Source organism: Tursiops truncatus, chromosome 1, assembly GCF_011762595.2.
Source record: "Tursiops truncatus isolate mTurTru1 chromosome 1, mTurTru1.mat.Y, whole genome shotgun sequence".
In the NCBI taxonomy this organism is placed as follows: Eukaryota; Metazoa; Chordata; class Mammalia; order Artiodactyla; family Delphinidae; genus Tursiops; species Tursiops truncatus.
The window spans coordinates 78,607,968-78,674,046 of record NC_047034.1 but is presented as its reverse complement, the minus strand read 5'-3'; the positions used below and the strand labels follow the sequence as shown (position 1 = coordinate 78,674,046).

General features: G+C 42.4%; 2 protein-coding genes across 2 annotated transcripts; both read right to left on the bottom strand.

Annotated features, from left to right (window-relative positions):
• Nucleotides 1-5,554: 5,554 nt before the first annotated feature.
• On the bottom strand, nucleotides 5,555-35,857 carry HMGCS2 (3-hydroxy-3-methylglutaryl-CoA synthase 2). The gene is given in 10 exon segments (XM_019919120.1): nucleotides 5,555-5,661; nucleotides 6,909-7,031; nucleotides 7,662-7,725; nucleotides 7,727-7,772; nucleotides 8,820-8,993; nucleotides 11,391-11,553; nucleotides 12,924-13,088; nucleotides 13,677-13,801; nucleotides 16,957-17,291; nucleotides 35,771-35,857. Coding segments are annotated over 10 exon segments (1,389 nt in total).
• An 18,461-nt stretch (nucleotides 35,858-54,318) lies between these two features.
• Nucleotides 54,319-61,701, bottom strand: REG4 (regenerating family member 4). The gene is given in 5 exon segments (XM_019919119.2): nucleotides 54,319-54,431; nucleotides 54,530-54,635; nucleotides 56,522-56,659; nucleotides 60,352-60,449; nucleotides 61,644-61,701. Coding segments are annotated over 5 exon segments (513 nt in total).
• Nucleotides 61,702-66,079: the final 4,378 nt, after the last annotated feature.

Sequence of the window (66,079 nt, the reverse complement as noted above, 5' to 3'; positions counted from 1 at the left end):
CCAGCAGCATCTGTTTCGGAGACAAGGCAGGCTAAGAAGGCCCGGCACCGGGCAACTCATTGACAGTGGCAGGAGCAAACCCGTCACTGTGGCCTCAGAGCTGCGACTGAACCGAAGGTCGGTGGAAGCTCCACCAGTAACCGCTCACTGTGCTGACCTCAGCTGTGAGCTCATAACATGTATTAGGGCCTTGCCGGAGCAGACCTGGAAGGGGATGGGCCTGAACTTGAACAGCAAGGTGGCTTTGAGCTGCTTTGACCTTGAGCACAGTGCTTAATTCCCCTAAGCCTTTGTTCCCTCATCAGTAAGAGGGATAAGGACGCCTCTCAGGATTGAATGGCTTAAAAAAGTGGTGTATGGGAAGTGCCCGAGGCACTTGGTCTCTTCATCCCTATGTCTTTCTTTAAGAGCAGACGACCAGGTCTCAGTCGCTTACATAGAATCCCTGCTCCAAACGGCCCTCCCTTTGCCCTTGTGGTAATGTTCTACCAGATCTGGACGTGGGGTGTCCTGACATCAGACAGCCCGTTCTCTCTGCCTGGAACGAGATCAAGAAGCATCTGGTGGGGGTCGGGGGGGGGGGCGGTGGGCGCTGGGGCCCATCGATAGCTAGAAAAATGGGCTGAGATTGATAAGTTAAAAATTGAGCTCAATCTTCCGCCGCCCAGCCTCTTCTCAGAAGCCCCTAGAAAAACCATATTCTGTGCTCTGAGGTGGTCAAAACAATTCTAGAAACCCCAATTACTTGAGCATCCCCAGATATCTTCCTAGACGTGGGTAGGTTTTGAAGGCATGGGACACATTCACTGTATCAGCCTGTCCTGTGGCTGCCCACGTAAACTCTCCTAAATTTAAAAAGGCAAGATTAAGTTTAAGATCCAGCTGGTGCTGTTTACTCCTTCGCATTTCTCTGTGATTTGTGGCATCTCTGCACCGCCTAACTTTAGAGTGGAATTTCCTTCTTGTGTGTCTTGGCTGGGAAGCAGAAGTTTTGCTGAAAGCTCAGTGAGGGAGGCAGACGAATAGTGGGACAGGAGGGAACTGGCCTCTGAATGCTGGCTCCTGGGACTCTGAGATTCAGAAACGTACGTACGTACGTACATGTGTGTGTGTGTGCGTGTGCGTGTGTGTGTGTGTGTGTGTTTAGTATGTCCCCTGGAGACCAGAAGTTGCCTCGTGGTCAGTGGGCTGGACCACTCTCCACATCTGTGTCAATATACTGTGACATGTTGGTATTCTTGCTTGAGCTGCGTTAACAGGCCTCAATGCCTTTATCAAGTCATCACTCCATCCCCTCCTGCTGTAGGTTGTCCTGGGTGATTTTTTGCCCACATAGGTAAGTTCTTTATCTGCATGATTGTAGCCTACCTTAGGGTGAAAATGGTGACCGGGCAACTGGAAAATCATTCCCTCATATGCTGACCTCAAACAGGGGGAGAGGGCTCTGTTCAGAGCCAGCAGGAGTCAGTTTTAATGAAGTAGATGCCGGAGGTACCAGAGGAAGTCCTAGGGCTTAGTATCAAGGTCAGTGAAGAGGGGGAGAGGAAGGGGCTGGAAACCTCTGTGCAGTGGTGACAATGACCAGTGCCCTCCTGGGTGCCCTGCAGCTGAACCAGGGCTCATATTCTGCCGGCGTGCACGGTATGGGCAGCGCCTTGATAGTCTCATTAAATATTTTTAATATCACCCCCACATAGTGTCCAAATGACTCGCAAGTGGCAGCAGGCCTGGCTGCGGCATTCAATGACACAGAAGGTCCTGGTTGCTCAGGCCACAAAGACCCCCCAGCAAACTATGTGGATAGAAGGCAAGGTCCGGAGTCTCCTGCCTCAAGAACTCAGGTGATTATTGTACTAAGTGAAGTAAGTCAGACAGAGAAAGACAAATATCATACGACATTTCTTTTATGCAGAATCTGCAAAACAAAAAAATGACACAGATGAACTTATTTACAAAACAGAAACAGACTCAGAGACTAAGAGAATGAACTTACGGTTACCAGGGGGGAAGGATGGGAGGGAGGGATAGATTGGGAGTTTGGGATTGACACGTAAACACTGCTGTATTTAAAATAGGTAAACAACAGGGACCTACTGTATAGCCCAGGGAACTCTGCTCAATATTCTGTAATAACCTAAATGGGAAGAGATTTGAAAAAGAATAGGTACATGGATACGTATAACTGAATCACTTTGCTCTACACCTGAAAATAACACAACACTGTTAATCGACTCTGCTCCAATATAAAATAAAAATTAAAAAAAAAAAGAACTCAGGTGAATAAGAGCTTTGCTCCCACGACTACAGACACTACTCCAGAGATCCTAGGAAAGGCATACATTGTCCTGCCAGGGCTGCCAACTAGACTGAGGGCCCCCAAACAGCTTGCTGAGGAGGAGTAGGCAATGGGGGTCAGCCAAGGGGGGCTGCTGGGTGGCAGCTACAGCTGGTGTAAGAGAACAAGAGTTCAGCAAGCACCTGGAGAGGGCCTGGGAAGGGAGTCAGCTGATGCAAGATTAGCGCTCTCGCAGGGCTTTATCTCGGATTTTCTGGTGCCTGTTGTGAGTCGAACAGCCCGGAGCAAGCAGTGAAGTGGGCGGGCCCAGCACCTCATCTCCCTGTGCCCAGTGTCCTGTTATCCCTAGGGCGGCCTGCCCACGCCTGCCCTCCTCCCCACTGACAGAAGCCATCCTCCCTCCTCCAAAGTGCCCCTTTCCTGCTGGGGTGGCAGAGGAAACTTTCTACAAGTACATAAGTTAATAACTGAAATAACTTCACGCCCCTGAACTATTGCTGTTTTACAAGAAGATCCTAGATGAAGCAGTGCCCTAGCTCAAGAGGGAAAAACCATCCTCTAAGGGAAGAGTTTCCTGCTAGGGATTGAAACAATGTTTTTGGCTGCAGGAGCCCAAAACGTAACCTATTCACCTCTGCCCTGTGCTCACTTGTGCCGGTAACACCAACAAGGCACGGGACCAAGGAGCTTTGATCCTCATATCCTGAAGTCATTTCTGGCCCCTGTCTGCTGGCTCTGTCAGGTGTCTGTAAGGTGTCTTACGATCAGGGAAGGAAGCTGGGGGTGGAGGCTGTGTTTCACCCTTTGTTCCCCCTGTACCTGTCAGAGAATGGAATTGGAAGGGAGAGAGGGAGGGTGTGAGGTGAGTGCTCGGCAAGTTCACGGCTGTGGGCGTACATGCGCGTGGGGAGAGTGGGACCTCAGAGCCAGGAGGGCCAGCAGGTTTCTCTGCATGACAGCTGCTGCACTGGTTGTGTTCTGGTTTCCAAGAAATATGGGGGTTATTCCCTCCTTCCCTACTTTTTAATTGTGTTCTATTAGTTTAGTACCAAACCTAAAATTTAGAAATTCACAGAAAACCCTACGAAACAAAGAAAGAACTAACAGCACAGAAATTTAATAATAACAATAACAACAAGGCTATAACAAATGAGAGGCAAGCTATCTGGATCTTGCGGGAGACAACGGATCTGCCCCATTTCCGGTCTGTGATTCAAGGCTGAGCCTTCCCTCCATCCCTCCATCTCCCTTTTCACAAAGGGCTCCTCTAGCACCACAAGCCCATGACAGTGACTACAGCAGGGAAAGGCATGAAGGACCCCCTAAGGATGGCCCCTCACTCTACAGGGCCAGTGCTTTTGGGGGCTGCTGTGTCCAATCCAATCTATTTACCAGCTAAGAGTGGGGGACATTTACACGATCGAGAGAGGGCAGAAATTCTATAGCGTACTTTTTCAAGGAACCTCTCCACAGATAAAGAAACAAAAGAAGGACATTCAATCATGAGTCTCACCCTGGGCATCCCCCCTTTCCCCATACCTGCTCCTTACCCGAGGCAGGCTCTCCTAAAGATACCCCGAGGTCTAGGGCGTTCCACTGCCCTTCCAGCAACGAACTGGACGCCTGAGGGCCCTGAGCCCAACGCCATGGGAGCCAAGGCTGGGAGGTGGGCAGGGTCCCCATGACACATCCTGTCTGTGATGGGAAAACAGGCTGGGCAGTGCAGAGGCAGAGCTCCGCAGAGCACTGCACTGACATACAATCTTTATTTCAGCTAACATCTCAGTGGTGTAGGTTCATTGCTCCTGTGAGACAAGGATAAGGCCCAGCTTTTCTTTTCTTGGTACAATGCTGCTTAAGCATGTGGACCAGGAGAGGGAGGGAACCTGATTTGAAAACTCTCCCTTGAAAAATCCCAATTCTCTCTCTCTCTTTCTCTATCTCTTCTTTCTCCTCTCTCTCTCTCTCTCTCTCTCTCTCTCTCTCTCTCTCTGCTTCTGATGACTGAACTAGCTTGACACATTTAATGGCCCCCTCTTTGCCACTGACTTGCCCTTAACAACCATATTACAAACAGACAACAGATAAGCAAACAAACAGATGACTCCCTGGTAGCGCCAAAGTCCGATGAGTCTGCTTAAGGAGGCTGCCGTTCTCAACCATACCCTGAAGCCTGGCTGGTCGGCCCCCTTTCCAACCTCGCTTACCTCCTAACATCCCAGAGGCACACTTCAGTTGCCCCACAGGGCTGAGAATGCTGGCAGTGGTTAGGAGTGAACAGAGGACACCCCTTATCCTGCAGTTTTCCTGTTTTATCCGGGTATCTGGTTTACCCAGGACTTCTTCCTCATCTTTCCCTGTTCCCTACCCTGCCCTTGGCAAACTGTTTAGTCTTCCCCCTTCGTATACCAAAGTAGGGGGGGAAATTTAAAAACAGGAAAATAGAGATGAAGTATTCGGGCGCAGGGACTGATCTGTTGAGATTTATGGGTTGTAAAAGCAATTGCTTCTCACACTTCCATTCTGCTTATCTTCCCAATTAGGAAGATTAACTGAAGGCAGATATCTGGGTCCATGCACTACAAGATTCTAATTCTGAATCTTTGATTTTCCTTTAAAAAGTACCATAAAGAATTCTCCTATTTCTCTTCCCGATTCCATCCACTTCCATCAAACTCTTCTCTCCTTCTGCCCCTACCCACTTATTTCCCAAATCTCACTTCTTCTACCCAGAAGGAATCGCAACACGGGATGATTGCTCACAGTCCCTTAGCCTAAGGTGCCCTCCAGCCAAGGCTTCTGCCTCTCACAGAATCCCCAGCACCTTGTTTCCTTATGAGTCTCTCCAACACACTGGCGTGTCCTTCTCTGATGCTCTTCATCTTTGTTACCAACTCGCCCCATTGGAGTAATGACTTCCATAGGTTCAGGTTTACAGCCTGCCTGCTTCTGTTGTGGATGCTAATTTTGTTTCTATCAGGCTTCTAGGGGAGCTTCCTATCATGAGTAGATCAGGTAAACAAGTTGACTCTTTTTTTCAGATTCAAGATTTAAGAACGTGCCCCTTCCCCCAGCTTTTGCCTTTCATGGGCAAAGAGCCCCAAGAGTTTTACTTGGTCCTCATGGTACAAACTCCCCACCTCTGATCATTTTGGAAGCTACGGACCCTCTCTGGCCTGTTCACACTCTCAGAACTGCATCTGTCACCCAGAGGAGAATCTTTAAGCCACCTACACTCTAAAATTTCACTCATCAAATTTAGACCGGACGCCGGGCATACTTTCGGTGATACAGCTCATCCACTCTCTCCAGGTATCAAGTGCCTAGGAAAAGGCTGTTTTTGTCACCAAGTGGTGAGAAATTCACTGTGGAATGAGAAGAGGCAATACTCACAAAGGGCTGCATGGGGTTGAGGAAGAGAAAATGGTAATAGGGATGCCTAGACCTTCACGTGGAGCTCTCCTGGCTGTGCTGCAAGGGGTGGCGAGATCACCTAGTCTACACCCAGTAGGGCACTGGGCCATCAGCAGAACCAGAAGCAGCTCTCTTGGAGCTAGTACCTAAGACTTGTCTACTAGAAATTTTGCTATAGGAGTATGCCGTTTTTCTGCAGTAGACATGCCCTTCCTCCATTGAAATCTTCATCATGTCCTTCTGCCAATGGTACCTAGCTTGAGGTGTACCTCAGAGCATCCTGTTTTCTAATAGACACTTCCTTCCTAGGCCTAAGTTTTCCAACTCTGATTCATTGTAGTATTTCAAAGTTTTGTCCATTAACATTCATCTCAGAGGTCCTATTTTTATTTTATTTTGTCTTCTTTTTTGCTCTAACATGTCCCCTGTTCCAGATAAGATCAATGACTACTAGGTCTAGGTTTTCTGGAACATTCTCAATTCCATAAGTTCAGTCTCCTTTTCAGGGCAAGTCATGTGTCCCAAGTTTTGCTTGAAAAAATATGGTTACCCTGATTTTAAAATCACCATCTGGCTTCTCCAGTCCTAACTTTTGCTTTGGTGTACTTTTCCTTTGTTGCTTTTTGGGGGCACTATTTTGTTTTATGTTTGGTAAGGAAAGGGGGTCGCTGAAAGAAGACAGTAATATTTGCCGATAACTTATTTATCATTAATTCATTCATTAATCTCTTTGGCAATCCTGCAAAGTTCGTATGATTTTAGAAATGAGGCAACTGAGAAAACTTCAATAATTTTCTCAAAGATAAAGAGCTGATAAGTTATCACAGCTCAGCTTAGACTTTGATATCCGGCTCCAAAATCTGGGCTTTTTCAACTGTTGCGTAGATAGTGTTTTCAAAGACCATACATCTGGCTTCCAGGGGACTTCATTGTCCAGTATCCTGTTTTGGGTGGTTATCTATGCTCAGTGCTGGGAAGCCACATGCTGCCTCCTACCTCTTCCCAACTCTGTCTTCTGCTTCCCCACCCAGTTCTTCCCCTTTCGAACCTAACAAACCTTCTCCCAATCATATCTGATAGAAGTCGTCACTCTCACCCACTATATTCTAGACTTCTGATGAATCCCTGGCTCTCAGCTCCTGGCATAGAATCTGAGAAAAATTGCCTTCTCCTCCTCTCTTTCTGCCTTTTTTCTTACCCTTGTGGTAGAACTGTTCTCTTTGGTCCATTATTTCTGTAAACTTCTCAGGAGACATATGCTTCCGGGAGGTGAGACATTTTGGCAGGTCTGATGTACTGGATACCAGCTTCTCCGGTGGGGGGTGGGGGGTGGGGGGCGGCGAGACTGGGAAGCAAAAGTAAGACTCTTAAACTTACTTCATTGTCATCACTACTACCAATCGCAAGTCCAATGGAGAGCCAGGCTCTGTGGAAGCTCCCGCCCCAGGGGAAAGTGCTCTATGTATGGCTTAGAATGTCAAGAAATGATAAAGCTCAGCAAACTTAATGTTAGCAAAACATACAGGCAGACCCTCATTTAGTCAAGGTGTATCCCGTTTAGGGCCTAGATGTATGCCCTTGATCACGTCCATCATAAAATAATGCACAAATGTTTCCTGGATATCTCAAATCCATCCATTTCTCTTTAACCAGTTGCAACCAAACCACCACCATCACCTCTTGCCTAGACTATTTGCTGAAACAATCTGACTGGTTTCCCCATATTCACCTTTGTTTCTCATCAGTCTAGTCTCTAAGTAGTAACCAGGAAGTGCTTCGAATACATGAATTAGACAAACTTACTCTATTGCTTAAATCCCTTCAGGGTTTTCCTTTGTTCTTAATCACAACATAATTCTGTCAGGGTGGGAGCCTTGGTAGTGGTGAGGCAGAAAGTGGTTTCTTTTACCCGATGAAACTGGCCAGGAGTGCCTGATCAAAAGACTGGACTCACCTGGAGAAGCATCCTGGGGCACCCGAAATGAAAAGAAACTTTCCGCTAAGCCAGAGCCATTAAGAGAAGGCACCAGTCCTGGAGCCAGCCAAGTCCTGGGCAGAGTGACTGCGGCGAAAGAAATCAAAACCTAAAACCACACATCAACATTATGTTCCGCACTGCAAAGAAGCCACCAGTCTAGTCAACCTCTTGCAACTAGCAATGGGTTCTGGGCACTCTACACAAACAGGGGCTTCTGGAAGACCCTGGGGGTAGGCCCAGAAGGAGGAAAACTTACCAAGAGGAGAACAGCTAAAGTCTAAGATACAGAAGCCACAGTGAGCATAACTGAATCTCTGGGATGTAAAAGGAACTTCTCCCCACCCAGGAAGCCAAGATGAATTCAGTGAACTCTGAAGGCACCTCCAAGTGAAGGTCAGACCACTGGACTCATCTCAAGGCTCCCATGTTGACTGGCAATGCTTCAGCAGTTGTAACTTTTTTTATTCTACCCTCATTAGGAATAATTTGAGCAAGTCCAATGATATACATATATATTTTTCTCATGTTGTATGCATGTACTAGTACAAGTGTTTTCTTGTAAAATCCACAAAAGAGAATATCTATAAAAATAAAAACTAACACTTGGGCCCCTGCTGAGCATTACTGTTTTAATTGCTTCAGACATTTAACATTCATCAAAACTTTAGAAGGTAGGTATTGCTATTGTACAAATTTTATAGTTGGGAAAAAGAAGGCGCATAAAGGTTAAATATTTTTCCAAGGTCAAAGCTAATAAATGGTAAAGAGATTTGAACACAGGTTGTGGGCTCTAAAGCTAGAATCTCTTGACCAACATGCTTTACTGAGTACAGAGATTTTAAAGGATGAGATCAAAATATGCATAAAAGTTCTACTATTTTCCTGCTGCACCAGATAGGTCTTGCTCATCCCCTGGCATCATACGTGCACTTCACTTTGGAGACCACTGTTTAATACTGATGGTACATCTGCCTACCCATACACCTTTGAAACCTGTTTCTTTCATTTTCCTTCCTTTCTTCTTTCTTTCCTTTTTGAAAAACTTCTGAACCAGAAGAGGAACAAAACTTGGTTGAACCCTCAGACCAGAGGCCATGGGTGAGAGGAGGTGGGGTCACATGCCGTACTCACTGGAACAGAAGTGAGGCCAGGCATCCCTCGCCCAGGGATGAAGTGTACATATTCCCGTTGTGTGTGGAGAGGTAGAGGGACGCCTTGCGCTTCTTGTTGAACATGTCTAGAGAGGCCTTTTGAAATGCTTTTTCTACGTCCTTATCGGTGTAGGTGTCTTCCAGCTTTAGCCCCCTGTGAGGCAGCCAGAGGAATAGGCCAGGCGAGAAGCCACATGAGGGAAGGAATGCAGCACGGGGAAAAGTGTAACAGCTACTGGAGAGAAGACTTTGGGACACATGTCTTTTATAATAGAATATTTGGAAATACAGAAAACACAGAGGAAAACTGTCACTAATAGTCTTACCATTCAGAGAGAGCACTTAGGTCATAGTTTTCTTATGGAATCCATTCCTAATTTTATACAGTTTTTTGGAAAGTAAAATCATGCGATACATTCTGTTTAGCATGCTTCCTTAACTAATTTTCTCTATGACATTGTCAGCTTCTCTAACATTATTATTATTATTTTTTTTGCGGTACACGGGCCTCTCACTGTTGTGGCCTCTCCCGTTGCGGAGCACAGGCTCCGGACGCGCAGGCTCAGCGGCCATGGCTCACGGGCCCAGCTGCTCCGCGGCATGTGGGATGTGGGATCTTCCCGGACCGGGGCACGAACCCGTGTCCCCTGAAGCGGCAGGCAGACTCTCAACCACTGCGCCACCAGGGAAGCCCTCTAACATTATTTTTAAAGGCTGCCAAATGGACCATGATATGACGTACCCTACTTTAACCAATTGACCCGTTTCTGTCCTCATTAGCTAAAATACTACAGAGAATAGCTACATGTTTGTTTTTTTTTAGGAAACATTTTTTTTTCATTAAAAATTTTTATGCAATTTTAAAAGGTTACTTTCCATTTACAGTTATCACAAAATGTTGGCTATATTCCCCGTGATGTACAATACATCCTTGAGTCTATATTAGACCCAACAGCCTGTACCTCCTACACCCCTATGTTGCTCCTCCCCCTCTCCCCACTGGTACCCACTAGTTTGTTCTATCTATGAGTCTGCTTCTTTTTTGTTATATTCACTTGCATGTTGTATTTTAGATTCCACTTACAAGTGATATCATACAGCATTTGTCTTTCTCTGACTGACTCATTTCACTTAGCATAAGCCCATCCATGTTGTTGCAAATGGCAAAATTTTGTTCTTTTTTATGACTGAGTAGTATTCCATTGTATATGTGTACCACATCTTCTTTATCCATTCATCTGTTGATGGACACTTAGGTTGCTTCCACACCTTGGCAAAGGTAAATAATGTTGCTCTGAACGTTGGGGTGCATGTATCTTTTCAAATTAGTGTTTTGGGGGTTTTCTGATGTATACCCAGGAGTAGAATTTCTGGGTCATATGGTAGTTCTATTTTTAGTTTTTTGAGGACTAGCTACATGTTCTTTTAAACATGTGGAATTACCGAGCCAAAGATGCACATCTATTAAGGCTTTTGCTTCATGTTTTCCTATTACTCCCCCAAATCTTTGTATCCGTTTACTATTGCTCATTTTCTCATAGACTCAATTCTGGGTATACAAAAATTTTAAACGCTATCTAAAGAAAACATTAACTTGTTTATATTTGTTACTAACGGGTATGCACATTTAAAAATATGATTATGTGCATTTCTTCCTTGAGGAAGTTTCTTGTCCATATACTTTGTTCAGTTTTCTACTTAGTGTGTTTTTCTTGTTATGGATGAGACTTTCATATATTAGAGATAGTAAGCTATTATCTTTGGTATATGTTAGAATTTTTTTCCATGGGGTAGGTCTTAGAAGCAGTGTTTGTGCTAATTTGGATGTTGGTGGCAGGGTTAGCAGTAGTAGTTAGAAACAGGGGCAGATGTTGGTAAAATACTCCAAAACTTGAACAGATACCAAGAAGAAAGGGAAAGATTCCCTTCCCAGTGAGAACTCTTTGTGTTCTTCTTTTCTGAATGTCTTGGAGTATCGCATCAATAAACAGCGTTCTCCCTGCTTTATCGACAGCAAAGGGGAGTGAGCTGGACTATCTCTATTTCATAGGTGCGGGGATTTGAGGCAACAAGCAAGACATTCATTAAGCCAATGGCTAGTGGGAATGAGACCAGACGCTCCCCAAGTTGCCATCCTGCATTGTGATTATTTGCTTCTAGGTGTTTCTTTCTCTACAGACTGTGAGATCCTCTAGGCAGGTATCATGGAGTCACATCCACTTTTATGTCTCCAGAGTTTAGTATGATGTCTGACACATAGTTGATGTTCATAACATGTTTATTGCCTGAATAATTTAGCCACACTCCCTTTCCCCTTTTTATTACTCTCCGAAGCTTCTTATAGTCACTTGATCTAGAGGTTCTGGCAGTGCCCCTGTGCTCCCTAAGATACAGGGTGAGGTCTCTGAGAAAACAATAACGCACTAACCCACGTGAGGACTTGGTGTCATTTCTACTGTGTTGGAGGATTGTTGTCTTTTCCTACAGGAGTGGCTGGTGGTCCAGACTCAAGGCATGAGGAAGCCTCCTCCTTCTTATGAAGAGGACTCACCTGAAGGCTTCCAGCCTCTTATAGAGGCCAGTCTGTGTGTTGCCACTGGCTAAGACAAAGTCATTGAACATCAGGTGAGCTAGGGATTTCTGGACCCTCTTGCAGAAGGGTGTATGAAAGATCACAAACTGTAAATCAGGAGTGAAATGTCGATCGATGCCAGCTGGAAGAAGAAGTGTGAAAGCAAGGATGTGGCATGATCCACTTAGACATACTCTCCAAGATCTAACAGTGCTGAGGTCTCCCAGAAAACTGGCTCCTACCTCCGGCAAACACACAGAGGTTTGTTCATTCATTTTACAAGCATTTTACTAAGCACTCTACTCATAAAGAAGGTAAAGAAACAAATATTTTCTTCCTATCTGCCATTGCCAACCTCTATGACAAATAATTCCTCAAATCAACCTCGTACTGTATTATTTTCTCTATTTTCCAGGGGAGAAAACAGTCTCCAAAATATGAAGCTGAGTCATGTGTCCAAGGTCACGCAGCTTGAAAAGAGCTGCCTTTGGCTTTGGGTTCTGGTGTCTCTGGATCTACACTCCAGACTCTCTCATATTCCAAAGAGAAGAGCAATGCACCCCCTGCCCTTAGGAAAGTTTACAATTCGGTGCTGAGATCCAAAGCGGCATTGATCAAATTCCATATGAGATTAAGGACTAAAATTAGAATGTCATAAGAATTCAGAGGATGCCAGAGCAATTAGCCAATAACAATTTTACAGTGGATGGGCAGAGGCAGAGATGTCCAAGTCGACTCCTTTCCCATGGAGGCAGCCAGCATCCCACCCAGTGCAGCAGAGAGGGACAAGATGCTTCAGGACACCCCTAAAGCATCCATGCTCTGATGCTTCAGCACATGCCTTTTCCCACACTGAAACCTGCCTTTTTTAGATGCCCATCTGGGCATGGCTAAACAGGTAGGAACCCCCCCCCCCTTTATTTTTTAAGTATACGGGTTTCTCTTTATTTTTAAAAGAAGATTCGTTTCTTTTCTGATTATGGAATTGGTACATATTTTTTAGCAGAGAACTTCAGAAAGTAAGGTGAAAATAAAATCAACTTCCAACACTACCAGGCAAAGAAAAAAATCACTGATAACACTTAAGTATACTGAAAATATAGGTAAGAATTTTCAACATCAACCAGACTTTAAAAGGTGGCAAACTATAAACCAAGAGTCAAATCACTCCTGACTTCAACAGAAATGAATCCTGGCCTCCATAGGATGTGGTCACTCTGATTCACACAGTACCTCCCCAGGTGGCCGGCACCCACTGGCTTCAGCTTTGACCTTGGATTGTCTACTTTCTTTCATTTAACTCAAGTTAGAGGCAATTTCATGCTTGACTTCGGGTGACTTCCAAAGGGACTTTAGCTCAGGCCCAGGAAAGGGTGTCAGAAGAAGGGGACATGAAACAATTCTCTTGTGATCATTTGAAGAGGAGAAAAGGGTCCTTGTCTTAAGAGGTTAGGACATACTCTTGGCCTCGTGTGAATAGGGTCCCCACCTTATGCCCTCTGAGCCCCATACCTTGCTCCCACTCGTTCTGGATCTTTTGATGGTATAACATGTAGCATTGGTCCAGGGCCCGTAAGTAGCGCTGGATGGACAGCTTCCCATCCAATTGTGGGCACTCTGAAGTCATATCTGCTTTGTAGAAGTCATATACATTCTCCATGTGGGTTGCTCTAAGCCCTGGCAAGGCACACAGAGGGATTCGGGGACTGTACAAGACAGCCCACGTTGAGCAGAGAGGATAAGAGTGCCACATACAAGCAGCCCCCTGGTCTTTATCTTTCTCGTGCCCAAGCCTGAGCCCACCGACCATCCCTCATGTGTTCAAAAGGAGTTGATTGAATTGCCACTTTTATATAAATGAGATTTATATTTCCATTTCCATACCTAGATGGGCTTAAAAAAAATCTGGAATAGACACCAAAAGTCTCAAAGGAAAGCTCTCACTTTATACTCAATTATCTTCTTTCATTTTCAGTTGTCAGTTTAGCTCTCAAAGGGTCCTTGTCAGCAGTGTCAGTGCCAGCCATTCCACACATCATTATCCCAAAGTGTGATGGTGCAGGAGAGGCAAGCTTGCTGATCCCTCTCTTCCCCTCCTCCCTGCCCTCTGCTCCCCAGTCCAGTCTTTTGGAGACAGTCAATATCATCATCAGATCCACATTTCAGCCCTGCATAGTGGGTGGGCCAACTTGGAATTAGGAGCTAGGTATCTGGCTACGCCATGCACGGTCTCCCGGCGCCACATAGCCACTGTTTACTACAAACCTCTCTCGAGGGCTAGAGGGCCCTTGGGCCCAACCAGCATTGCCACAGCTCCAGCCCTGCCTGTGGGGTGAATATTACCACTGGAGTACACTGCGATGTCTCCACAGACCACCAGGGCATAGTGACTTGTAATGAGAGGCAAGCAATAATTATTATCACTACCAAATCTCAAGTAGACTGAAAGCCTCCTGTACGCCAGGCACAATTTTAGGTACTGGTGATAGATCACTGAACCAAAATAAAAATTCTTGCCCCATGGAACTTGTTCTAGTGAAATTCATCATGACACATTTGAAATGCAATGTCAAAACTCAGTGTTCTGTGACTCTAGCTGTAAAATCCTCATTTATTCAGAATTCAGTTTCTGAATTCAATGAAACATTCATAAATGAGCACTTCTGGAGATAATTTAGATTTGTACTCATCACCTTACAGCACTTCATAGTACTACAGTGGAAATTTCTTTCAAATCATAGAAGGCCAAGGGATGGAGAGGGAAACTAATATTTGAAATCCTAGATAGACATGAGCTATCCTCAAACAATCCTTAAAATAATCCAGTGAGGCAGGAATTATCCACATTTACAAAGGAAGACACTGCCTTCTAGAGAATCCAAGTAATCTGTCTAAGGTCACCCACCTCATGAATACGGAATTATATATTCAGACCCGGTTCTGACTGGATCCTGAACCACGTGCTTTGAACAATCTGGTATTACCTTCCTTCTGAGAAGAGTTAGTGTCAAGTAACCACATTTAATGTAGGTGGTCCATAGTAACTACTTCTATAGTAGCCAGATGATTATTCAATAAATAATTGTTGTCTTGAATATTATTTGTTCCTCTCTCATCTGATAGTACTGCCCGCCCTCAAACTTGGGTTTGTGAGAGAAACATGGCGGCAATTTTAGGATTCTACCTAAACTGTGAGGAAGCCCCCAGGGTTTACGCCAGCACTGTGTTGAGAGCCATTATTTCTGTATAATTCAGTCCTCACAATAAGCCTATCTGTCAGATACAGTTATCTCCTCTTTATAGACAAAGGAATTGAGACCCAAAGAACCTGAGTCACTTACCTAAAGCCACGCAGCTAATAGATGGTAGGATAAAGATTCAGAGTCAAGGTTCCAACCCAAATTCATTGAAACCCAAGAACCTTCTCTTAAGATTATATAACAACTCAAACTCCAACCCCAACGAAACAGTATTGTTATTTTTTCTCTGCAATTTTATATACATAAATATACAAAAATATATAATAAACATATAATATATATAAACAAAATTTATATATGTATATAAAATTAGGAAACTATAGAATAGTATTTAGAAGCCATTAAGGAAAAAACCAGTCAATTAGACGGCCTAAAATTAAAACCTTCTATCAGAAACAAACTCAAAAGACAAACTAGAGAAGTATTTACAGTACATAAAGCCAACAAAGGATTATTTTCATTCATATATAAGCGCCTCATAAGAAACATAAGGTATGTAATAGAAAAATGGCTAATAAACATCATTAAAAATATCAAAGTTCTCTTATAATAGCAAAAGAAAATCGATGATACTATTATATTACTTATTAAACTGACAAAGATTAGAAAGTTTGATAATATATATTGTAGGAATGCACTTTAGTACAACATGTTGAAGAACAATTTGGCATATTCTATCAAACCTTTAGATCAAACTATTCTGCAATTCCACTTCTAGGAATCTATTCCTAGAACATATTATCATGAGCGTGCAAAGCTATTGTACAATGTTCATTAAAACAGTATTTATAATTGCAAAAACATACATCAATCTAAATATCCATCTATATGGGACTAAGGTTTGGCATATCTATCAATAGAATATTATGTGGCTTTTAAAAGAATGACTTTAGGTGACCTTTATGTGTATATCTATCTATCTGTCTATCTTATATCTATCTATCTATAGAATGACCTCTAAGACATCATAGAGATGAGGAATAATGTGTACAATGTTAAAAAATGAATAGATAAGGGTATGCTTTCAGGTATATAGAAAATTCCTGGAAGAATACATAGAAACTGTCAGTGTTAAATTATGGGAGTTAGTAATGGGGTGTCAAAGGGAAATTTTCTTTACTTTCTTTACTTTTCACCCTTTTGTTTGTGTGTGTGTGTGTGTATGTACTTAACTGTTGGTTTCAATTACCTTCATTTAAAACAAAAAAAGACAAGAAAAAATGAGGTCTCTCAGGCAATCTGAGCCAGTACCACTCTTTCCTTCCCTCATACCCTGCTGTCTCTCTGGAGTGGTCCAGACCTTCTTGGTGAGTCCCAGAACCACCTTCTCCCATCTGAGGGTCCCCAGGTGGATGGCCAGGTCAGAAGCAGAGATCACATCTACGCTGGCCTTGTCTTGTTTTGGCGTTTGCCATTAGACTCAAGCTTAAATATGCTTTTTGTTTTAGTATAGATTAACAATTCACATCCTAATAGCTTGTTTGAATTTTTCCCCCACAAGACATCACGTTAAAGAAGGATGCATTTGCAGCCCTCTCCTGTGGAATACCCAACCATTCAGCAGAATCTACTCATTTGAAATGACATGTTTGAAGCTGATAATACCCCCAAATATAGGCTCTGATTTTGGGTTAAAGGCTGGTGTGTGTCCCTTGCCCTTCACTTCTACTCTCTAACTAAATTCTGGGCTGGACATATTGGTGGTGACGGTAGTAGGGGTTGCTGGAGAGGTAATAATACAAATGCCAAGCAGGAGAAGCACTGCAAGTACAGGTTTGACGATGTAGAGACTAGAACATGCCAAATCAATGGAATCATTGTTGGCGAGGCTACGCAGGGCAGTTGAAAAAAAACACTGAATGGGTGTAAGGAATTGTACTGCCTTGTTGCATGAACAGAGACAAACCATTAAACTCTTCTTGGCCTCTTTTTAAAGTGAAAAATATTGGATTAGATAGTCTCTAGGGTCACCGCCAACATCAAGACTTCATAATTAATTTTATAATTAATGTTTATTATGGTTTCTAAAGTTTAAATTCTGGTTTCCAACTTAGTAAATGTAGGGCCTTGTCTGCCCAGGTACTGTTTTTTCACATCTCCATTGATATCTTGTTTAATGCCTGTAAGGCAGGTAGGCAAACAAAAACTCTGAGTCTCGCAGAGGTTAAGGGACTTGTCATCAATTATTGACAGACCTAGGTTTCTAACTCTCCTAGGAACCAGGCAAGGGAGAGAAAGTAGAAATACTCTGTGTCATAGTCTATCCTGTGATTCTTTGGGTCTACTTGTCGATGATGGTCTCAGTGCCCACTTCCAGCCGGCCCACAGATTCCCATGGGAGCTGCGTGTGCTCCATCAACTGCTGCACCACTGTCAGGCACAGGGAGTTGATGCCCTCCTGGACTGAGCAGAAGCCCATCTGGGTGTGGCCCATGCCCACTGTGTACTTCCCTGCCTCCACATTGTTAAACTTCTCCATGTCTGTTTGGTCCACATAATGGGCTGGGAAATAGACCTCCAGGGCAAGGATGCCGACATCCTTTGGCCAAGCATCTCTTTTGGCCAAGGGGATAGCAGGGGCTATAGAAAACGTGTAGTAGAGAAAACAATCAAAATTCCACTAATGGGCTCCAGCTAGTTTCCTCAAAAGACAGTACAGCCATCATTTCATTCATTTTTTAAAAAATATATTTTAAAGACATCAGATGAATACAAATTTAGAATTGTATTTTCCTGTTGAATTTACCCTTTTATCCTTAGTAAATGTCCCTCCGGCATTTTTATAGCTAAATACATGTGGAACAAGCAACGTCTGTGGAAGTACAGAAGACAGAGAGGGCAATTCCAAACTGGAGCAGAGAAAAAGTGGAGAAAGATTCAGTAAAGAGGGAAGAAAACTGTTTCTTTCCTGGACCCACCACCTCTCTTCAACCCTGACTCCTAATCCCTCTGGAGAAGATCTGGAGTTTCTCCTTCTAGCTACAAGTAAAGAACTCACCAAGCCCGCCTTCTATTTGTTCCACATAAAAAGTACCTGAAAGCTGGTTACTTTAGAGGTATTCTTAATTTTCCAGATGGTGAAAGCAAGGCACACATTGGTGAAGCGATGTGCTCAGGGTAACTTCTCAGTTTCTCATCTGTTAGAAATATTCTGTCTTTTCACTCATGAGTACCACCAAATTCCTTTGACTTGCATCTGGCTACAGGATTCCTGATCTTGGAAGTGTGACAGGGTGGCTCTGCAGGCTTATGCATTTAGCTCCATGCCACAGGAATTGTAGCCCAGATGGAATGTATCCATCAGTCATCCTCAGGATTCTGGGCTTCTTGTAACCCCGGTTTTCCCATCACAGAGGTCACTTTAAAGGACTGCTGTGAGGCAAAAGTGGATCATGTGATCACAAGATAGTGAGGCAAAGTGATAAATGTTTATTCATATCTGACAAAAGAGAATTGAAGTTTAGTTCTCTGCCCTATTTGGTGACACTCAGATAATTAGAGTTTATACTCTCAAATGTTTGTGGAAGAACTTCCCAGTACCTAGAGCTAATGGCTACCCAGAGCTCAGTCCTGTGCTTGGCTGGGTTTTCTCTCATTCTCATTCTCCCTCTGTCGTCTCTAAGCTCACTCCATGCCTCTCTTCCCAGTTAGAAATCTCAAGTCATAAGGAACGTTTCCAAGAATTAGTCACATTGTAACTTTTGTAAATGTCTTGGTAGGGGGTTATTACTTGGAAATGGATTCCAGAGCCTTGAAGAAAAGTTAACATGTAGAGGTTTCCAGAAACATCAGGCCACTGGAGTTAAGAGTATCCATCTAATCTTGTACTTTCTCTAAAAAATAATCACTTTATTTAATTTAGAACTGGTTTTGTTCTGGTGTTGCTTGGTTCAAGAACATGCATCAGACTTTTATTTCTTTACTCCATCTCGCCTCCTTCTCTTGTGTTTCAAAATTAGCTATTAGGGCTTCCCTGGTGGTACAGTGGTTAAGAATCCACCTGCCATTGCAAGGGACACGGGTTCGAGCCCTGGCCCGGGAAGATCCCACATGCCATGGAGCAACTAAGCTGGTGCGCCACAACTACTGAGCCTGTGCTCTAGAGCCCACGAGCCACAACTACTGAGCCTGCGTGCCACAACTACTGAAGCCCACACACCTAGAGCCCGTGCTCTGCAACAAGAGAAACCACGACAATGAGAAACCCATGCACTGCAACAAAGAGTAGACCCTGCTCACCACAACTAGAGAGAGCCCGCACGCAGAAACGAAGACCCAACACAGCCAAAAAACAAACAACAACAAAAAAACAAAATTAGCTATTATATGCCAGGCACTGTGCTATGGAGGGCTGTGGGGGTGAAGGGGACGGGAGGAGAAAGGTGGAGATCAAGGTTCTTGGGGGCCTCCTCCACCAGTAGGAGGAATGAGATAAGCACATACATACTATATAACCCAACCAAGAATATGATAAAGGCCCCAAGAGGGAGATGGGCAAAACCCCACGGGAATTCAAAGGAAGCAGAGATTTCCTGTGTGTGGGAGAATCAGGACTGGCCTCATGAAAGGGGCTAAATTTGAGGTCAACATTGATGGATAAGTGGAGCTTCTTCTGATGAAGAATTGGAGGGTGGCTGCAGGGGCAGTGCCACAGCAGGGGGTGATTGAACAGGTAAGGGCACCTGGAGCAGAGAGTGAAGGGGAGAAGGAGGACAACAAATGAGAAAAGCAGGTGGGGACCATGAAGTGGAGGACAAAGGTCTTCCTTATTTTAAAGGCGGTTGAAGCACATGGGGTGGGAGCCGTCTTTATGGTGGATTTAGAGTGAATGAAAGTTGGATTAGAGGGGATAGACATACAGAGAAAAGGAGAGCCATAAAGAGGACTCTTAATACCCATTCAGGCCATGGAAAATGGGATTAGCTGTGAGTACACCAAAAGGGAGATGTGAATGATAATTCCAAGTGTTGGAACCAAGGACATCAGTAGGAGGGGGCAGGTTAGGGGGACTGAGGTTTATCTCTTGGAGGACAGCCAACGGTTGCTTATTGAGACAAGCAAATTCACTTCAATCCCTTCCTCACAAATGGAAAAACATGTTAAATTCCGAGCTGGGACATTAGGCCTGTACTCAGGGTGTGGGGAAGAGTGTTGATGATGGTGGGGAGTCATGAAGAAAATAAGAAGGCTAAAGGCATCTCCTCCCACCCGATACATCCACGCACCCAGGTTCCCTGGGCACCAGGCAAGGGAAGACACTGGGCGAAAAGTGTTTTTCTGAATATTCTTGGAACGCAGTGTAGAAATGGGAAGGAAGAAAGGGCTAGTCCTAAAGTACACTGGATGGTTTAGGGGTGTCCGGGTGCTAGCGGTAGCTGTGTTACCATCAATGCTGGGAGACTGTGAGCCCTTGGTCTGGACTTGGGGAGTGTTTGCAAAAAAAAAAAGGAGTGCGTGTGTGCTTCTGTGCACGAGCACATGGCACACACACACGCACACACGTACACTCTTATCTGTACATCTCATGTCCCCCTTTCATGAAATCAGAGAGCAGAGAAACATGCTTCTTATCCTCCGTCCATTTTGAATCTGACTGCAGTGACTTGAAGCAGCTGGTTTTACTGACACTGCAGGTGACACAGAGTCCTGAAGGTCTCAACAGGGGCTGGGGGGAGAGGTGCAAACGGTGGTGGAGAGAATGCCATGGGCCCTGGTACTGATATTTCCTTTGCTTCGTGCTGCTAGGGGTGTAAAACGTGTCTTACTGACATCGGCAGGTGCCAGAGGTTTGGGATACTGGAATTCTGTAAACAGACCTGGGCTGTCTCTTTAGAGTTGAGGTGACTGAGACCTTGAGAGGTTAACTTGCTTCTCTAAGGCTGTGCCCAAGCCTTGCCAACCTTTGACTGGGACTCTAGTGACTTCTGCCTCCGGAAACCCTGCCCCTGCTTATCGAGGCTCTGTGGCTTCTAAAACTGGGCAAAACTTCTGACTTAGAACATGGGCAAATCAAAGAAAAACATCATCTCTCCAACATGTACATACCTGCGCTGCTCCTGGGCATGTATGGGAAAGGATGGCACTGATCCCTCCTTTCTTGGGCTCTTGTGGCAGCCTTGTTTATGTTCAGCCACCTCAGGAGGCTATGGTGTTCCTTATAATACATCCTAAGGTAATCCAACCTGGTCTTGGACCCTTGTCTGAGTTACTCTCACTTGGTTGTTGAGAAAGCTCTCTGTCGAGTTAGCTGTTATTAATGTATTGTGATGATAAGGAAAATCTCTCAAAACCAAAGGGAATGAATCTTTTCATAGTAGCCCTTTAAGTAGTTGGGAGTGGTATGGGCATACAGGCAAAGGGCTGGAATTACAGAGGATAAAGAGCCTGCTCCATTTCTTCTGTTTTTATTGTCGTACTTGTGTTTGTATAGCGCTATACAATTTCCAAGTGCAATGCAATAAGTGTTGCAATAAAAGTACAGGAGCCCTAAAGAGGTGATCATCATTTGCAGCTCAAGGTCTCCTGAAGAGGAAAGGTCTGCTTTACTGATGAGGCTAGTGATATGTGGACAGGTGATCCAGCTTTCCCAAAGATCTACAGCTGGTTAATGGCAGGTTGGGCACTCAACCATGTCTTTCGACTCCAGATTCTGCTCTTTCCACTTTGGTCTTCTACTTCACAATAACATGTTCCTGCCCTCTGATCTTCTAATGAATCTCTCCCTCCAGCCCTCTCTCATTGCACCGATCTTCCTCTATCTTTTACAAGAGTCATGCATTCACTCATTAGTTCATTCAATTAACCCCTCTGTCTACTATGACTCTGTGCAGGGCACGGAGAACAGTCAGAGTGGTTCCTGATTTAGGGGAAACAGAGGCAACTTCATTTTCCTGAAGACAGAGAACTTCCAGCTGCCCCCAGAAGTCCAAGTCTCCCAGGTCTTCCATCATCTTTAGATTCTTGCCTCCATACATCTTGGTGCTTACTGCTCTAACCCAATCTCCCACCTTGCTCTGTCACCCCATGCCCTTCCACTGAGCCACTGGCAAAGCTCTGTCATCAGCTGAAAATTCCTTATTTCCAATCCTTTTTCTGAATACGCCCTTTGCTTCTTTCTCTGTCTCAGACTGCAACTCTCACATGGTGGTTGCGCTCTTTGCTTTCCATAATATGGGACCCCTGGCCAAAGGAACCCAATGTACTGCAGTGCTTGGAATAAGGCATATGTCCTCTTTGCTCTTCACTGATATCCCCAGAGTATTTTTCTTTTCCCTCCTCTCAAAAGCCCCATTCTCTGCAAGCACATGCCATCAGTCTGGACCACCCAGTGCCTTTCATTCTTGCAGTCAACATTCAGTCCTGCTCCACTACCCTTGTTCATGAGCATGGAAGCACAGGGATCACTGCCTTCCTTTCCACCCTCAATCCTCAGCATTCTTGGAGATGTGAATCTCCACATAGGTAATTCATCCACGCTGCCCTCTCACGTAAGTTCCCACTTCCATGATTTTTGTCCTCCACTTGACCTCAGCCTCCCATCCCACACGCATACTCTTTTTTTTTTTTTTAAGTATAGTTGATTTACAATGTTGTGTGAGTTTCAGGTGTACAGCAAAGTGATTCAGTTATATATATATATATATATATATATATATATATATATATATATATATTATTTTTCAGTTTCTTTTCCCTTATAGGTTATTACAAAATATTGAGTATAGTTCCTGTGCTATACAGTAGGTCCTTGCTGGTTATATATTTTAAATATAGTAGTGTGTATGTATTAATCCCAAACTCCTAATTTATCCCCCCTTCCCCTTCAGCAACTATAAATTGGTTTTCTACGTCTGTGGGTCTATTTCTGTTTTGTATATAAGTTCATTTGTATTATTATTATTATTTTTTTTGGATTCCACATATAAGCAATATCATATGATATTTGTCTTTCTCTGTTCTGGTTTAGTCACATAGTATGATAATCTCTAGTATGAGTTTCCATTCTCATACTCTTGACCTTCTCGCTATACAACCTCCAAAGTTTTAATTTCATGCAGCACAATTCTAATAACCTTTATCTTCCCTGCTTACTTTGTGTGTGTGTGTGTGTGTGTGTGTGTGTGTGTGTGTGTTTAATGTCTTTATTGGAGTATAATTGCTTTACATTGTTGTGTTAGTTGCTGCTGTATAACAAAGTGAATCAGCTATACGTATACATATATCCCCATATCCCCTCCCTCTTGCGTCTCCCTCCCATTCTCCCTATCCCAGGCAGTCACAAAGCACCGAGCTGATCTCCCTGTGCTATGCGGCTGCTTCCCACTAGCTATCTATAATACATTTGGTAATGGATATATGTCAATACCACTCTCTCACTTTGTCTCAGCTTACCCTTCCCCCTCCCAGTGTCCTCAAGTCCACTCTCTACATCTGCATCTTTTTTTTTCTTCTTCTTTTTTTTTTTTTGGCGGTACGTGGGCCTCTCACTGTTGTGGCCTCTCCCGTTGCGGAGCACAGGCTCCGGACGCGCAGGCTCAGCGGCCATGGCTCACAGGCCCAGCTGCTCTGCGGCATGTGGGATCTTCCCGGACCGGGGCACAAACCCGTGTCCCCTGCATCGGCAGGTGGACTCTCAATCACTGCGCCACCAGGGAAGCCCTAAACCCACTCTTGGTCTACCCTGTGCCTGTATCTGAGCAGCTAAACAAGGCTGAAGGAAAACACAGTATGGTATTAACTGGTTAGCTTTACATTTACAACCGCATATCTCAAATGGACCCTCAGCATAGTCTGGCAATTCTACTACATTTTCCTAGTTCATTTGCTCTCCCACTCCCAAATGACTAGTCACACTTCCTCTTCTGTCTTCAGCCCATCTCCTCTACTCATTCTCAACTGATTACTTCGACTCCTCTTTCACTGAGAAAATAGAAACCATCAGAAGAGAAGTACTCCATCTCTTATTAGCAAATTCAGCAAATTGCCTGCCTTTATACCCCATACTCTACTTTCCTATAGTTCCTATCTAGAGGAACAATCCCTGCTCTGTTTTAAATCTGATGTCACCACTTGTGCACTGATTGTACTGCCTCTGCTCTGTGTGAGGACTGTGGTCCTGCAATTGTCTCTTCTCTTCTTCCTGATTTTTCCCCTTTCTACTAGGTTGCTCTTATCAGCGTTCAATTCCATCTTTAAAAATACCCTTTTGCCACATCTTCTTTATTTATTCATCTGTCGATGGACACTTAGGTTTCTTCCATGTCCTGGCTGTTGTAAATAGAGCTGCAATGAACATTGTGGTACATGACTCATTTTGAATTATGGTTTTCTCTGAGTTATTTGTAGTGAGGTGGATGGACCTAGAGTCTGTCATACAGAGTGAAGTAAGTCAGAAAGAGAAAAACAAATACCATATGCTAACACATATATATGGAATCTAAAAAAATAAAATAAAATAAAATGGTCATGAAGAACCTAGGGTCAAGACAGGAATAAAGACACAGGCCTACTAGAGAATGGACTTGAGGATGTGGGGAGAGGGAAGGGTAAGCTGGGACAAAGTGAGAGAGTGGTAGTGTATATATGGACATATATACGGTACCAAATGTAAAATAGATAGCTAGTGGGAAGCAGCCGCATAGCACAGGGAGATCAGCTCGGTGCTTTGTGACTAGCTAGAAGGGTGGGACAGGGAGGGTGGGAGGGAGGGAGACACAAGAGGGAAGAGATATGGGGATATATGTGTATGTATAACTGATTCACTTTGTTATAAAGCAGAAACTAACACACCATTGTAAAGCAATTATACGCCAATAAAAATGTTTTAAAAAATGCCCTTTGACCCTATATGTCCTACCGAGTGTGCCATTGCCTCTCTGCTCCCCTCTATACTGAAAGCCACTAAAGTATTGTCTGTTCTCAGTGTTTCACATCTTTTCTTCTCACTCTGTCTTTAATTGCCCCATTTTGGCTTTTGTCTCCTGCATTCCATTGAAATTCCTTTTGTCAAGGTCATCAGTAACTTCCTTTTTGCCAAACCCAATGTTTGGTTCTGAACCTTCAGCTTACTCGACCTCTCAGGAGCACACGGCTCATATTCTCACTCCCTCTTTCTTGAGACACATTTTTCATTTGGCTTACAGGACCTGACAACCGCAGGATTTTCCTCCAAACCACTGGCCACTCCTCACAACTGCTCCTCCTCCCTCTGACCTCTAAAATTTGGAGCTCCAGGTCATCCCAAACACTCAATTCACTGAGAAAATAGATGGAACTGAAAAGGAACATTAGGCTCTTAGACCAAAACACCCAATAGTCACACAGAAGTATGGATACTAATAGATGATTTTGATAAAATTGAAGGCCAAAACCAGCCAATCCAGTAAAAACTTTATTAAGTATAGATAACAGATTAAGCACTGTGCTAAGCATTGGGAAAACATGGGATGGTTCAGCTTCGTTTCTTTCTCTCTTTTAAGTTGGCATGTACTAAGAAACTACTGTGTGTCAGGTACTGTGCTAAGCACTTTTCGCACGTTATCTCATTTAATTCTCATAACTGAGATGGCTACTATTATTACACCCATTTTACAGATGAGGAAACTGAGGTTTAGAAAAATTGTATAATCATCTGTGGTTTGAGAACTTGCAAGTGACTTAAATGGGCTTTGAATCTAGGCTGTCTGGATCTATGCATGATCTGCACCAATCTTCAACCATTTTTGACCTGAAAAAATGCCAATGCCATGTGGTTAAATCTAATATTAAGTTGTTTCTTTGGAATAAGGGAAACTTGTAGGTTGAGGAAGTAACAGGAATATGTTATTTGAAGTATAAATTGGGGGAAATAATAGCATAACAATATCAGGTGATAGTTTTTCATAGTGGACAGAATTTAGTTGACTTAGTCAAGTAATTATAGTCAAGCACAATAAAGTAATTGGTTTTTCTATGAATTGTCCAAAGTGTTGAAGGAGATATAGTAAAGAAGACACCCCTCAAACACTTACATAAACTCACATTTTGATACTTTCTAAATGAGGACAGACATTTTTATTCTTGCTTTGGGATTTTGGGGTCCTTCAACTCCTGGACTGCAGCTCTCTAGCTGAACTGTTGATGAAAGATAGAGTGTTGATTAATCAAAAATGTGTCAGGATGTATATGTATAGCTGATTCATTTTGTTATAAAGCAGAAACTAACACGCCGTTGTGAAGCAATTATACTCCAATAAAGATGTTAAAAAAATGTGTCAGGTGCTAGATAAACATTAGGAATCAGAAAAATTGATTATTATGGTTTAAAAAGTTTAGACATCTAGGGTGAATCTTGCAAAAACAATGTTTGTTTTTTAAGCAACTCTGTCAAAAAAGATGATTTAGGAGAGCAAAATTATAATAAACAACGTTCCCAGGCACCTAGATTTACCATTTTTAGCTACATCTGCCTCTTCTACCTCAGAGACTCACAGTCCTCATTTCAACAAATGCCCTGAAGATGCATTTAGCCAAGGTTTCTATGACTGATCAATTGAAGTAGATCCCCACTCATGCAGATTTATACTTTAGATCTCAATGTAAAGGAAAGGAGTTTTCAGATTTCTAGGCATCGGGAAGTGTGTAGGAAAGTTATTTCTAAAGAATGTGTAGACCTAGGGACAAGTCTTTACGTCTGGGGAGACGAACCCTGTTTATTTAATAATAATACTAATTCAATACAAGCATATCTGGTACTTCATCAGTTTTGAAATGCTTTCACACGCAATCTGTACTCACAACAGTTCTACGTTGATTTGGACATTGAAGCTTCCAGAGGTGAAGTGACCTGGCTTGTGGGTGTGTGACTAGTTCATGGCAATGGCTGGGAGTAGATATCTCTGCTATATCTCCAGATCGAGGACTCTCATCACATCTACGTGTGGATTCTGCTATGGGAGGGGAGGAGTCAGAGCTACTTATGATTTTGTTACTGGTTAACCAATCTCTCCTTTGCCAGGTCTTGCCTTTTGTGATTATCTGGGCTAACATGCAGACCTTTGATTCTAAAGCTTCCAGGGTTTTGTGAGGGAGGACTACTGAGGCCCGCAGGAAGTGTGCATAGATTCCTATCTAATTAGCTGAGAGGTCCTGAGAAAAGTAGGGGAAAGGGCCTGGAGTCTGATGAGATTTCTCAGAAGAGAAACATTGAGCACTGGTGTTCATTGTTTTGTTTGAGTTACATCATTCCAGGAGTTACCTTGCATTTGTTATATAATCTAGGGAGCAAACCCAGCAAGATGATGTCCAGTCTCAAGAGGGAAAGATTCAATATTTGCACAGGGAAGACAGTGTAATGATGGTGGAGTTGCCCGTGAGTCTCAAAGAGAAAACCTTGGCATCATCTGATCACCTGTCACTGCTTCTCTAGCATTTATTGTCCAGCCTTCTTCTTCTCAGACATTTAAACTGTTTGGAGAAAAAAAAAAAAAACTAACTTCCCACAGTCATTTTAGGTCAATAACAAATAATATGTCACAAAATAACCAATTTGCGTAAGTAATCTCCTTTTCTTTTTTTGAGCTTTCAGAATTTCGTTGTTAGATAATTATCATGTATTTGTCTTATTATCATAATTTATATTTGCATAGCATTTTAACAAGTCCAATTTTTTTCTGCTTGGCAACATGGCAAACTGTCATAGGTTGTTGAATTCCTCTTCTTAAATCAAAAAACACTAGAAAAATGACTAAAGCATAAATTTGAAGAACAATTCAGAAAAAAAAAAGCTATGAGAAATCCCTGAGGAGTCTGAAGGATGCCCTGGACCAAGGGATGTGGGATAGACGCAGAGATGAGGTTGGATGAGGGCTGAAGCCTGCAAGGGAAGGATGGTTGCAGGGGGTAGTGGGAGGAGAGACACTGCAAAAGCCCTACCCCGGTGCGTTGTTCACGAAAAGAGTTGCAGATTGACCAATCATACACTGACAATTATTCCAACAAACCTCCATTCTCAAACCCCAAACTGGTGGCCCAGCAATATTTTCTCCAGATGCTGTTGTTTTCCCAGCAGTTTAATTGTGCAGTCTTGGCCAGGAGAGTCTCCTGGTGAAGCGGCAGGAAACAGGATGGTCATCAGTGGTTCTGCAATGTCTGGGGCTTATCCCCACCACTCATTTGAAATGTGCCTTGAGGAACACAGACTGGGGCCAGATCTTCAGTGCTTCCACAACACACAGCACTAGAGAGTATCCATTACCCCCAGGGGACATGAACTCATATGCCAAAATAAGGATACATTGCGGTCTATAAAAGGAAGACAGCGCACTGAACAGAATTTTTGAAGCAGACAGATCAAGAATTTAAAATAATCATCCTATGTGTCCTTAAGAAGGGAAAGGAATATTTTGTACTACAGGGCACTAATAAGAATCACAACAAATAATTACATATATAACTAATTCTATATAATGCTGGAATAAAGACTATGTAGATGAGAAATACTACAGGATGGGAACATAGCTTAAAAAAATTAGTGAGTAGGAATATTCAATTGGGGAACTCTCAAGAAAGGCCAACAAGAAAGAACAAAATGAGAAAATATTGTTTTAAAAATCTAAGAGATTGGAAGAATAAATGTAGAAGTATCAATATTTGAATAATGGGAATCCCCAAAGGAGAAACATTGGAAGAAATAATAAAGATACATTTTCCATAGTTAAAGAAAGATGACACATCTCAGTCTGGAAAAAACCTTATCAGGGAACAAGCAAGAGAGTTAAGGAGAAAGTGGATCTAGGGCACATACAGAAAAAGAGGAAATTCTAAAAATTTCTAGTAAGAAAGATCACCTGAAAAGGAACAAAAGTCAAGTGGCATTGCACTTCTCAATAATAACACTGGACTCACTAAGACAATGAAGTAATATTTTTAAAGAATTAAGGAAATGGACTTCCCTTGTGGCGCAGTGGTTAAGAATCCACCTGCCAATGCAGGGGACATGGGTTCGATCCCCGGTCCGGGAAGATTCCACTTGCCACGGAGCAACTAAGCCCGTGCACCACAACTACTACATAAAAATTGAAAATGAATGGTTAGAATAAAGTATACTATACAAATATGAATCAAGAGAAAGCTGAGGTAGCAATATTAATATCTGCTAAATTGGGAGAGGATAGATTATTTAATGGTTAATGTACTCTGTGGAGAAAAATAAAACTGAACTCTTCAGAGAGTTGGAGGTAATTTGGGTGTCCATCACTGCAGGCAGAATGGGTAAAATGTGGTTGGAAGTACAACCCAGAGTGCTATGAAATGGTTAGAAACAGCACGTTAAACACACAAATAGCAACGTGGATGTGTCTTAAAGGTAATGCTAATGTAATGTAAAGTAATATTTACTCAAGTTTACTCACAAAACAAAAAATACCTATTTTATAAAAACAGATACAAATAGAAGTGGTTGTCAAGGTGGGGTCGGGAGGGAGCTGAGAGTGGGAGAATAAATACTGGTAAAACCACAAATTCCATATCCATGGCTACATGATCTTACAGTACAGAGGTATTAACATAGACTTTGGAACCAGGCAGATCTGGATTTGAATCTTAACTTTTCCGTATCCTACTTGAATAACCTGAAATTGTCGTTTAAAATGTCTTAGAATCAGTTTCCTATTAGTTTCTTCAGTTGCTAGAGGTGGAGAATAATAGTTCTGCATCATTGGGTTGTGGTGATGGTTAAATGGGATAATGCCTGCAAGGTGCTGAACACAGTAAGAGTTTAATAAATGAATATTATTATTACCCTTATGTGTCGGGAAAGGATGAGAAAATGAACCACTATCTACAGGCTGAAGAGGATCTGTAGATATCACTGGGCCTTATCTGAAGCTTCCTCTCACTGCCCACTACCACATTTCTTCCTGCCAAAGAACCTGTGCATCTTATTTGATGCATGCTAGCTAGACCTGGGAAAATCAAGGGAAATTCTGTTGTGTGAATGTTGTTAACCTTTCAAGAGACAAGAGGAAGAATCATTGGAAGGAACTGGGCAAAGAAGTTTAAAGAAGGAACTTGGCAGCCTACAACTTTGCTGGGTCTAAAAATCTAGGAAATCAAACTACAATCATTATACCTGCAGGTCATTTTTTATTGTAACTTGAGATAAAGGATTTTCTCTGTATAACAATTGGGTTAGTCTGGCTTTTGGCTGACCTGTAAGCCCAGGATGAGAGGGCAGAATACATTTCCTCTTGTGCCCATTGGAAACTTCTCCCCCTTCATTTTGAAATCAGTTCATGTTTGTTTATGAGGATATAGGATCTAGACAAAAAGTCAAGTACTAAAGCCATTCAATGGAGTAAACAGGCACAGAAAAATGAAATGCTTTGCTCAAGTGATGGTGCCAAGGACTTAGGACTCCTTCTCTGGTGAAAACTCTGATGCCTGGAAATTGTTGTTAAATATCTGGTATTCTTAGTCAAAACATCTGGACAGCAAATGTGATTTTTTTTCCCACAAAGGAAGTTTCCTTGATTGTTCTCTTCTTAATATGAAGACAAAACTCATTTCTGAAAAATTCTGGTAAGCAAACAGAAAACATACCATGATTCCATCACAAGCATGGTTATCACCTTCATGTGTATCCTTATGGATGGTTTCTGAACAGATATATTAAAGGTGAAAAAGATATAACATCAATAGAGAAAACTCTAAGCACCTCCAACTGGTAGTGGGTGAGTGAATTCACTTCAAATATCCCCCCATCCCCACACTGGTTTTCTTTTATTCTAATTTAAAAGTCACTTTCCCCCTTCACTTTCTATTTATACACTATTATGTTGTATGGTGTACTCCCCAAAGAAATGTTCTTCTCATATCTTTCTTCCCATACCTCTCATCTGTGCAAGGTCACCCATTCTCCAGAGCCTGACTCACCCCCACTAGACACTTCCCAGACCATTCACCACAGCTAATGTTGGTCTCTCTCCACTTCTAGAATTGACTAATTTAGGCAGAACCATAGCCCTCAGTGGCCCCTAGTCCCAGCAGATCCATTCCAGACTCCACGTGACAGCTTTTCAAACAGCACCATCTTGCTCATGCCTCTTGTGGGGATGCTGGCACAGTATGGAATGGGAGAATGATTAGAAACTCTCTCACTTCTTACCTCATGAGAAGCTTTCATTCATCCTTTATTGGGTCAACAGCTACAAATCGAATGCTGTTATGTAGAAATCAACACATAAAGAGCTATTCGCTAATGTGAAGTAAGATCTGCTCATTTCTTGAGGCCATCATTTGTGATGGAAGGAAGAAAGAAAACAGAAAAAGGAAAAGAAGAAAGGAAGGAAAGAAGGAAAGAAGGGAGGGAGGGAAGGAAGGAAAGGAAAACAGAAAGTATAAAATCCTAGATTTTATAATGTGCTATTTATAGTGTGCTATTTACTCACTATGAGACCTCAGTCAATATATTTAACATCTCAACCTTTAATCTCCTCATTTGTAAAATTGGAAGAATAACTTAAAGTATTTTACAGCTTGTGAGGATTAAATGAGATCATTTGTAAGTAATTAATACTTGGAAAGTACTCAATCAATAAATGTTGCTCAATAAATGTTAGTAATTGTGACGGCTGATTTTATGTGTCCACTTGACTGACCCACAGGATGCTGGATAAACATTATTCTGAGTGTTTTTGTGAGGGTATTTTTAAGTGAGTTTAACATTTACATCAATAAACTGAATAAAGCAGATGGTTCTCCCTGATGTGGATGAAACTCATTCCATCAGTTGAAGGTCTGAATAGAACAAAAAGGCCAACCCACCCCTGAATAAGAGGGAATTCCTCCTGCCTGACTACCTTCCAGCCAGGACGTTGTTTTTCTCCCTACCTTCAGGGTTAAAATGAAACATCAGCTCTTCCTGGGTCTTAAGCCTGCTACTCCTCGGACTAGATTGGAACTACACCATCAGCTCTACTGGGTCTCCAGCTTGCTGACTGCAGATCTTGTCAGTCTCCATAGTCATATGAGCCAATTTCTTATAGTAAATCTCTCTCTCTCTGTTTCTCTCCATATATATATATATATATATATATATATATATATATATATATATATATATATATATATACACACGTATATGTATATCCTGTTGGTTCTGTTTTTCTGGAGAACTCTGACTAATAGAGTAAGTAATATTATTATTTGAAAGTTATATCTCACATACCTTTCCACAATGTTCAAGGTAAATTTACTCCTTTCTCCAGTCCAGTTCTGTGGAAAATTATGTTATTTGCCAAATGAGGAACTGACATTAAGTCTGAGAAGATATTTCCTGACCTTGAGTCCTGGAATCTTCTTTTCTGGAGGAGGCAGTTCCAGAAAAGTAGCTGTCCATGAGGAGAGTAAAGATTTCAAACTTAGTTTTTTTTGTTTGTTTGTTTTTGTTTTTTTTGGCTGCGTTGGGTCTTTATTGCTGCGCGCAGACTTTCTCTAGTGGCAGCAAGCAGGGATTACTCTTCGTTGTGGTGTGTAGGCTTCTCATTGTAGTGGCTTCTCTTGTTGTGGAGCATGGGCTCTAGAGTGTACGGGCTTCAGTGGTTGTGGCACGCGGGCTCAGTATTTGTGGCTCACGGGCTCTAGAGAGCAGGCTTCAGTAGTTGTGGCACACGGGCTTAGTTACTCCACGGCATGTGGGATCTTCCCGGACCAGGGATGGAACCCGTGTCCCTGCACTGGCAGACGGATTCTTAACCACTGCACCACAAGGGAAGTCGCTGTTTTGTTTTATTGTGTTACTTTAGTATCTGATGAGTTAAATGGTGACCAGGAAGCTGGTGGAAATTCAGAGTCTGTGTGAAGCAGGTAAAAGGTCATCAAGCTCAAAGGGGGAAGCTTGGCTTGGTAGCTAAGAAGGATCTTCTATGAAAGCTTTTGCTGAGACTGATCAACAGCCCTCCAGCTCTTGCCCCAGGAGGCCTTTGGGGGGTTCATGGGAGGCCAGTGACAGATCTGGGTCCAATTCACTGTTTCACAAAAGAGTTTTCAGTGATTTGAGCCCAGACAATTTCAAAGCTGGAACGAATCTTGGAAGTCATCCAACTTGTAGATTCTGGGAATACAGTGGTGGCATTGTCTTTGAATTTCTGAATCCTCACATCAAAACAGGTAGAGGAAAACCAAAATCTCATACACATTTGCAATAAAACTAAGTGATAGCGAATCCCTGTGACCCCCAAAATACAAGTGGATGAGGATAAACCAACAGTCATAAAACCTGCTGTGGCACCTGTGAGGAAGAAAACAGTGGGCAGCAGTGGTGTGTCTGAGGACCTGGAGAACCAGAGAACCTCTAAACAGCCAATGAGAAACTGCCAGAGAGCCGACAGACTAATTCAGGGGCATTAGCTCAAAATGGGAGTAGTTTTGTCCACCCCAGTGCCAGTGAGTACAAGCTCCAATTCCCAACTCCCCAGTAAGATCTCAAGAGCCAGAGTGGCATAGCCAGTGGTGTGCTGGTAATTGTTTAACAGTCCAATTTGTGGTGCTTGCTGATTTCCATGGTATAAATACTCCTGCCATGGCCAACTGCAAGCTACTAACATGAGTACAAAGTTGGGAAGAGATACGCACAGTTGATTCTTACAAAGTGGGAGCCGGATGTGAACTCTAGTAAGAACAAGAGCTCTTTTCCAGGATTGGAGGGACACTGAATAGAAACTGCTGGGAGTGGAATTAAAACTGAGTAGGACAACAACAGCTACAAAGGAAAGAGAAGGTCGAGGTAAACACGGGGGAGTGGAACAGAGCCAGGAAATCTCAGACCGCTAGCTGCCGTATTTCTGAACACTGCACAAAAACAAAAGAGAGAGCTCAGTAAAGTTAGAAAATCTACCCCGAACCACACTACCTTTTAAAAGCTCAGGAAACTAATGTCACTTAAAAATGAGCAATAAAAACATATCAAGGTAAAATCTAATGCAAAGTTATTATAAGAAGTCATTTAACTCTGTGGTTCCCAAACCTGCTGGACATGAGAATCACTGGGGGGGAAATAAAACAAAAACAAAATCAGAAAACATTCTTTCTGAGCCATTTGTTCTGGATAGGAGGCCATACTACTGGCTACATACAATAAGTTAAACTGGCCTAACCAGTATGTTGACAATGCAGTGGTCCCTTGATATCCTCAAGGGACTGATTCCAGGAACCCCATGAATACCTAAATCTGCAGATGCTTGAGTCCCTTACATAAAATGACATAGTGTTTGTATATAACTTATGCAATCCCCTTATATACTTTAAATCATCTCTAGATTATTGTAATACCCAATAAAATGTAAATGCTATGTCAATAGCTATAAATAAAATGTAAACACTATGTATAAATTTGCCAGAGCCTGGGAAGTTCAAGTTTTGCTTTTTGGAACTTTCTGGATTTTTTTTTTCTGAATATTTTTGGTCCAAGCTTGGTTGAATTTGTGGATGTGGAGCCTGTGGATATAGAGGACCATTGGTAGTTGTCTCCAATAGCCTCCTTCCACTGAGCCGACAACTACCTACACCCTTGTACCCTTCTCCCAGTTGCCCAGAGATTTTCATCTGGAGGGCTGTCATGTGCAAAACTGCCTCATTCTAACCCAAAACTATCCATTCTATATTCTATCCCTTCATGAAGGAATGATAAATGAGAACTGATAAATCTATGACAACTAATGTTTCAGTAATTAATTTTAGCTTACTAGAGATTCCCTCCCCAATACTTTCATACAATAGCTGTAGTATTGCATCTCTTTTCACTGTAGACCCTCAAGGAATCACTAATGTGAAAATTTCCAAAACAATTTAGGTAGGCATATGGGGGAGAGATTTTAGGTCACAAGAGCTTCAACAGTTCAGGTTCTTTGGTGGCAAACAAAAGAATCCTAAGCACACTAGAAAGAAGGAATATTTATAGCCTTGGGAAGGAGAGGAACTGGGGACCTTCTGGGAATCACAGAAGCATGAATTCACAAACCTTCTGTTAGGGTGTACATTAGGTAACTCAATTCCAAACACATTTCAATTCTCAACATTCAAATTCCAGAGAAAGAAACTTTAAACTGTTTTTATTGGGTCACATACCCATTCCCTTGATACGTCAGTGGAGTTTTATAATCCACAGCTCCAAACTATATGGAATTTCTCAAGAAGGAAAGAAAGAAGAAAAAATACAACAGATTTCCACTAGAGACCTCTCTCTAGATCTGCCTGGTTCTAGTCGGCCTGACTAGGTGACTTGAATGTACTTTTGTTGAATGAATTCTAAATGAGTAATTCAAGATATCAAAAAAAAAAAAAAGTCAACCTGATGTGCCTGGTTCTCCTGTGGCTTCTCTTCTACCCCACACTGTCCCTAACACTGCACCTGGCATTTCTTTGCATTCACTTTAAAGAATCCCCTTATATCACACATCATTGATTAAAGATTTTGTGCTGAGACAGAGAAGAAGGTTGCATTGTACCCCACAAAAACATGAACTAAATCATTTCAAGAAACTACCCAAGTGCCCATGATCAGTAGAATGGACACATAAAACGTGGCATATCTGCAGAATGCGCTACTACACAGCATGAGAATGAGCGATATACAACTATGCGTGACATGAACGGCCTCACATACGCAATGCTGAGTGAAAGAAGCCAGACAAAAATGAGTACAGATTGTACAATTCCGCTTAAACTATGAAACAGGCAAAGCTGGTCATATTGTTCAAGGTCAGGCTGGCGGTTACCTTTTGGGGGAGGGGTCATGACTGGAACAGAGTGTGGTGCTCCAAGGACAAAGAACAAGATAAACTCAAAGGGCCAACATTGCTGGAACCAAGAGTTACAGGACTCCTGTCACTCTGTCACACTGCGACCATTGCAATGTCCCAGAGCTCTCCTAGCGCATGCTCCGTTGTTCTCCAGCTCAGCATACTGAAAGTATACATACTCTTCCCAGTCAGCAGATGACTCGCAGGTTCCCTGGCTCTAAAAACAGACCAGAAACCTTTGCTGAGGGTCGACTCTCCCTATCAAGAAGTTGGCCTGCTGCTCCGGCAGCGACCCTTCCCTCTAATAAATTGTCTTCTTTACATTCCGCATTGTGTCTGGAAATTCTTTTCCAACCCGCGTTCGGACCACGACGCAGAGTGCAAGGGCAGCTTCTAGGGTGCTGGTCATGCTTTGTTTCTTGGTCTGGGTGTTGGTTTCATAGGTGTGTTCTGTTTGTGAAAAGTCATTGAAGTGTGCACTTTTGATAAGCAGACTTTTTTGTGTATATTATATACTTCAAAAATAAGTTAAAGAAATCTTATTAGATATTCTTGTTCTTCCCGAAGGCCCTCCTTGCCTGCCTGGCCAACCAGGGGTCCTCTCTGTCTCCCCTCTCAGCTGTGTCCCTGCCCTTCTTTTTTTTTTTTTTTTTTTTTTGCGGTACGCGGGCCTCTCACTGTTGTGGCCTCTCCCGTTGCGGAGCACAGGCTCCGGACACGCAGGTTCAGCGGCCATGACTCACGGGCCCAGCCGCTCCGCGGCATGTGGGATCTTCCCCACCTGGAGCACGAACCTGTGTCCCCTGCATCGGAATGGTCCTGCCTGAATTTCTGGCCTTCAATAGTTCTTCCAGAAGTTCTTGTGAATAGTGAATAAAATGTTTTCATCCCATTGTATTTTCACCTGAGAAAATATTTGCAAATGAGACAGGCTGGGACCTGGGACCCTTTGTTGGGACCTGGAACCCCTTGCTGCAGTGCTGCAATGCTTGCATCTGGACACACCTCTCCTCAAGCAACGAGTTACAAAGAAACTGTATGGGACTAAAAATAACCGCGTGCATGCCGCAGTTGAGGCAAATTCTGCACCCAAAAGATACAAAGAGACCAAAAAACCCAACTGCCACTTTTTAAGAGCCTGGAGCAAAAACAGGGAGTTGGGAGCAAACGCAGGGTACTGCACATGCCCCCTGCATACAACACCACCTAAGCAGTGGGCAAAACACCTCAGCCACCTCTCCGGCCCAACCCCTGGACACACCCCTACCCTCACCCCATATAAGGAGCAAGATTGCCCTCCCTCAGGGAGCGAGCAAGCAAGGAACCTGTTGTTTGTTCTCCGCTCCCCCTGCTGCAGCAGGGGCCCCAATTTAAAGACTTGCCTGAATTTCTAGTCTGGCCTCTAGTCAATTTCAATTGACTGGGGAAGGCCAAGAACCCTGGTCAGTAACACAAATATTTACAATTTTGGATTCACAAATTCTGCCCCCAAGGGATAGATAAGAAGAGATCTGGTATTCCACTAACTTACTAGTTCAGACATATTCCTTCATCTTCCTCTCCTCTCTGTTTGCTTTTTCTTAGGGTAATTAGATGCTAAGTACCAGGGTGGAAGTCTAGTGATCACACTTGTGACGTCAGGGATTGTAAAGTTGCAGTCTGGCTCTGCCTGTATCCTCTCAGGCTTCACCATTTTCAGTGCCTGCTGTTGGTGTATAAATACCTCAATTCCCTTGCCCCAATGTGTGATAAGTTTGAGGCAAGTGTAGCAGGTGGGCTTCCAGAGTTCCTTAGAGGGATTAAGGTTCAAATTGCCCATAGTTTGTTATTTATTCACACACCCGTTATTAGCTGCCTCCCTTCCCTATCTCAGTTCCTCACTCCCCTGCAGGTTTCCTAGGATCTTCTCCCAATTCCATGTGAACCCTTGTCTCAGTGTCTGAGTCTGGGGCAACACAGACCAAGGTGGACATGCCCATGTGCACAAACATACACAACAATGAATGGTATTAGTGTATGGCAGACACACCCTAAGGTGACCTCCAATGAGTCACACCCCTTGTGTAATCCCTTCCCCTTGAATGTAAATGGAACCTGGGACTTACTTCTAGCCAACCAAATAGGATGAATAGTGATGGAATAGTCACTCCAGGGCTTATATTACATTATAAGAGAGAGATTCTCTAGTCAGTTTCAAAGAAGCAGACCACCATGTTTGAGGTGTCTGTGGGGGTCAGAAGACAGAGAGCTGTGGTGGCCCCTATGATCTGGGTGTTGCCTCTGGACAAGCAAGAGGACTCAGCTAAGCTATGTGGAAGCCCTTGACCCATGGATATTCTGAGATAACAAATGTGTTGTTTTAAGCCACTAAGTTTGTGATAAATTGTTAAGCAGTAGAAAATGACTGCATTCTCTGTGGAAATTATTGACCTGAGGTTGGGACGTGTTTCTCCCATTCCTTAGGACCTTGTTGGCAGGAATTCAACCTCAAGTGCCTCCGGGTCCAACTTTGCTCTTTGATTTGTTATCTAAGAACAGTCAGGATTGACACTTTTTCTTGTTCCTCCTGAGTTTTCACTAAAAGTGACTATTTGGTTGGTCCATGAATTCTCCGGTAAATGCACATTTCTTCAATAATGCCTCTCTCTGAATTCCTTCTGGAGAACTTGATCCAGAAGAGCCTGATCTTTCCAAGGTCAGGACCAGGTCCAGGCTCGCAGGACCTTGTTCCATGGCTCATTTCAAAAGTCTGCTGGGTTGTAACAGGATACGTAAAGTTCTTTTCTTCTTCCTGTGTATGTCAGCAACTTGACTTATGAATTAGGGCAATCCTCTAAACTGCTATAAGGCTGAGGCTCTCCCTTCTGTTCTCTGAGAAGTTATGAGAAATTTTACAACATTATTGGGCAGCTGTCTATATTTTCAAGTATTGTTTGACGGGCTTCCAAGAATTTCCCTACAGCTTTGGAGCAGAGCCAGCTTAGCCTCCTCTGTTCTTGCTTTCTGATATCCGCTTTATCTAACATTTCAGTACTATTTCCACTCAACATTTAAATACTTCTTCCCTGGAGATGGGGTGCAAGTGGGAGTTATGGGGAAGATTCTTTCAGCATTGCACATTATTTTATTGAAGTATAGTTGATTTACAATGTTGTGTTAATTTCTGTTGTATAACAAAGTGATTCAGTTGTGTGTATATATATATATATATATATATATATATTCTTTTTCATTATGGTTTATCACATAATATTGAATGTAGTTCCCTGTGCTACACAGTAAGACCTTGCTGTTTATCCATTCTCTATACAATAGTTTGCATCTGTTAATCCACAAATCCCAACCCAACCGCGCCACCCCCACCCCGCACCCCCATGTCTATCCTCTATGTCTGTAGCATCTCACATTTCAGTCCGGCCAAACGGAGCTTCCCACTGACTGCTCCACATGTCAGCCCTCATCTCTGTTGCTTGGCCCCAGTGTGGGCAATAGGCATGTTTTTGTAACCCAAGCTCTACTGTGTTCACTTGTGTCCTAAGAAGAGGATTAGCTTTTTGAGACATTGAGACAAAGGCAGAATCTTAAAAAAATCACATTAAAGGTATTTCCCTGCTCTGTTATCACACTGGAAGTCAGAAAAATTTAATCCTAATAAAGCTGTATTTACTCTCTCTTCTCCTGTGAAAAATTTTGCAAGCCACTTTATATTTGCTCCCATTAAAAAAAATTCTTCAAGTAGAATCCTTTCAAACTCAGTCTATTTCAAAAATCAGCAGAGGTTCTGAACATCCAGGCCACCGGTGTCCATGGATCCTTCACAGGAGCAGACAGCTCTCTCAGATACTGGTCTACTGCTACAGCTCTTGGTCTCCCTACCGTTCTGATTGTTAGAGAGTGGTCAGGTATGTTCAGTTGATGTATTTGACTACTGCTACAGGAAAAGCACTTTTGGTCCAGGTGTTGGCCCATGATTGGGCTCTCAGCTCACCACTGCCTCTTATGTCCCCCTCTTATGCTCAGCCAGTGTTCCCCAAAGAACAACCACTGTGTTGGGAGAGCTGCTTCCAGGAGTTTATAGAGTCAGCCACAGGCTGGGCCATCCCCTCATTCTCCAGAGCACAGCGTGTCTCCCTCGTTCTAGAACTGCTCATGCAGAAGATCCACCTCTCCCCCTGTGACAACTTTGCTCACCATGAATCTCAGGAACTTTAATCAAGTGCCAAAACTTTTTGTTAGATTCTTATCCCAGGACAATGACTGCCTTAGGCGATATAGTTATAATATTACTGAGAGTAGCAATTCAAGTGTGTTATTTCTTTAGACGATTTGCTACAGGAGTATAGGACACATGTGACTGTGCTCCCAATTTAATACCTTCCTTGACAAACAATTTCATTAAATCTACTCAATGATCCTAAAAAAAGTCTTTTTTTTTTTCTATTTTACAGATAGAAAAACAACCTCAGAGAGGTTGAATGAGCTGTTCAAGGTCACACAGCTATTAATTGACATACCTGGGATTAGAACTCAAGTGCGTTTGACAACAAAATAAATGTTTTGTTCTTGTCTTCTGACAAGAAGGAAGAGAACTCCTGGGCTGATGGGGGAATATAAAGACTTGCTTTACGAACCTAAACACTGAAAGGTGTTTCTTAAGCTAGAGTCATGTACCCCTGGTACCTTATAGGACTAATTTAGGGAGTTTGCTCATTCTCTGAAAAAACTTCTAAAAGTGTATTTTCATTTTGCTGATAATCTGGGGAAAAAGATAATTTTCTGTATAATATGCTTAATTACTTTCTGAGTAATGCCTTGAGATTTGCATGCTGCATTTGCATTTATGGTAAAAATCATTGGCACCAAGTAGTACTTCGTTAATTATGAGTGAATGGGAGAGAACACAGGCTGACTTTCTATGTAACATGGTGTGGAGTTGAGGCTGAGTGTTGCAGGGCTGTCAAAGAATGAAGGCCTTGTTCTAGTTTGGAAGGAGAAAAGTTACAGTGATATTTGAGTCACAGAGTAACTGTGGAATGCCAAAAGAATCTGAACCGTAGCAAAACATACCAGGCTCCTTTTGTAAGCCTTGTGATTGTTTGGTTGAAACTGGAGGATGCAGTGGCTCTGGAAATTGGATTCTGTCCCTTCTCCAGGGTTTGCTGTGTTTTTTTGTTATTGTTTTTGCTTTTTTTTTTTTTTTTTTGACTGCTGTAGGCTATCTCTGTGCTAAAGACCAGCCTGAGGTGTAAACTTAAGGTTTTCTCAGGTGTCTTCTGAGACTTTGCCTTTCCCTGGGCATGCACAGTCACTTTCTATGAATAATTTTCCCCACATACATGGCTGCTTTTGAATGTCCTAGTCTTTGATGTCTGGCTCCCAAGAGGGGAAAAAGAGAAAAATGAAGGGGAATGGGGGAAAGGGTTCCTGCTCTTTAAATCTTTGGGAAGTCACTGCAGCTGAAAGGGGAGGTGTTGCAAAAATGGAGTGAGGTACGAGGATAATAGCCTCTGTGTTTGCACCTTTGTGGTGAGAAGCAGCGGTCCGCAATCAGAGCACAGGTCACCAATATTTGAGGGATGGGGTGAATTATTCCTTATTGGGAATTTGGATTTATGGTCTGACTATTTAATGATCTCTGTAAATAAATTAACAGTTTAAAGAGATTTTTGTTTCTGTTGGGTATCCCAGGTCACTTCTTCACAGAGAATCTAGTTTATTGGTCTTTTCCATCAGGAGTTTGGTTTTATGGTCTGTTCATTTGATGATCTCTATAAATGGATTAATAGTTGATAGATCTTATTTCACTGGGTGAGAGGTGACAGAGAATCTGGTTTGTTTGTCTTTTCTGTTTGTCTGTTGACTCTCTGGAGCTCAAAGTAATTAAGAATTTTGCAGAAGAGAACAGGAAATGGACCCGTGAGTTTTGTAATTATGTGTTTATTCTGACTCATAGCTGAAATTCCAGAATTGAAGTTGTAAACTCCCTTTGTTTCAGGCTGGATGTCTATGTATCTGATTCAAGAGATCTTTACGTCTAGTTGTGTGAGGGTGTAATATTATCCTACTTGCCGGTTGGTGTTAACAAATTAGATTATAAATTATCTTAAGTTAAAGGATCTCTATTCTGATTAGCTAATGAGATAAATAAGCACTTACATAAATTGAATATTTCTGAAATTCCAAGAAAATAAGGAAATTGAACTTTTAATGTTTTCAATGTTTTAGACTTAAAAAGTATCCTTACACAGAATAACTCAGAAATGTTTTAAGAATTCAAGTTCACACAATTTAGGTAAATATTTGGCAAGTGAAGCTAGTTTAATAATTTTAGTTACTAAAAATAGCTAAGTCTTCACTGATTTATCACAGATGAGTATAAATGTAGATTTTATTCTGTTGTAGGTACATTGTTCCCAGACTTAGGCAGATTTACTGATCAAATAAGCTGTCATTATTTCTACTTAATACTTACAGTTATGAAAAATGTAAAAATATGAAAAATGTGTTTCACCAAATTGACTCATTATTCTGATAAAATTTTATTTTAACAATTATGTTTTGTAGTACGTCAACTTGAGGATAATTTCCAAAATGTTTAGGTAAGTTAAAACCTTAGACTAGGATTAAGTTGAATTAATAAATGAAATTTCATTGGATAACTGCAAAATTTCTAAGTAAGACAGAGCACTGAAACATTAATTACTAAGCATTATTTTAACTTTCTATGTTTTTGCTGCTTCTTATATGCCACAGAGAAACTATATAGAGACTTTAATAGACTATCTTTGGGTCTATTAAAGAATGTGTTCATTTTTGCCATTTGAGAAGTTGTATAAAGTATGGCTATAGAAAGTTGTATTGTATTTATGAGCTCTGCAGGACAGCGAAGATGCTGGTGTGTAACCCCAGTTGTCTACCCCAAGTTTTTTCTGTGAAATAGAAATTACTTCAGTTAAAAGTTATGATTAGTATATGTGACTGAAACTATTTAGGAACAATAATTTCAGGGAAATACAACTCTGCACATATTAGTTTGCTAAGGAAAAGATTAGTTTTGTCCTAAGAAGCAATATTGTAACAAATTCAATAAAGAGTTTAAAAAATGGTCCCCATCAAAAAAAATCTTTAAAAAAATGACCAGCAGTGTTTTACACTGTCCTGTTTAAGCCTTAGCCTCTCATAGGAATCGTCCCCGATGCTGTTGAGACTTGGGTCCCATATTCTGCCTCATGTGTCACTCTGACTTCTGTTTGTTGAAAGTAACTCTGTCAGACATGCCCGCATATGACGTCTTGATCCCTGTTTGTGACTGTATCACGGGAAGCTGTGCTGACCAGTCCTGCTGTCTCTGCTGTTTGTGACCACACACGCAGCTCTATGCCAGCAGTAGCATCGCTGGGAATAGATCCCAGCCACCCTGAGCAAACAATGCTGTACCTTCAGTGCGGTGCTGTTCTTGGCTCAGCGGTCAGCCTCTACAGACCTGACTGTAGACTATGTTCCTAAGGCTGGGCCAGAGAAAGAAGTATTGAATGTGTTTAATCTGCAGCATCGTGTTTGAAAGCATGGACTTTGGAGTCAGACACTCCTGTGTTTGAATCCTGGCTCTACCACTTATTATCAAGGGCAGCTAGCTTGTCATCTCAGAGACTGTTTCTGTAAGGTGGTATGTTTTTGTTTTGAGGATTCAATGAGCTATAGGTAAATAGCCAGGAAAGGATCTTTGAGTCATTTTGTTAGTATGTTATAAGAAACCTCCACATGTTTTTTCCGAAGTGGCAGCGCCATTTTGCATTCCCACAACAATCTCTGAGGGTTAGGGTTGCTGTGCCTCCTCACCAACACTTGGTATTAACAGTCTTTTACATTGTAGCCATTCTAGTAGATGTGTAGTGGTATCACGTTTGGTTTTGTCATTGCTGTTGTTTTGGATATTTTTTGTGTGTGTGTTGTACGCGGGCCTCTCACTGTTGTGGCCTCTCCCGTTGCGGAGCACAGGCTCAGCGGCCATGGCTCATGGGCCCAGCCACTCTGCGGCATGTGGGATCTTCCCGGACCGGGGCACGAACCCGTGTCCCCTGCATCGGCAGGCGGACTCTCAACCACTGCGCCACCAGGGAAGCCCTGTTTTGGATTTTTTAAAACAGCTTTCCTGAGATATAATTCACATACTTTGTAGTTCATACATTTAAAGTATACAATTCAGTGGTCTGAGCATATTACATCACTACATTTTTTGGCAAAATACATATAGCATAAAATTGGCCATTTTAATAATTCAAAAATGTACAATTCAGTGGCATTATTATATCTACTGTGTTGTACAATTATCACCACTGTTTCCAAAACTTTTTCATTACCCCAAACAGAGCCTATGTAACCATTAGGCAATAAATCCCTGTTCCCTTGACTCCCTAGGCTCTGGTAACCTCTAACCTACTTTCTATCTTTAAGAATTTCCTTATTCTGATATTTCATGTAAGTGGAATCATATAATATTTGTCCTTTTGTGGCTGACTTACTTTGCTTAGTTTTCAAGTTTCATCCATGTTGTAGCATGTACCAAAACGTCATCACTTTTTATGGCTGAATAATATTCCACTATATGTATATAAAATATTTTTTTACCCATTCATCTGTTGATGGACACTTTGGTTGTTTCCACATTTTGGCTATAGTTAATAATGCCACAATAAATGTCAGTGTACGAGCATCTGTTCAAGTCCCTGTTTTTTGTTCTTTTGGGTTTATACCTAGGAGCAGAATTTCTGGGTCATTTGATAATTCTATGCTTAGCTTTTTGAGGAATTGCCAAATTGTTTTCCATAGCAGTTGCACCATTTTACATTCTAACCAGTAATGTACAATTTTCCACATCCTCACCAACACTTTTTTGTGTTTTTCTAGATCACAGCCAGTCTAGTAGGTGTGAGGTAGTATCTTGTTGTGGTTTGATTTGCACTTATTTAATGATTAATTGTATTGAATATATTCTCATGTACTTACTGACCATCGTGTATCACTTTGGGGAAATGTCTATTTGAGTCCTTTGCCCATTTTTTCAGTTGGGTTGTTTGTCTTTTTGTTGCTGAGTTGTAGGAGTTCTTTTGTATATTCTGGAAATTAAACCCTTATCATATATACGATTTGTAAATATTGTCTTGTATTATGTAGGATTTTTTTTCACTTTCTTGAAATGTTTGATGCACAAAAGTTCTTAATTTTGATGAAGTCTAATTAATCATTTTTTTCTTTTGTAGCTTGTGCTTTTGATGTCGTATCTAAGAATCCACTGTCAAATCCAAGGACATGAGGATTTATGCCATATTTTCTTCTAAGAGTTTTATGGTTTCACTTTTATATTTAGGTGATTCACACATTTTGAGTTTATTTTTGTTTGGTGTGCGGTAGGGGTCCAACTGAATTCTTTTCCATGTGGAAATCCACTTGTCCCAACATCATCTATTGAAGATACTGTCTTTTCTCTATTGAATGGTCTTGGCACTCTTGTTAAAATTAATTGACCATAGATGTATGGGTTTATCTCTGGATTCTCAATTCTATTCTACTGGTTTGAATGTTTATCTCTATGCCAATGCCATACTGTTTTGATTACTGTAGCTTTGCAGAAGTTTTGAAATTGGAGAGTATGAATACTCTAACTTTGCTCTTCTTTTTCAAGATTGTTTTGGCTATTCAGGACCCCTTGCAATTTCATGTGAATTTGAGCATTGGCTTTTCTATTTCTGCAAAAAACACTGTTGGAATTTTGATAGGAATTACATTGAATCTATACATTGCTTTGGGTAGTATTAACATCTTAACAATTTTAAATCTTCATATCCATGAACACGGGATGCCTTTCCATTCTTTTAGATCTTTTTTTCACTTCTTTCAGCAATAGTTTTTAGTTCTCAGTGTACATATTCTTCAACTCCTTAGTGAAATGTATTCCCAATATTTTATTCTTTTAGCTGTTATTTAAGATGGAATTGCTTTCTTAATCTCCCTTTTGGATTGTTCATTGTTTATTTGGATTGTGTATGAAAACACATGTGATTTTTGCATGTTGATTTGGTACCGTGAAGCTTTTCTGAATTTGCTTATTCGCTCTAATAACTTTCTAATAGCTTTCCGTATATAGAATCATGAACAGAGATAGTTTTACTTCTTCCTTTCCAATTTGGATGCTTTATATTTCTTTTTATTGTCTAACTCATCCAGATAGAACTTCTTACAACGTTGAATATTGCGAAAGCAGGAATTCTTGTCTCATGCCTGATTTTGGAGGAAAGTGTTTAGTCCTTCACCATTGAGTATGATGTTAGCTGTAGGTTTTTCAAAAAAGCCTTTTATCGTGTTTCAGAAGTTTCTTTTTCATCCTAGTTCCTGAGATTTTTTTATTATGAAAGGACAATGGACTTTGTCAAATGTTTTTCCTTCGTCAATTGAGATCACCATTTGGGTTTTTTCCTTCATTCTGTCAGAGTGATGTATTACATTGATTTTCTTGGGTTGAATCACATTTATATTCCTGGGATAGTCACATTTGGTTTTAATTTGCAGAGCTCTAATGACTAGTAATGTTGAACATCTATGTGTTTTCAGCCATCTGTATATCTTCTTTGGTGAAGGATCTGTTCACGTCTTTTGCTCATTTAAAAATACTGAGTTGTTTGTCTTATTGATTTGCAAGTCTTTTCTCAGATATATGTTAAACAAATATTTTATTCCAGTCTGTGACATGTTTTTTAGCTTTTTAATAGTATTTTTTAAGGACAAAATTTGAACATTTGAAGTTCAATTTATAATTTTTTTCTTTTATTGTTCTTGTTTTTTGTGTCCTAAGACATCTTACCCAAGATCACAGAGATTTTCACCTTTATTCAATCTTAAAATAAATGGCTTCTGGCTTAGTCTTCATGTTCTCAGATTACTCTCCTCTGTTTTTATTCATGCAGTGACTACAGACTTCACATATAGTAAGTCTGATGGAAACGTGTATTGCATTTAAAAATTAAGACTTGGTATGTGCCTTCTTCACTATCCTGTGTCTGTACAGTCATCCCTCAGTATCCATGGGTATTGGTTCCAGGATCCCCACCCCTACCCCCAGATACCAAAATCTGTGGATGCTCAAGTCCTTTATATAAAATGATGTATTATTTGCATATAACCTATGCACATCCTCCCCGTATACTTTAAATCCTCTCTAGATTATTTATAACACCTAATACAATGTAAATGCTATGCAAATAGTTGGTGGTGCACGGCAAATTTGAGTTTTGCTTTTTGGAAATTTCTGGATTTTTTTTCAAATATTTTTAATCCGTGGTTGTTTGAATCTATGGATGTGGAACCCGCAGATACTGAAGGCCAACTGTACTGCCTCCTATGTGGTCATGCACATGCCAGGCAGACCCATAACACAGAGTTTTCTGGGACCCAAGGTTTCTCCCAGATGGCTGTCCTCCCATGTTCCAGCAGAGGATGTTAGTTTCTGTCATGGTAGTCAAGCAGCTAATTATGATAGCTCACGTGACTTGCATAGAGGACAACTATATTTGTTAATGCTTATGCCAGGCCCCATCCTAAACTCTTTACACATTTTAACTAGTTTGATCCTCAAACCCCACAGAAAGTAAACGATGGCTCAGAGACTCCAGGCTCCATCGCATACAGCCAGTTTGAGGCAGTCAGTGAGATCCAGAGAGGCTTAATTCCAAAGCCTTTGCTCTTCCCACTATGAAAACTACCATAGGCTGTGGCTGGAGTCTTATATAAGTGAGCACATTTTGGGAAACAACATAGACCTGATTTTTCTTCTTCTTAAATCAGATGCATGTCCAGATGCATTGAAGTTCAGACATCTGATTCTGAGGTCCTGCCATGGGGTCTAAGGACAGAGTTTTCCACAGGGTGGCCCTTAGCCCCCAGGTAGAGAACCACCTTTCCCGCGCTCAGCCCACATGTGTCAGCAGGGTCACATAGATGGGCAGTGTAGCTTGTGCACTGCACAAAGGTATATGGCTAAGGGGGCAAGTGGGGGTTAGAATCCAGCCTGCTTTGGTCCTGTGGGTCCATGGGGCAGTGTCTTCCCAGAGGGGCATCATCCTTTTATAATCCCTACAAAGGCACCATATCTGCTAGCAGTGGCCCTGTCCTTTAGGTGAAGCTGACTAAACCCCTGGGCTCTAGAGAAGTTACATGTAATATAACTTAGCTAAGTTAATCATCACATTCTATCCTCCTGACCATAGTGATTGGTTGAGGAATGAGCACATAACTCATGCAGGAGACTCTTGGCCAGTGAGGCTTGATTTGGAGGCTTTTGTTTGAGGGCTGTGGTTCTCGCCTGATAAGGTGAGGACTAGAGCTGCTGCAGCCATCTTGCAACCAGGTGGGTCTTGATAATGAAGTTAATTCCCAGAAAAGGTCAAAAAATATCAAGAGAGAGAAAACCTTATCCTGGTGACATTGTTGAACCTTTGGTCAAGTTATGCCTGAAGCCCAAATCTACTTATGGACTGTGGAATAACATAAACCAATAAATTCTCTTTTTTGCTTGAGACAGTCTGGCTGTCAGTTGTGACCAGGAGCACACTAACTATTCCATACACACCTGCACACATGCCTGCTCCCTATACCACGTCCTGGCTTTATATTTTCATCACAGCCTCTGTCGCTATCTCATAGTACTTTATTTACGTATTTAGTTAATTGTTTTCCTACACCCACTCCTCACCCCTGCTGAAGTGTATGCTCTAAATGGCAAGGAATTTTATCTTCTTTGTTCACTGATGGATTCCCAGTTCCTGAAATGAGTTCTTAGCACATAGCATACATTCAATAATATTCTGTTGAAGGATATACCCCTACTCAGTGAATTATTAAGGATTACTAAAATTCCAGATGCATAAATGAAAATCAGCACAGTTCTAGAGTTGACCAAGGACCATATCAGCCTTCTGATAAGACAATGGGAAGGTAATAAAGCTTGCCCTGTGCACGTGTACATGCAGATTGTTGGCATTTCAGCAAGTTCAGGGAGGGGGCTTGGTTATTGTTACATCACCAAGATTGTTTTCAGTTGATGAGGCTTTTCGATTGGAACTCTTTCTAAGTACATTTAAAATACTTTTAATATATTTATAGAATGACTGTTAGGTTTTACTTTTTGTTTCGTGTTGGTGTATCTGCTGTTTTTTAATTTTTGAATTTTTATTTTGTTCATCTCTACTTCTTTACTATCATGATGTATTATTTTTCCTTTGGAAAGTGTAACTGAATTAGGGGAGATAGGTGAGCCATGGTGTCTTTTATCTCTCATATGTGTCACAGTCAGAAAAAGACTGAGAACCTCTACCTTTTTGGGGGATTGTCATCCACATTCATTTACATCCTTTCACTTCTTACAGGTAATACCACAGAATCTGTCACTTAATCTAATAAGGTTTACATGGCTCCTGTCAGTCTGGTAATCCCCATTTATTTACCATCTCCATCATAGAATCTGATACTTTTGTTTGATTCTCTGACAGTGATTTGCCCCAGAGCCCTCCTGGGAGTTGGTGGCTGCTTTTTGCAAACCTAACTGTATGCTTGTAAGAATGACCCTTTTCCATCTGCCTGTCACCTTATCTGAACTCTCACTGTTAAGAGATTTATCCTTCAGGTTAACAAGCTATTTAACACTTCGGGGGAGCAATACATTATTTCTGATGTTTTTCTTTGACAACCAAAATGGTGACAAGGTTGTGATGTGAGGAAGGAAGAAGAAAGGAAGGACAGAAGAAGGGGGAGGTGGGTAGGGCCAATGCTCTGTTTCATTTCCCCTCTCTTCTTTCAGCCGGTGCTCGGTAGCTAGTCTTAGGCTGCCTAGGCGATAGGGGATCATCTTCAGGTTGGGGTATAAGATTTTGTGTTTACTAGTCAGCAGTGCCATGTGGGTGAAGTGAGTGGCCACCTGCATAGCCTGGTCTGCACGGCCAAGGCACGTGTCCTCTCCTCTCTGGCGACGTTTCCTGCTAAGAAACGGGCATGGGATCACACCAAAGCCATGTTTTCTGTAATTGTCAAGTCCATATTGTTTTGTCTTACATTGCCAAGTAGATTCCTGACCTAGGGAGGAAAAAAATGACCTCCTCGGTATTCTCATAAAGAATCACAAACCTCTGAAAGCAAAGAGACTCGAGCAAGACCACGTGAGCTGTCAGCAGCAGGAGAGGGAAGAGCACCCAAGGCCAGGCCAGCTCCACTGCACCTGCTGTGCCTGTCCTCTCCCCTCAGGAGCTGCAGAGCTTACAATGAAATAAACTGCCACCCACTCAAGCCTGCTTCGAGGTTGGCCAGGCACGTCACCTCCATCTCTCCTTTATCACACCAGGGCTGCAGCCGGGGAGGAGCTCTTCTGAGGTTGGGGGGAGGGGGGGAGGCAGAGACTGGAAGGAAGGAAATGGAGAAACACTTGGGTGTGTTTTCTGAGTCGTATTTCACCTTTTCACTCTCATCGCTACTGAAGTGCAACAGAGCAGCCTTCTATGCACACAGCCACCTGTTAAAAGGTGGCCCTGGAATTTACGGTCCACATCACCCTAGTGGAGACTCTGCTGGTAAATGTTCCCCATGGCAAATGGAACAATAAACAGGTGGCTGAGGAGAATGAGGGCAATAGAGAGAGGGCAGAGGGATGCAGAAGCAGAAGAGGGCTAGAGACTCTTTCCTGAGTTTCTTTCTCCCGGATGGCCAAAGACCTGGCTCTTTCATCGGTGGGAGATGCATACCCCTCGTCTGCTGAGGGCAGCTAGAGGTGGGGAAGAGAGTACCATGGAAAGGGGTTATGGGGTGAACATTTAGAGCTAGAAGACACTGTCATACCAATGTTGACGTCCCTGTCCCTGAGCTTAAAAATGTCAGTGCAGTAAGGCCCTCATCAGTCTTAGCTGCTCTGTATACTCTCCGAGACAGCGATCAGATCGCCAGCATGGCAGAGAAGGAAGAGGAAAGGGGCTTGAGCAAGGGCTGGCAGGATCTTGATTCTTTCTCTATGGTCGGTACTTGCATAGGAAGTGTTGGAAAGTCAAAAAATCTATAAGAAAATAAACAGACCTTTAAATCTGTCTGATTGTGTATTGAGCTTATCAGTGACCTCGGGGTGTTTTGCTTGGACCCATGGATAAGGTACATACTTTTACTGGTCAGCTTGGCTAGGATGTGGTGTCCAGTTGTTTGCTCAAACGCCGGTCTACGTTTTGCTGTGAAGGTATTTTTCTTTTTAGATGTGATGAGCATTTAAATCAGCAGACTTTGTGTAAAGCGGATTACCCTCCATAATGTAGTAACCATCCAATCAGTGAAGGCCTTAAGAGAAAAGACTGAGGTCCACGGAAAAGAGGGAGGAATTCTGCCTTCAGGCTACCCTCAGCCTCAAGACTGCAGTATCAACTCACAGGAACGTCCAGCCTGCTGACCTGCTCTGTGCACCTCAGATTTGCCAGCCCCACCATCACATGAACCAATTCCTTAAGATAAATCAATCTTTCTCTCTCTCTCCCTTCTATTTCTTCCATTTCTCCGGAGAGTCCTGACTAAAACAGGTACTAATGGAAAGAAAGAAAGAAAAATAATTTAAATGTCACACAATTGCAGACACTCTACACCAGCACTGCTTTTGAGGGAAGGCAGGGCTTGACATAAACCAACTGAAAACAAGAGGCTCTTTCATGTTTGAAACAGGATGCTGTAAGGAACAGACGGTGATCTTTCCTGACGTCCACAGCGGAGGAGCTACAAAGATCCCACCTGAAGTTCAAAGAATTGGAAGCTGCTGAAGCCAGCCATGTCCCATCTGGCCACTGATATATAAAGAAGGACTGAGAGGAAGGACTTTTGAAGGACTGAAGTATTTTTGAAGAGAGGTCCAATTATTTCCCTTCCAGAAACCAAGCTCCACAGAATCACTTGTCATTCTGGGGCGTCTGCCATAGAATGATGAGTTGTTCCCCAGCTGGATGTCTGCCTGGCTCTGACTTGCAGATCTGGCCCTGACACCAGTACCAGTGTGTGTCAGGTCGCTGGGATGAGAGCCCTGAGAGAGAGGGCATGGGGGCACAGCCAGACAAGGCGGGGTGAGGCACGCCCCCTCATGTGCCTGGTTCTCAAGAGGTCTAGAGGATGGGTCCCGCTCATTATTGCAGCCATGGGCCCCACAGCGGGGCCACAGAGTGCAAATGAGATGGAGATACAAGCATTCTGGGCACTGTCATGGTGCGGGGCAAAGAGAACATGGCATGAGGCATCACACAACCGAGGGTTAGCAAGCTCCCCTGTGGGCACTAATTTAGGGAGCTGTCTCTTTTCACTCTCTTCTTCCATTCCTCAACACCAGAGGGGCAAGTGCAGGGATGCACTCTCCCCTCCAGGCCACGAGAGCCACGAGCCAAGTGTGCACCGTGATAAGCACTTGACATATATTACGATGATTAGTGGTAGTATTTTTTCCCCTTTACAGAGTGGCATCTGAGGCACAGAGAATTAAAAAATCTGGTCAAGGTCACACAGCTGAGAGCAGGAGCTGGACTCCTAAACCCAGGCATTCAGAATGCAGAGTCCAGGGTTGTTTTTGTTTTGTTTTGTTTTCTTTTCTTTTCTTTTGCGGTACGCGGGCCTCTCACTGTTGTGGCCTCTCCCGTTGCAGAGCACAGGCTCCGGATGCGCAGGCTCAGCGGCCATGGCTCACGGGCCCAGCCGCTCCATGGTATGTGGGATCTTCCCGGACCGGGGCACGAACCCGTGTCCCCTGCATCGGCAGGCGGACTCTCAACCACTGCGCCACCAGCGAAGCCCCAAGCCCAGGGTTTTGACCTAAACTATATTGAATATGAAATTTATTTTTCAGTTATAGAACCCTAGTTATCATTATTTAATATCTCAAGGTGGACCAGTAGATAAGTCAGGAGGCACCATGAAATACAATTTTCCAGAGGGTCAGAGTCTTTCTAAATAGATAGAAAAAAGGAACAAGGCCAGTCACACAGACAGGCACACACACAGGATGTGAGTGTGAGGCCTAAAAAAACCTTGTGAATCTTAGAAAAACAATTTAGCCACTGAGTTGGTGAGGCTAAATCTGTTATACAAATACAAAGTGACATTGACGAGGCTGAGGGAATGTCCTTTTGCATTCTACCTTCACCAGTTTCTAATCCTTGCTTCATTCCTTGTACTTTTCTGCCATGAGAGCCTGTATTCTGAGAGTGGAGAGCTGCGCTGGGCGAAAGGGAAGGGTAGCGTCCAATGGCCTGGCATTCTCAGGTGGACGTCTGGCTTCTGAGCCCCACACAGGAAACTTCGTTGTTGGGAAATTTGCTGATGTAAACACGGACTGACAGGGGAAAGATGTTTGTCTGAGAACTTTGTCCAAGTGAAATCTTAGGATCATGGGAGGGACTTTGGGAGGCATCTGGTCCATTGCTTCCCTGAAGCTCGGTCGGGCATCCAGCCCTAGAGATTCTCATGTTGTCGGTCTGAAGCAATCCCTGGAATTCATATTTTTAAAATGTTCCTCAGTTGACTCTCATGTGCTGTGAGTCTCTTTTAACACTTTTAATGCTGCAACTACAACAACAACTACAATGTCCACTCTTGCTTGGTTCACTCTAGTGATGGGTTTCTCACTACTTCCTGGGGTAGCCCATTATGTTTTTGGACAGGGCTGATTGTTCAAAATATTTTTCCTTAGTTTGGATAGAAATCCACATTTTGGTAGCTTCTACCTATGGGTCTTGGTGTGTTCCTTCCATCTGAGATGAATTATTCCTTTAACAGCAGCAGCTGTAGTCTCTGAAAGACTGTGGAAAGTCCTTCTTTGGTCTGTGATATGACCCACTTACCTCTGAGGGTTTACCCAGAGCTCTGCCTCAGAGGTTGTCTCCACATGGCCATCATTCATCCTTTGCTGTCAGAAAGTTTTCTCACTCTTTTGTGCGTATAAGCTTTATTCCTCAGACAACAGTAAACCCTGTTCCACGTCCCTTTCCACCTGAGCCCCAGTATCTGAGTCCTCAGTCCGGGCTGTGTCCCTGACCCACCCCCTGGCTAGTGGGGGAGTCTTAGTGACACTGTGATGACTTTTTAAACCCACTGGGATGTTCTCTTTCATATCAAGTGTGCTTTTGATCTTTGACATTCTGTTTTCTTTTCATGTCACTTATTAGCTGTGGTTCTCAAATAGGAGTGATTTTGTCCCCCTAGGGGACATTTAGCAAAGTCTGAAGACACTTTTTGTTGTAACAACCTGTGTCTGTGTGGATGCTACTGGCATCTGCTGGTTAGTGACTAAGGTATGCTCAACCTACAATGCAGAGGACAGGCCCCAAGACAAAGCATTGTCCACCCCCAAATGTCATTTGTACCAAGGCTGAAAGCCCTAGCTTATTAGCATTAAAAAAGCAAAGACTTAAAAAAAAACAAAACAAAAGCAAAGAATGAAGGCAGGCAAGAGAAATGAGGCTGCAGAGATTGTGTGCAGCCTGCAGCTGAGGTTCCAGGCACTGCATCCTCAGAGAAACAAATGAGGAAATAACCCAGGCAAAGGCGAGGTTTCCAGGGCTCATGCAGAACCCTAACTATAAAGAAGCCAGAAAGGAGTCACATATATTTGTTCCCTGTAGCCTGGTTTTCCCCAAATGTGACATATTTCCCCCTCATGGTATGTAACAGAATTTTAAGATAAACATATTTAAGAAGAAAAGTGAATGTAATTACTTTGCTGCACAGGAGTAATTAACACAGCATTGTAAATCAACTATGCTTCAATTTAAAAATGAGTTATTAAAAATCAAAAGAAAAGAAAGAAAAAAGTGAGTGGATTTAAAGAATATATTGATAACTGAACCGCTGGTACGGTGATATGGCAAAGATTGTAAAATGGTCGGTAAATAATGTCTGCGACAAGGCCATTGCCTTGTAGGAAAAAAGAGTTGCTGGTGTGAAATGGAGCAAAGAGGAGTCAATGTGCATCTTTGCTCTTAATGGGAAAGGGAAGGAGCTGCGATTTGGCAAGAGATGCAATAGAACTTACTGTTCATGGCGTTCATCTCAGCATAGTACTTGTTCCCACCCACGGACTTGCCAGACAGAGCTCTGTAAATATACGTGGCCCCATCGAGCCACGTCCACTGTTGCCCCTGCAAATGACAGGAGACGGGAGACATGTACACATCAGCCTGCCCACCTGCTCACAGCCCAGACCCATGTAAAACATGGTTCTCATTGTAAAAACTGGGAAAGCACAGAAATGTGTAAAGACGGGAAAATAAGAAAGTCACTCCGTTTAATCTCTAGGAGGAAAACATTACTAATCTTTTACTATATTTACTTTTGGTGCAATCATTTTTGTCTATCACAATAGTTTTATATACTGAAAAATGTGGTGGCCTTTAAAATATATATTCAATTGTGTAGCATCTTGCATTCCAAACATTTTTTAATGGTAAGAATACACCATAATTTACCTTACTAATTCTCTTATTGATTGATGTTTACATTGTTTCCAATTTACAATTATTGCTAAGAATACTGCTATGAACCACTTTATTTGCAAAGCTGTTTCTGTACTTAAAATTATTCTTTAAAGCTAGCATCCCAGAAGTAGAATTAATGGCCAAAGGGCATGAATATTTTGAGGTTATTGATATTTATTGCCAAACTGCTTTCCAAAAACAGTTCAGTTGTAGGAATTTACATCCTCATTTACTGGGAAATTTCTCCTTATCCTTAAAAATATTATTCATTAAGACAAAGCAAAAGTCTAATAATCTGATGTCAAATTATATTGTTATTCTAATTTGCCTTTCTTTGATAACTAGAGACATCGCACAATTTGTTAGACTGTTTATTAGCCTCAGTCATGAAGGTAAAAAAATTAAATTACAAAAAAAATCTGGTAGAAATTGATGTAACTATTTATCCTATCTCTGAATGAGAGAGCTCTGATTGATAGCAATGTGAATATATAAAAATGTAAAATTCATTGTATAAAATATATGTAACATCTATGGCAAAGTTTATCAAGAAACAGAAAGTCGAGCTTCCCTGGTGGCGCAGTGGTTGAGAGTCCGCCTGCCAATGCAGCGGACACGGGTTTGTGCCCCGGTCCGGGAAGTCCGGAGCCTGTGTTCCGCAATGGGAGAGGCCACAACAGTGAGAGGCCCACGTACAGCAAAAAAAAAAAAAAAAAAAAGAAAGAAACAGAAAGTCTGGGGTTTTTCTCCTTGTATTCTTTGTGTTTTTTTGGGTTAACATAGAAGCCCCACAAAGAATCTGTAAACTGCAGATCCCACATAGAGACCTCAGCAACCTCACATGTCATTTCTTACTATGAGGTATTGAGGTGAGTAAAATGAGGGACCAGTGAAGAAAGTTTAGGATAACATAAAAAACATGATAGCATCTAGCAAAAAGCTTAGCTGAAAGTTTCCAACTTTAACTCAAAATCTAATGGGGGTTTAACTAAGCTTGGTCTCATAACGGGTCTGTGTGTGTGTGTGTGTGTGTGTGTGTGTGTGTGTGTGTGTGTGTGTTTATTTGTATATACCCATACATACTTACACAAACTTTTTTTTTTTGGCAGTACGCGGGCCTCTCGCTGTTGCGGCCTCTCCCGTTGCGGAGCACAGGCTCTGGACGCACAGGCTCAGCGGCCGTGGCTCACGGGCCCAGCCGCCCCGTGGCATGTGGGATCTTCCCGGACCGGGGCACAAACCTGCGTCCCCTGCAATGGCAGGCAGACTCTCAACCACTGCGCCACCAGGGAAGCCACACAAACTTCTTTGTAAAGGCTCTGAAGAGCTGGTAATTTTGTGTTCAAAGATGTGGGAGAACTTTAATTAGATAGGTCTGTAAGTGGAGGAAATTGTTTCCTCCCTAACCTTGAAGCTTTGGCCTCTATCAATCAGAGGCAGGTGACTGAAGAAAACCTGTTGTGTGTCAGTAGGCCTGGGGCTGTTTCCCAGAGAGGGGCTATCTACCTGGCTTTCCCAAGGGGCCATTTGTGGGCCAAGTCTGAGGTTACCTTCTGCAGGTCATGCAGGAAGATCCATATGGGCTTGTTTCTTTGACAGCCACCTATGTACGTTGCTATGGTGTTGGCTTCCTTTAAATTCAGGATAGATGCCAGGTGGGCTCCGTTTCCATACGACTGACACTCGAGCTGAAGGCAAGGAGGAGATGTGAAGTTTAAAAGCACAGCCCACAACCTAAATATCCATCGACAGAGGAATGGATAAAGAAGATGTGGTATGTATACACAATGGAATATTACTCAGCCGTAAAAAAAATGAAATAGTGCCATTTGCAGCAACATAGGTGGACCTAGAGATTATCATACTAACTGAAGTCAGACAAAGACAAATATCATATGATACCTCTTGTATGTGGAATCTAAAAAAATGATACAAATGAACTTATTTACAAAACAGAGATAGACTCACAGAGTTAGGAAGCATACTTATGGTTACCAAAGGGGAAAGGGTGGGGGAGGGATAAGTTAGGAGCTTGGGATTAATATATACACACTACTATATGTAAAATAGATAACCAACAAGGACCTACTGTATAGCACAGGGAGCTCAATATCTTGTAATAACTTATGAGAAAAAATAATCTAAAAAAGAATATATATATGTATATATATGTAAAACTGAATCACTTTGCTGTACACCTGAAACTAACACAACATTGTAAATCAACTGTATTTCAATAAAAATTAGAAAAAAAGAAAAGCACGACCCTCACTTCAGAACCCTAGAGCACCAGGCAGCATGGGCCCACACAGCCCCTGTCTCCCCTTGGGATCTAAGCCCCACAGAAGACTTCCTGTCACCTTGGGAGAAAACACAACTGTCACAGGTGTCAGGCCTCAGAGGGGGAGGCAGCTCGAGGCAAGGGCACGAGCTTTAGGGTCAGTGGAAGTGCCTGGGGTCCTGGTCTTGCCTGTTTTTAGTGTATGTGACCTTGACAAGTCACTTCACCTCTCTTCCTTATCTGTAAATAGAGGAGATAATTAGGGCTACACAAGGGAGTTGTTAGGAGGATAGAATTATTATAGTTTTATATTATAATACTGCACTTCAACAAACCTAAGAAACCACTGACTGTAAAATGTGCTGTTCTCTAACAAGACACTTACTGCCCAAATAAAGAAATCATTTTATATATGCACTTATAGCTAGACAGAGCTATATACTTTATGCTCTTTTGGGGTTGTGTTACAGGATCTGCCTACATAATAACACAAATTAATTTAATAAAAACATGGTTTTGGCTGTGGTTGCCACTCTCATGTTTGCCTTTGAACTTGCTCAGGATTAGATGTGGTGACTGCTTAATGATAATTTACCAACCAGTTGATAATACCAGAATGTTTTTATACCCGTAATTTCTTTTATTAATTTTAATTTCAATTTTATTTTTTAACATCTTTATTGGAGTATAATTGCTTTACAGTGTTGTATTAGTTTCTGCTGTATAACAAAGTGAATCAGCTATACATGTACATATATCCCCATATCTCCTCCCTCTTGAGTCTCCCTCCTACCCTCCCTATCCCAAGCCTCTAGGTGGTCACAAAGCACCGAGCTGATCTCCCTGTGCTATGCGGCTGCTTCCCACTAGCTATCTATTTTACATTTGGTAGTGTATATATATCAATGCCACTCTCTCACTTCGTCCCAGCTTACCCTTCTCCTTCCCTGTGTCCTCAAGTCCACTCTCTACGTCTGCGTCCTTCATCCTGTCCTGCCCCTAGGTTCTTCAGAACCTTTCTTTTTTTTTTTTTTTTTAAGATTCCATATATATGTGTTAGCATACGGTATTTGTTTTTCTCCTTCTGACTTACTTGACTCTGTATGACAGACTCTAGGTCCATCCATATACCTGTAATTTCATTTGACTTTTAAATTTGTGATGCACGGAAGCTGGATTACCAGTCAATGTGTAGTGAGTGCACCAGTTACAAAAGATTCCTGGGACAGAAGAGGCAACAGGCTCCGTCTGTTTAAATGATGTTTCCCTTTCCTGTCAGTTCACACAGCTAGAACTCAGAGCGCTGCCTCTTCGGTCCAAGATCGGGTCTTCCTGTCGTTTTAACTGCCACCTCCATCACCTCCAGGAGTCTTGTGAACTAAGATGCCAGCTAGGAACCAAGGAGCACAGCAGCCGTGGTGTCCATTTCTCTGGTCCTTCCTGGCACCTTCTCTGCACTCTGGTTCAGGAGTGGTTAACTGTGCTAAGGCTTGGTATCAATCATGTGGATCGTTTTTGCCTTGAAAACCTGAATTGGGCATCCACCATGTGCCACAGGCTTTTTGCAAGTTCTTTTCATGAATCCTCCCAACAACCCCATGGGATAAAAGTGTTATCCCCATTTTACAGAAGAAAACTGGTAAAGCAAGGTATAGCTGCAACTAATACGTGGCAGAGCGTGATTTAAACTCAGGTCTATATTATTCCAAAGCCCCCCAGATGTCTTCTTCTTTATTTTGGTAGGATTAGTGTTGGACTCTCCAGGGACAGGCAGTACAAACATCTGTCCAGGATTTCTCCAAGTTGCTTCCCAAGAACTGAGGAGAAGTCCACTGCTGTCCATGAGCTTTTTCTTCTTTCAGTGGACAGAATCCGGGAGGCCCTTTCTGTGTTTGGCTCTTTTTTTATTTTTTGCTATCATTCACATCTGCTTAGGAAAGCATTGCATTGGGGCCAACTTCCCTGGGTTTGCTCTGCTGGTTATTCTCGGTGTAATCTTGGGAAAGTCGCTTATGCTCATACTGCATTGCAATTTTTTGTTTAAATGTCACAATCTTGCATCAGTTCTGCATTTTTTAAATTTTATTTAGTTAGTTATTTTTGGCTGTGTTGGGTCTTTGTTTCTGTGCGAGGGCTTTCTCCAGTTGCGGCGAGCGGGGGCCACTCCTCATCACGGTGCGCGGGTCTCTCACTGTCGCGGCCTCTCTTGTTATGGAACACAAGCTCCAGGTGCGCAGGCTCAGTAGTTGTGGCTCACGGGCCTAGTTGCTCCGTGGCACGTGGGATCTTCCCAGACCAGGGCTCGAACCTGTGTCTCCTGCATTGGCAGGCAGATTCTCAACCACTGTACCACCAGGGAAGCCCAGTTCTGCACTTTTTAAGGCCAGAAAAGATCTTTGCATCCTCAGTAGCTATCACATGATAGGTGCTTCCTCATTCTGAGTTATTGATTTACAGGGATTCTGAGGCCATTCTGGGCCCAAATCACACCTCATTTCCCCACATAACTTCCCGGTCAGTCACTTCAGTTTAACAACCACAATTCAGAGACACAGTAGCACGACTCCCAACACTCTGAGGTAACTCAGTCTGACTGGCTATGTGGGTATCTCTTAGAAAAGCCTCAGTGAAATAGAACCAATACATTTGTTGGGTTGTGGAGACAGTGAGGCCTTGCATTTGTCTGGAATGCTTCGCTCTCCGTCAGGTGGCTCTGAGGCTGTCTACACACAGCTCTCTTGCTGGTAAATCTTGTATGGCAATTCAGTTGTTCTTTCTGTAAGTTCCTCATCTCATCGTCTTTGGATTTATGTCTTTCTGTCTTTCTCCCTGACAGTGAACTCCTTGAGGGCAGGCTGTTCCTTGCTCATCCTCATGTCTTTGCAGCCCATCCAGGGTCTGGGCCTATAGCACATGCTCCATCAATGCTTACACGATTAAAGGAGTTGAGCACATAACCCTCTACTCTCCATTGCACCAGCCAGGTTACTTCTCAGGATGCCAAGGAAGGACCCTTGGCTCTGAGTTGAATGATACCTGGAGCTTTGGGTGGCCCCTTGCTTTAGAGAAGCCTCTCCAAGCAAGGGCCAGATTTCTTACCTCAGCATCAGACCAGTTCTTCAGCTTCTGGAAGTATCCCTAGCAACAGGACTTGTAGTAAAACCATCCAGTAGCACAGCTAGGTCTCAGGATGATGGCTGCACACAAACAAAAGGCAATTACAAGTCATGGTGGCAAAAGGAAGCAATTCCCACGCTTGAGCCAGTTTAAGACCTGGCTCCCCTTGAATGGAGGGAAGGCTAAGTGCCCTGGAGGAAGGATCCCTCCCTGCTGCCGAATCTTTATACTGTTAATCTCTCTCGTAGCCTTCTCCAAAGGGGACTGTGGGCTTTTACCAGAGTAACTGTGCATTGGGGGAAAGGAGGTAATCAGCTCTTTGAGGATTACTGGACACTGGCTCTGAACTGACACTAATTCCAGGAGACCCCAAACATCACTGTGGTCTGCCAGTCAGAGTAGGGGTTTATGGAGGTCGGTGATCAATGGTGTTTTAGCTCAGGACTACTTCACAGTGGACCCAGTGGGTCCCCAAGCCCATCCTGCAGTAATCTCCCTGGTTATGGAATACATAATTGGAACAGACATCCTCAGCAACTAGCAGAATTCCCACACTGGTAGCACGATCAAACAGCTATAATTCAAGACCTCACAAGAGTGGATGAGGGGCATAAATTGGTAGTTTTAGGTATTACAAGGAAGGAGTGGTGTTTTGGCTAGGGGGATGCAGGACAGGTTAGATGGCAACTTGTCTGGAACTTGAGAATAGGGGGGCTGAAAGTCAGTAGCAAGGGGAGGGCAACATTTTAGGCGAAGGGGGCGGATGAGCAGAGGAATGGTGGCAGCAAGAGCAAGCACTTACGTTTGCCTTAACTGTAGGGCATCTGGCAAGCAAGCACTGTAGAAGAGAAGGAGACATTCAGGGCCCAGAAGCCAGGGAAGCTATGATCAAGAAAGGCACACGCTCCTCTGGCTAGTGGGCTGGTGAACGGGCCACATCACTGAAACTGAGGTTTCTGAAGAAGCGGAGATGTCTGGAAACACAGAGGACCCAGATGATGAAGGGGATGCCAAGCTAGGAAATTTGGACTTTGTGCCTGTGTGACTGCACGCCAATGCTCTTGGTGGGTACAGGGGTCTTTCCACCCCCAGTGCCTGTTCACAGACATTTTTGTGGTCACATAGCATTTCCTCTCTCCCTACTGAGATGACACTGTTGTCACTTGCTTGCCCCACTCTTCTGTTCTACTTCATTTCTTGCCTATAAATCTCCAGGGGCTTCCTGTTGCTTTCAGATAAGCTCTCCGCTCAGTTTGACATTTAAAAGTGCTCACAACCTGGTCTTGTGGCCCTATTGAGACACAGCTTCCGGTGCAGAAGCCCCAGCTCCATCTTGGAACACGACGCTCATTATTGACATAGATCCTTTGCTTGTGCTATGCTTTGTATCTGTGAATGGTGGACATTGACTCACCCAGCTGAGGCACAGCAGGCAAGGTTTCAAGGTGAAAACAGCTCTTTTGTCCCTTTCCTGTTTGCCCATTTCTGTTCCCCTTTAACCTTAAAAGAACTTAATTAGAGGAAAGAGCTCACTAGGCAATGTAACCTAACTCCTGACTTATGCTCTCTTGCATGCACACCGTGTCTTGTCTAACTTGCTGATTCTTTTCCTAGATGAAAAGAAGTAAGAAGTAAGAATGAAGCAGTTAAAAAATGACAAGCTCTCTATTCTCAACAGTTCCCTTAGCAATCCTGCAGTCTGACCACACAGGCAAGGTAACATCTGAAGAGTCAGCCAGTCTGCAAGCAATGGGGAATGATACAGAATCCAACTTCCTCTGTCGATGATTCATTGAGATTCTTCCTCCTTTTTCTCCTTTCAAAACTGTCATGGCTGAGCAGAATCTTCAGAGTTGGTCTCTGGACACAAGTCCACCTTCTCCCTAGATTACTGGCTTTTCTGATTAAAGCACCTTTCCTTTCTACTGACACTTGCCTCTCGAATTATTGGTTCTTGTGCAAGAAGCAACCGAACCTGGGTTTGGTAACAAAGCGGTACATCAAATGTACTAGGAACAAACAACATAGACACTCATGTGCTTAAATACCTCATCTTCTACCACCTTTAGAAATACAAACATCATTTGATGTTAAATAAAAAGAACGCCTTTATGCTGAGACAGGCTGGGATCTGGGACCCTTTGCTCCGGTGCTGCAATGCTTGCACCTGGACACACCTCTCCTCAAGCAACAAAATACAAAAATGCTGTATGGGACTAAACATAACTGCATGCATGCTCAGCTGGTGCAAATTCTGGACAAAAGATACAAAGAGACCAAAAAACCCAACTGCCACTTTTGAAGAGCATGGAGCAAAAGCAGGGGGTCAGGAGCAAAAGCAGGGTACTGCACATGCCCCCTGTACACACCACCACCTAAGGGGTGAGCAAAACACCTAAGCCACCCCTCTAGCCCAACCCCTGGACACACCCCTACCCTCACCGCATATAAGGAACAAGCTCGCCTCCACTCAGGGAACGAGCAAGCAAGGGGACCTGTTGTTTGTTCTCCGCTACCCCCTGCGGCAGCAGGGTCCCTAATAAAGCCTTGCCTGAATTTCTTGTCTGGCCTCTGATGAATTTCTATTGATTAAGGAAGCCAAGAACCCTGGTCAGTAACAATGCCACTGTTGGTACTTCTGCTACCACTGTCACCAGCTTCCATGTACAAAGTGCTTTCTTGCTGTCAGGCACTATGATAAGCAGTTTATTCATACTACGTATTTATCTTTTTTTTTTTAAAACATCTTTATTGGAGTATAATTGCTTTACGATGCTGTGTTTCTGCTCTATAACAAAGTGAATCAGCTATACATATACATATATCACTATATGTCCTCCCTCTTGCGTCTCCCTCCCACCCTCCCTATCCCACCCCTCTAGGTGCTCACAAAGCACCGAACTGATCTCCCTGTGCTATGCGGCTGCTTCCCATTAGCTATCTATTTTACATTCGGTAGTATATATATGTCAGTGCCACTCTCTCACTTCGTCCCAGCTTACCCTTCCCCCTCCCTGTGTCCTCAAGTCCACTCTCTACATCTGTGTCTTTATTCCTGTCCTGCCCCTAGGTTCTTCAGAACCATTTTTTTTAAGATTCCATATATATGTGTTAGCATACAATATTTGTTTTTCTCCTTCTGACTTACTTCACTCTGTATGACAGACCCTAGGTCCATCCACCTCACTACAAATAACTCAATTTCATTTCTTTTTATGGCTGAGTAATATTCTATTGTATATATGTGCCACATCTTCTTTATCCATTCATCTGTCAATGGACACTCAGGTTGCTTCCATGTCCTGGCTATTATAAATAGAGCTGCAATGAATATTGTGGTACATGACTCTTTTTGAATTATGGTTTTCTCAGGGTATATGCCCAGTAGTGGGATTGCTGGGTCATATGATAGTTCTATTTTTAGTTTTTTAAGGAACCTCCATACTGTTCTCCATAGTGGCTGTATCAATTTACATTCCCACCAACAGTGCAAGAGGGTACCCTTTTCTCCACACCCTCTCCAGAATTTATTGTTTGTAGATTTCTTGGTGATGGCCATTCTGACTGATGTGAGGTGATACCTCATTGCAGTTTTGACTTGCATTTCTCTAATGATTAGTGATGTTGAGCATCCTTTCATGTGTTTGTTGGCCATCTGTATGTCTTCTTTGGAGAAATATCTATTTAGGTCTTCTGCCCAGTTTTGGATTGGGTTGTTTGGTTTTTTGTTATTGAGCTGCATGAGCTGCTTGTATATTTTGGAGATTAATCCTTTGTCAGTTGCTCCATTTGCAAGTATTTTCTCCCATTCTGATGGTTGTCTTTTTGTCTTGTTTATGGTTTCCTTTGCTGTGTAAAAGCTTTTAAGTTTCATTAGGTCCCATTTGTTTATTTTTGTTTTTATTTCCATTTCTCCAGGAGGTGAGTCATAAAGGATCTTGCTGTGATTTATGTCATAGAGTGTTCTGCCTATGTTTTCCTCTAAGAGTTTTATAGTGTCTGGCCTTACATTTAGGTCTTTAATCCATTTTGAGTTTATTTTTGTGTATGGTGTTAGGGAGTGTTCTAATTTCATTCTTTTACATGTAGCTGCCCAGTTTTCCCAGCATCACTCAGTGAAGAGCACATACCTATATTTAAATTCTGTTTTCTGCCTGATTCATAATAAATCTTTTAGCTACTTCAGGTCTGGGATCATGCCTACCTCATCTCTATAACCTTATGCTGAGGAGGTTTTAGTGCTAATCTGACCAGTGACCTAAGAAAGAGTAGTTGCTTCCAAACCTGCCCCTTTTCTTCTTAGATGTTTTCTTCTAGAGAACAAACAAGCTCACTCATATCTTTCTTTTTCCCAGACAAAAGCTTCACTTAACTTTTTTTTGTTGCTTGTTTTTTGTTGGTTTTTTGACATTTACCACTTTCTCAGGGAGAAATGTTTTACTTCTTCTCTTGGAAAAATTCATGCTCTAAACCCACTTGAAAACATCTTATTGTCATCTATGTGATGATTCTACTTTGCTTCCTAAGAAACTCCTTCAAGTGGAAGCATGTACACTGATATATCTCTATAGACAGATGGTACATTGCTGAAAAGAGAAAGTGGTTAAAAATGTTTAGATCAAAGTGAATTTTCTGATGGAAAGTAGAAATATGACCTCTTGACATATGTCCACAAATATTCAGTAAGCACACATCAATTCATGACACACTAGTACAAATGCCCCATAAGATTTTCTGCAATGATTGATATGTCCTAAAGTGTGCTATCAATGCAGTAGCCACTAACCACATATGGCCACTGAGCACTTGGAATATGGCTAGTGAAAATGAAGAGTTGAATTTTAAATTTTATTTAATTTTGTCAATTAAATTTAAATTTAAACAGCTACATGTGGTTAGTAGCTACCACACTGGACAGGAAAGATAAAGAGGATTGGAGTGGATTTCTTACAGAAGCAGATTAATATGAAACAAAAGGGAATTTGTTCTTATTTTTGAGGGAGCTTAGAAACGGAGTGCAACTTTGTAGAAGTAAGTCCTGAGAACTTGAAGGAAATGTGAGACGTTTTGGAGGAAAGCTATAGAACTTGGATTTGAGTCAAATTTAATTAGATCACCAAGCTGACACCTAGGTTACACTTCAGTTAGAAATCTTCATCATATCTGCAGGATGTTTTCTGACTCCAGTTTCCCTGATTGAACCTTGGATGGCAATGATCCTTTGCCTTCTTCTTCAAATGACCAATGAACTCCATTTTGAGTTGAATAGTAGAGCTTTTCACTGCTTCATCATTTGAGGTCAAGCAAAAATTGTCTCCAGCTTTAGGATGACAGGAACTCACCTACTACCCATTTTAACTAATAAGGAGTTTCATACTTTACCCTTGGTGCCTACTGGAAGTTTATTGAAAAAGTCAGTTACTTTGTGAGAGGGCAGACAGCAGAAGCAAGAAGAACTACAATCTTGCAGCCTGGGGAACAAAAACCACATTCACAGAAAGATAGACAAGATGAAAAGGCAGAGGGCTATGTACCAGATGAAGGAACAAGATAAAACCCCAGAAAAAACAACTAAATGAAGCAGAGATAGGCAACCTTCCAGAAAAAGAATTCAGAATAATGTTGGTGAGGATGATCCAGGACCTCAGAAAAAGAATGGAGGCAAAGACCGAGAATATGCAAGAAATGTTTAACAAAGACCTAGAAGAAT